General features: G+C 41.0%; 1 protein-coding gene across 4 annotated transcripts; it reads left to right on the top strand.

Moving 5' to 3' along the window:
• The first annotated feature begins 11,423 nt into the window (after positions 1–11,423).
• Positions 11,424–48,940, top strand: PTP4A2 (protein tyrosine phosphatase 4A2). 4 transcript variants are annotated; one of them, XM_078145474.1, is made up of 6 exons: positions 11,424–11,511; positions 26,476–27,228; positions 28,655–28,747; positions 43,463–43,593; positions 45,290–45,364; positions 46,415–48,940. In XM_078145474.1, the coding sequence occupies exons 2-6, from the start codon at positions 27,133–27,135 to the stop codon at positions 46,521–46,523; spliced, it is 504 nt and encodes a 167-aa protein (XP_078001600.1). In that variant the 5' UTR covers positions 11,424–11,511; positions 26,476–27,132; the 3' UTR covers positions 46,524–48,940. The 4 variants fall into 4 exon arrangements, with proteins under 4 accessions (XP_078001600.1, XP_078001601.1, XP_020839199.1 ...); XM_078145475.1 differs by having other exon boundaries at positions 11,505–11,523; XM_020983540.2 differs by lacking the exon at positions 11,424–11,511 and adding an exon at positions 12,147–12,284.
• The last annotated feature ends 9,846 nt before the right edge of the window (positions 48,941–58,786 follow it).

Below are 58,786 nucleotides of genomic sequence, written 5' to 3'. Positions count from 1 at the left end.
GAAAGCAAAGGAGCTAGGATTACAATCAAGAATCATTTGTCCAGCAAAACTGAGTATAGTCCTTCAGGAGGAAAATTGGATATTCAGTGAAATAGAGGACTTTCAAGCATTCTTGATGAAAATACCAGAGCTGAACAGAAAATATAACTTCCAAATATAAGACTTGAGAGAAGTATAAAAAGCTAAACAGGAAAAGGAACTCATAAAGGACTTAATGAGGTTAAACTATTTACATTCCTACATTGGAAGATGATACTTTTAGTTCATAAGAACTTTCTCATTATTAAGGCAGTTAGAAGGGGTATGTATAGACAGAGGGCACAGGTGTGAGTTGAATATGAAGGGAAGATATAAAAAAAATAAAATTAAGGAGTGAGAAAGGAATGTATTGGGAGAAAGGGAAAGGGAAAGGTAGAATGGGGTAAATTGTCTCACATAAAAGAGACCAAAAAAAGCTTTTACAGTGAAGGGGAAGAGAGAGAAGGTGAAGGTGAGTGAGTGAACCTTATTCTCATCAGAATTGGCTCAAAAAGGGAATAATATACACACTCAATTGGGTATAGAAATCTATCTTACCCTACAGGAAAATAGGAGGGAAAGGGGATCATAGAAGATGTGGGATAGAAGGAAGGGCAGACTGAGGGAGGGGGTAGTCAGAAGCAAAACACTTTTGAGGAGAGACAGGATGAAAGGAGAAAGAGAATAGAATTAATGGGGTGGGGGAGATAAGATGGAGGAAAATATAGTTAGCAATAGTAACTGTGAAAAAATTTTTGAAGCCAGTTTCTCTGATAAAAGCCTCATTTCTCAAATATATAGAGAACTGAGTCAAATTTATAAAAATAAGAGCCATTCCCCAATTGACAAATGGTCAAAACATATGAACAGTCAGTTTTCAGATGAAGTAATCAACGCCATCTATAGCCACATGAAAAAGCAAATGCTCTAACTTACTATTGATTGGAGAAATGTAAATTAAAACAATTCTGAAGTACTATCTCATACCTATTAGATTGGCTAATTGGACAGAAAAGGAAAATGACAAATGTTGGAGGGGATGTGGGAAAAATGAAACTTAATGCACTGTTGGTGTAGTGAACTGATTCAACCATTCTGTAGAGCAATTTGGAACTATGTCCAAAGGACTATAAAACCATGCATACCCTTTGACCTAGCAACACCATTACTAGGTCTATATACAAAAAGACATTAAAAAAACCCCAAAAAGGAAAAGGACCTATATGTACAGAAATATTTATAGAAGCTCTTTTCCCGTGGCAAAGAATTGGAAATTGAGGGGATGCCCATCAACTGGGGAATGGCTGAACAAATTGTGGTATGTGATTGTGATGGAATACTATTGTGCTATAAGAAATGATGGGCAGGATGCTCTCAGAAAAACCTAGAAAGATTCACATGAATTGATGTACTGTGTACAAAGTAACAGCAATATTGTAAAATGATCAGCTGTGAATGACTTAACTATTCTCAGCAATACAATGATCCAAGACAACTCTTATGATGAGACTTATGATGAAAAATGCCCAGAGAAGAACTGATGGTGTCTGAATACAGATTGAATCATACTTTTAAAAAATTTTCTTTATCTTTCTTTAAGTTTTTTTCTATGTTTTCTTTCACAGTATGATTAATATGGAAATATGTTTTGCATGATTCCACATGTAGTGGAGTCAATATAGGTTATATTGAATTGTTTGTCTTCTCAATGAGGGGGTTAGGGAGGGAGGAAGGGAGAGAATTTGGAACTCAAAGTTTTAAAAACGAATGTTAAAAATTGTGTTTACATGTAATTGGGGGAAGAGAAAATAGTAAATAATTTAAAATTGGAAAGATAGGTGGATAGACATAAATAGATAGAGATAGGTAAAAAGATAAGTAGGTAGATAGTTGTTTGTCCTTCATTGCAAAGAGGACCAATGTCATCATGGAGTGATGTCTTGACTTGCAAGTGAATTGGATTTAAGTGAGGCAGAATTGTGCAAAGCCATCAGCCTCCCTTACTCTCTCTTTCATAATCTAAGTCCAGTGGTAGGGCAAAAGTCAGAATGACTGGTGACGGCCTAGGATACAGTGGCTGACCTTGGTGTCTTCCACGTCTAACCAAACTCTAAGCACTCTGTAGAGCCTGCTTCAGCCACCTTCAGGGCCATTGGAACAAATTGTTCTCATCTGCCTATTCCACTCACTTGCTTGAGGTAGACATCCCCCTAAATCATTAGCCCATCTGCTGAGACAGTTTTACTAGGGTGTGGCCACTGCCCATGCTACAGCTTCTTGGAACCATAGGTGAGAGTTGTGTGAAAGGTGGACACCAAAGGTAGGTGTATGGGATGTTCAGGGAGTACTAGAACCTCTGTTGTGAGGGCTTGCCAAGCCCTTTTTAGGACTGCTCGTCCACCTTCGATGCCCACCTTCCACCCAACTCTTATCTGTGGCCCTAAGAAATACATAAATAGATGGATATAGATAGAAAGAGATAGAGGGATATGGGTAGCTAGATGGATATAGATAGGTAGATACATACATACATATATATATATATATATACATATATACATATATATGTGTGTGTGTATATATATATATATACACATATATATATATACACACACACATATAAAAGTCGATAGGTAGATTGATAGCTAGGTAGCTAGATGGATGGGTATAATAGAAAGATAGAGATAGGTAGAGATAAATAGGTAAGTAGACAGGTAGATAGATAGATGGATATAGATAGAAATAGATAGAGGGATACAGGTAGCTAGATGGATATAGAGAGATAAGTAGGTAAATAGAGATAGCTAAGTAGGTAGATGGGCAAATGGATAGACAATAGAGATAGCTAGAGATAGGTAAGTAGATAGATGAATGGGTATAGCTAGATAAGTAGGTAGGTAGGTAGGTAGGTAGATAGATAGATAGATGAGTGTGCTAGAGCCAGCCCAGCTTAAGAGAGCCCCGATTGTTAAATCTTCAGTGTGAGTATTTATACCTGGCTATACATCAGAGCTTGATTTATTGTTTTATTGATTGTCTAGACTCAGGAAAGTGAGAAATGGGTGGAGAAAATGTTAATTTGCAAATTAAGCTTAAATGTGTGTTACATACAATTTTTTTTGGAGGGCTGATTATTGAACATTTACCGTTACACTGATAGATAGACAGGTAGATAGTATTCGTTATGTGCTTTCCAGACCTGGCACTGTGCAAGCAAGCAAGGTAAGCCAGCCAGATAGCTCCTGACTTCAGGGAGCTTAACAGAGAAGGCAATGAATAGAGAGGCTCTGAAAGGGAGTGGGGTACACATGTGGCTTCGTGGGGTGGAGATGGCCAGGAAGTATAGGCTTGATCCAAGTTCCCATCTAGAGCTTGGAAGGGTCCTCAGAGGTCAGGTAGCCCAATCTCTTCATGGTAGAGAGATGATGACATGAAGGCTTAGGGATCGTAGGTTTGTAGGATCACAGGAGTATAGCATTTAGGGCTAGAAGGGACCTTAGAGGCCATCTTGTCCAAATCCTTCATTTTACAGATGAGGGAACTGAAACTCAGAGAAGTCTAAAGACCCATCGGAGGTCACATAGGGGGTGTCCAAGCTAGGGTCTGAAGCTGGGTACTGTGACTCCAGATCTGGGTTCTTTCCCCACTGACACTAGCTCCACCTTAGTCTGAGCTTCTTTACACATAAAATGGGGATAATAACATCTATAGCACCTACTTCTCAAGGCTGTGAAGAAAGTGCTTTGCAAAATCTAGGAGCATTATAAAAATGCATTATTATCACTTCTCTAGTGTTCCCTTATTGCTTATTGAATAAAGTATGAATTCCAAATATTGAAGGCCACCTTCCCCCACTCACCTAGCTCCATCCTACTTGCTTAGCCTTATCTTATTCCATTCTCCCTCATGCTTTCCAAGTTTCAGCCAAATTGGATGACTCTTCATATCCTTCTCATCTCATCCTCTCCCACTTCCATGTCCTTGTTCAAGCTGTCTCTCATTTCTTGGACTGGCTTCCCCTGCATCCATCTCTATTGAAAACCATCTCTTTCTTCAAGGCCTTCCTAACCCTCCCCTCCTCCAGCTGCCAAGGAGAAAGTAATGCCTCCCTCCCCCACTCAGGTCTCTCAAAATACTATCCTTGTCTTCTTTCACTCTGCCATCTTGGCTCCGCCTCCCTATCCTTGTCTTCTTTATCCTGATCTCTCTATCCCTTGTAACATAGTTACCTGTGTGTTTGTCTTTCCCTTCATTAAACTGTGTGACCTTTGAGAGTGGAACCTGAGTCATTTGTAGCTCTAATACCCAGCATGATGGTTTATCTTTAGGCACATGATAAATAAACGTCTGTTAACTGGAACAAATAATTCTTGAGTGCCAAGAACATGTAAGGCAATATGCTAGTTGCAGCAGCATTTCGGATCCTAGTTGTTGAGTTTTGTACCTTGATATGTATAGGTAACACCTCTTCCTTCTGACGGACTTAGATGTAGCTTCCTCATTTTGTGTCTTGTAGGGATCTGGGGCACATGCAGTGTGCCTCTGACAGAGTCTCCACACTGGAAAGGCTAGGACCCTGCTCCGGGAACAGCTGGGATGATAGGGAACGGGGCATGCCCTGTAGAGAGTGTGGAGCGAGTACAGACGTTCCATAACTGATTCTGGTTTGCTAACTGTGTGGGTAGGAGAAGCCTCTTTGGTTGGCTGTAGGGCCAGCAGCAGAGGTGCCTTTCAAAGGCCTTCCTTGCCCTCCGCCCTTCCTCTTTGATTCATGCTGTCTGGCTGCTTCAAATTAGTGGATTTCATTAATTTGTTCACTTGTGAAAGACAATGCTCCTTGGGCCTTGGGCCTTCTTCTCTTTGAGGCTGTGGGGCCTTATGAATAAAAGCCAATGTTCTTTGTTTGACCTGACACTTTTTTTCCCTTCCATTCTGGGTGAAAGGAAAGTGACATCGTAACATACCTTTTGCAGCCAGCGCAACATTCAACATTAATGCCATGAGGTGCAAAGAGTGACCTTCTAGACCTAGTCCTTTAGTAGGTGAGACCAGAACTCATTGACTAACTGTTCTGAATTTGGTGGAATCAGTGTTAGGTAGGAACTCTCCCCAGACAATGAGGTGTAATAAGGGAAAGTATGTCTCCAGGGTACTGGGGAGGGGGCAGTCATTGTAATTTTGTCACTGCTATAATTTCAAAGTAAATATCTCTTTATAAAAGCTAATTGGTGTTAAGTAGTTACTTAGATGTGGGAGTTCTAGTCAATGGTGCCTAACTGTGAGGTAAATGCAGCCAGTGTGGACTCAAGTCTATATCATTAGAGAAGCCAACCAACAGACCTCTCAAAGATCTATTACAAGGAGCCTGTCTGGCTGTGAAAGGGTGAGTGCAGAGGTCAGAGTACACCTGCCACACATACGTATCTACCTTCTTCAGATTTATTTTGTCAACATTTTGTTGAACAATTTCCCCATGCCTACTATTTCCAGAATTCAGCAAGCCTGTCCAGAAGCCATACCTTTTCACAGGCTGCTTCCTGGGACTGGACTGCCCTTCCTCTTCACCTCTTTCTGAACATCCCCAGCTTTCTCCAAAGCTCAATTCAAGCTATTTCCCATGAGAAGCTTTTTTTGATGTCATCACACTTGTAAATATTTTCTCCCTCCTATGGTTTGTATTTATTTATCTGTGTACTTAATCTCCCCAGTAGAATAAGCCTGTTGGGGTTGTCCTTGTATCCTTAGCTCTCAGTGCTAAGTGAAGGTTTTGAAATCAAATCTAATCTAGTCAACAAGCTTGTGCACTTCCCAAAAGGAGTGAAGGACAGGCTCATGACTGTGATTGCCACTTGTAGGAAAGTGCCACACCACCATTATCAGTGTGTATGTTCCCACCATGATGAACCTTTATAAATCAAAGACAAATTTTATGAAGATCTGGAGACCTGCATCATCAAAGTGCTGAAAGAGGACAAGTTTATAAATCTGGATGAATTTAATGCTAGACTAGGCACAGATTATCAGACATGCAGGGAGTCTTTGGGAGAAATGGAGTCAGAAACAGCAAAAGCAATGGCCACTTACTATTGAAGATTTGTGCATGTTATGACCCCATCACCAAAACTGTCTTCCATTCATTTAAATACAATAAAACTGTGTGGATATACCCTTACTGCAAACATTGGCATTTAATAGTCTATGTCATTGTAAAGAGAATAGATAGGATGTGAGAATGGCAAAGGTGATGTGTGGGGCAGAGTGCTGGGCTGATCACAGACTTATCGTCTCCAAGCTAAACACTGGCATTCAACAACAGTAGTTCATTAGTCTCTAAGAAGGTAGCATTTAACTCCATCAGAATTAAAGTGCAAGTGAAGCTTAGAGAGATGCAAGATTCTTGGATAGAAAGAAGGCGGATGAAATTCAGTTTTATGCTGATAGAAACAATCTATAGCATTTTTATAATACCCTGAAGGCTATTTAGGGGCCAAGGACTTATGGTACATCTCAACTACTCAGGGCTGTTGGAGCCACATCGATTAGTGAAAAGGACACGATCCTGGAGAGGTGGGCTGAACACTTCCATAGTGTTTTCAACAAATTGTCATCAACCAGTGCTGAAGCCATTGACTGTATACCTCAAGTTGAAGTCAATTCCTCTGTAGTCAAACTTGCAACTAAAGAAGAGATTTTGAATGCCATTAGGCTCCTCTTGTGTGGCAAAGTGCTTGGTGCTGATTCTATTCCAGCAGAGATTTACAAGGCAGGGGGACAAAAGCTCATACAAAAGCTAACTGAAATCTTCATGGTTACAAGGCAAGAGGAGGTTATCCCCCTAGGAGCTTAAGGATGCCTCCATTGGCTATATCTATAAAGGAAAAGGAAATCGATTGTTCTGTGATAATCACAGGGTGGGGTCTCTCTCTCTTAGTCTTTGCCAGCAAGATTCTTGCCAAAGACTCCTTAATAGGCTGATCCTTCACTTGGAAGATGGTCATCTACCCAAGAACCAGTGTGGTTTCGAAAAGGGCCAAGGAACAGTTGATAGGGGTGTTTGCTGCCCGACAACTCCAGGAGAAATGCCAGGAGCAGAACAGAGATCTGTACACAGTGTTCATTGATATGACCAAGGCCTTCGATACTGTCAGTTGTGAGGACTTGTGGAAGATCATGGCAAAATTTGGTTGCCCACAGAAGTTCATCAGTATTGTACAGCATTTCCATGATGGCATGCTTGGCTGGGTTCTGGATAATGGACAAGGCTCTGTCACTTTCCCAGTCACCCACGGAGAGAAGCAGGGCTGCGTGCTTGCTCCCATGCTTTTTAGTATGATGTTTTCAGCAATGGTATTGAGCACTTACAATGAGAATGAAAATGACATCAGGATCAGCTACTGCACTTGACGGCAAATTATTTAACTTGAAAAGGCTACAAGCCAAGATTAAAGTGGAAGGGAGAGTTGGTGTGTGATTTTTTTTTTTGTTCACAGATGATTGTACACTCACTCAATGCAGCCTCTGAGGCCAAGATGCAACAAAGTAGGGATCGATTTTCTGCCACTTGTGCTAATTTTGACTTGACAATTAACACTAAGAAAACAGAGGTTCTCCACCAGCCAGCATCGCACCAGCCATACAGAGGGCCATCGGTTACAGAAAATGAAGAAATTTTGAATGCTGTGGATAAGTTCACTTACCTTGGCGGTTTACTTTCAGGGTATACACATAGGTGATGAGGTTGACGCATGCATTGCCAGAGCTAGTTCAATGTTTGGGAAGCTCTGAAGTAAAGTGTGTGAGAGAAAAAGTATTAGGCTACCTACCAAATTGAGGTCTACAGAGCTGTTGTGCTGACCTCATTATTATATGCCTGTGAAACCTGGAGAGTATACCAGCATCAGGCCAGGAAATTGAATCGCTTCTATTTGAACTGAATTGTCTTAGGAAGATTCTGAAGATCGTCTGGCAAGATAAGGTACTGGCCACTGAAATCCTTTTTTCAGCTGAACTGCCAAGCATTCAACTCTACTACAGAGAGTGTAGTTTCAGTGGCCTGGCCATGTTGTTCTAATGCCAAAAGCATGTTTGCCTAAAAGACTACTTTGTGGAGAAGTCACACAAGGCAAGCATTCACAAAAGGTCAAAAAGAAGTGACACAAGGACACTCTCAAGGTTTCTCGAAGAACTTTGGAATCAATGGTGAGACATGGGAGACACTGGCACAGGAATGCCCAGTATGGCGTGCCTGCATCAGACAGGGTGTTGTGCTCTATGAGCAAAGCAGAATTGCAGTAGCTCAAAAGAAATGTGAGGTGCACAAATTTAGAGACATCTGCACTCCGAATGTTCACGTGGACTGTTTGTGCCTGACCTGTGGTAGAGCCTTCAGAGTTTGTACTGTTCTGATCAGCCACAGTCGGACACGCTGTACATTGACCCCGACATGGTGATATTATTTTGTTCCTCTTCAAGTATGAAGGATAACAACTAACTAAGCACTTGATAAATTGAATTAAATTGTATATGGAACACCGGCCATGGGGCAGGCGCCATCAGTCAATCAATTTAATTGTCGAGTATTTATTAAATGCTCTTTGCTATACCAGGCACTGTGCTAGGCGCTGGGGATTGTTGTTTGTCTTTCATTCTCAGAGGACCAATGATACCAGGAGGGTGATGTCTTGACTTGAAAGCGAATAGGATTTAAGTGAGGCAGAGCTATACAAAGTCTTCAGCCTCGCTCTCCCAGAATCACTGGATGCCAATGGCAAGATGGAGGTCAAGATGACTGGCGATGGCCCCTGCTGGAGATATAAGTACAAAAAAAGAAACAATCTCTTATTGTAAAAAGCTTATTCATCTAATGGGGGGGACAACAGGCACCTATAAAATATACGCATATTAAATACAAATATATACAAAGTATTAACTCTTCATTTCCCACCTGGTTACATTCCTTTGGATTTCTCCATCACCCCCCATCCCCTTTGCCTCTTTTCACCTTCCTTGTATGTGTTATCTTCCTGACTAGTTCCTGGTAGTTTGGGAGGGAGGGCACTAGCAGGAAAGACTTCATGAGGGAGGTGGTGTTGGGCTGTATCTTAGAGAGGGAAAGGAATGAGCATTTATATAGTGCCTACTATGTACCAGGCACTGTCCTAAGTACCTTAAAATTTTTCTTCTCATTTGATAGAGAGAAATTCTATGTGGTAGAAGGAAGGAGGGAGTGCATTCCAGGCAGGCAGGGTAGGTAGTATGGAGACACAGTGATGAGAGATGGAGTTTTGCTTCTGAGGAACAAAGAAAGGGCGAGTTTGGCTGGATTTCAGCGTGTAATTGGTAAGTAATGTCCAGTGAGGCTTGAAAGGTATGCAATGAATATACTGTTTAAATAGTTTCCTGCCCTTGAGGTGCTAATACTCTATAAGCTAGAGTAAGCGATAGTGACAGCCTACCTCTCAGGGCTGTCAAGAGGATTAATAAACTAATGAAACTTGGAGCCTTTCAGAAAAAGGCACTGCTAAACTCAGGGCATTTATTATGTATTAAACTCAGTGCCAAGAATGATTCACGCTGTATAATATAGGTGCCCCAAGCTCAGTTCTTAAGCTATTTAAGGTGTGGAGAAAAACTGTTATAACCCTGCTCAGGCAGCTGTTTTTGATAAGGTCATAAGCCCCATTATGTTGAGGGTATTTCTTCTTTCTTCCTGGGGACTCAACGGTAGAAATAGCTGATGCCCCATTGTCATCCCTGGGAAGTCTCTAGGGCCTAGGAAGGAGGTGTTTCCCCAAAATCCCAGGTGGGTTTGATGCCCGACTCTAGGAGAGCACCATGTATTCTGTGCTTCATGGGTATGAGAGACAGCAGGTGGAGGGTAAACAGGAGCTGTGCCAGCTTCCCCCTATGTCGCCGGGCAGATGCACCTCTCTCCTGATCTGTAACATGGCTTGTTATTCCAGTCTTCAAATCCCACAGCCTTGTCCTGAAATACTCTCTCCTGGGGCCCTTGACGGAGAGTGAACTCCAGGGCTTTGTGATGGGTTAATGGAGCTGAGTCATGAGACAGACCCTTCTTTGCATCAATGAGCCGTATGGGCTTCTCTAAAGAATTAGGTCTAACTTCAGAAATGTATGGTCCAGAGCCCCACATAGGGAGGCCCCTATGTCTACGAGGTTAAACTACTATTTCTTAGGCAACTTTGAGGCTTGGGAAGAACAGGAAGAGGCCAGAATTCTTCCATCAACAAACACCTGATATGTCCCAGGCATTGTGCGAGGTATTGGGTATATAAATATAAAAATGAGATAGTTCCTGTCCTGGAGGAGCTTGCCTCCTACTAGGGGAATGCTTCTGGTAACCTAGTCTTTTGGTAGGTCTGTTCTACCAGGGCTGGTTGGATAGAACACACAATAGCCACTTTCATCTAAGGGACATGTTTTCTAAGACCTGATCCTGAAGCCCCACACAAAAGTCTTCCCCACATGCCTCTGTCTGGAGTGGAGGTGACCCCAGGTAGAAATAGAGAACATAAGCCCTGGCAGGTCCTGGTAATTTGGGCGAACTTTGACAATGAGTACAGCAATTAACTGGGTGTCCATCACCCAAGGGACAGCCCATGAGAGGGTAGCACTAGAGGGTTTGTTACCAGGGGATGTTTTTTTTTTTTTGGTGGTGTTGTTCATTTTGCTACAGCATTTATTTCATGAAAACCGCCTACTAAGGTTTAAAGAGACTGAGTCTTCATTGATGAGAGGAAGACCCATAGTGATGAGATCAGGGATTTTTTGAAGTAATGAAGATCTCTGAAGCCACCTCTATTTCCCCCTAAGCAGACTTCCAGTGATTGTTCTTTATGACAACTGGCAATCAGCCTGGTCTAGCTTCCTGCCCCCCCCCAAAAAAAAGGTTAAGCCTACAGGAAATCTCTCCCCATTGCTGGGTCAGTCCTCAGGCCCAAGACCTACTGCCCAGGAACTGCTGGGCCCAGGGCCAAGGAGACCCTAGTCTGTGTGGAGGCTCAGCCAAGAGCCAGGCAGCTCTGGCTTCTGTCTCCTTGGCCTCTGCCAGTCCTTAAGGCTGGGAATCCCTTTCCAATGGCCTTTAGCTCCCTTGCCACGTCCCACCAGGGCCTGGCACTCAGCCCTTGCGTCATGGCACCTGGCAGCATGGCCAATACTTCCAGGAGCAAAGGCTGCCGGGAGCCCTTCCTAAGCAGGCCAAAGGCCGGGACGCCTGAGGGTGCTGCTTCCTGCCCCCGACTGGGCTCTGTGTGTGTGAGTGTGTGTGAGTGTGTGTGTGTGTGTGTGGTGTGTGTGTGTGTGTGTGTGTGCGCGCGCGCGCGTCTGTGTGTGAGTGTGAATGTGAATGTGTGTGCGTGCACGCACGCGTGTGCCCTCCCCCATTCTCACGGCCACATGGATCAGGCCTCAACGGGATTGAGCTCCAAGTGGAAGAAACCATGGAGAGAAGCGGGGGAGTTCAGGGCAGAGGTCAAGACAAAGGCGAGAGCCTGGGTGGGCGGGTCGGATGGAATGGCAGCTGGGCGGGTGGGCCGGGAGTGCGAAGGGACTGGAGGGCTGAGGAGCCGACCAACGGCCCGGGAGGGCGGGGGCGCTCGCAGGAGAGGGGACACGAGGAAGGGGGAGGGGGAGAAGGCGAGGTGGTTCCGGTTGCGCGCGCAGCAGGAGCGGCGGCGGTGGCGGCGGCGGTAGCGGCGGCGGCGGCGCGGCGGCGGCGGCGGCGGCGGCAGCGGCGGCGGCGCGATTAGCCTGAGCTGTAACCGTCCCGGCAGCGACAGCGGCGGCGGCGAGAGCCGGAGCAACAGCGGCGGGAGCAGGAGCAGCCGGAGCGCGGAGCAGGCCCTTCGGCGGAGCGGTGCGGCGCAAGGCGAGGCGAGCGAGGCCCCAGCGCTGCCTCCACACGGGGAGCAGCCGCAGCCGCCGTCGCTGTCGCCTTAGCCCGAGCCGGAGCCGGGGCCGGAGCCGGAGCCGCCACCGCCGCCGCAGCAAGACGGACTCGCTGGCACGCGCCGCCGCGTCCCGAGCCGGAGCCGGGGCCCGAGCCGGAGCCGCCGGGGCCGGGGCCGGAGCCGCCGCCGGGCCGGGCCGGGTGTCGCGCGCTCGGGGGGAGGCTGGGGGGGAGTCGTCGCCACCGCCACCGCCGCCGCCGCCGCCGCCGCCGCCGAGGTGATTGAGGAGGAGCCCCCCGGCCGCCCGCCCGTAGTCGCCGCCGGACTTCAATGCCCAGCCCCCAGCTCGCCGGCGTGAGTGAGGCCCCGCGGAGGTGTGGAGGCAGCGGGGGGGTGGGGTGGGCAGCCCGGCTCTTCTGCCCCCCCAGGCCAGGGAAGGGCAGCCGCCGCCGCCGCAGCCATTAGCCAGGCCCCAGACACGTCCCCGGAAGGAGGGAGCGCGGCCGGGTGTGTGGGGGGGTGGAAGTGCTCCTCCGTGGGCTTTGAATGCGTTCTGGAGGGCAGCGTGGGTCTTCAGGTGGTCACTGCTGTAGAGGGGGCAACGTGGGTCTTCAGGTGGTCACTGCTGTAGAGGGGGCAACGTGGGTCTTCAGGTGGTCATTTTATTGTAGAGGGGGCAATGTGGGTCTTCAGGTGGTCGCTTTATTGTAGAGGGGGCAGCGTGGGTCTTCAGGTGGTCACTGCTTGTAGAGGGGGCAACGTGGGTCTTCTGGTGGTCACTTTATTGTAGAGGGGTAACGTGGGTCTTCAGGTGGTCACTTTATTGCAAGTGTGGGAGGGGTGCTTCTTAGGTTTTTCAGGTGGTCCCTTTATTTATTGTACATAGAGGGGAAGAGTTTGCCCTGGTCTTCAGGTGGTCGTCACTTTATTGTAAATGGCGAGAGGAATTCTTTCTGGCTCTTCAGGTGGAAATGGCATGTAGGGGTCTTTAGGTGATCAATCACTTTTTTGTAAAGGGAAGAGGCTTTCCTGGGTCTATCTGATGGGGATGGGGGAAGGGAGAGAGAGAGAGAGAGAGAGAGAGAGAGAGAGAGAGAGAGAGAGAGAGAGAGAGAGAGAGAGAGAGAGAGAGAGAAAGTGTGTGTGTGTGTGTGTGTGTGTGTGTGTGTGTGTGTGTGTGTGTGTGTGTGTGTGTGTGTGTGTGTGTGTAGATGGTTACTTGTAAATGGAGGGGCATTCCTTGAAGTGGTCATTGTACAGAAGAATTGGATGGATGAGGTAACTTTTCTGAAGCGGTGTAACCTAGGGGTTCTGGTTTGTGTGAGTTCTGAGTCTTGGGAAGCAGTCTTTTGGCTTCTTTCTGCTTGCTTTAATTCCTTCACCCTACATGCTATTTGTACCTATTTGCATTTAAAAGTTTGCTAATGGTTCTGTCCTTTCTGGCTTTCTCAGTCCAAAGCTCCCTAAATCTTCCTCTCCTAGACTCTGACCTTTTCTGTACTAGACTGAAAGGCACATCTATTCCTGGGAGGCTAATGCTTATAAAGTATTTTGAGTTTTTCTGATGAAAGGCACTTTAGAAATGTATAATGCAGGATTGTATAGAATTACATTTATCCCTTCTCTAGGACTCGTTCCCCACCCCCTACTCCTGGCAAGAAAGCCTAAACATACAACTTTCTTAATATCTAAACAAATTCCAGAGGACATTTACTTTGTAGATTTCCTTGAGTTTAAAGGTTAGTGCTTTCCCTTTTATCAAAAAAGTAGCTACTACTGAATTGGAACATGGAAGCTCTTTGCTGCTATGTTCCATATGATGTGCAGTAGTTTCAGACAGGAAGTCAGTGAAGTTATGTCCTGTTGAAAGTGCAGACAGAAATTAAGGAAGCAGAATGACATTATCAAGGCCTCAAAATCATTTGCCTATACACCAATGGCAAGTGCACGTGGAACATGGTGACAAGTGAACATCTCAACATTCAGATTTTTTCTGATGGTTGGAATATTGAGGATTGATTGGTCTGATTGCCATACATAGACACCAACTGCTTATTTCTGTTTGAGTGTTTAGGGCAGTGCCTGGCACACAGTAGGTACTTCATAACTGTATATAGATTGATTGTTTAGGGGTTGTTCTGCCAATGCAGCAATACTCTAATTTGTGTTGTATTCTTGTCCATATACTGTTGGGAGTCCCTTTTAGTCATGGGTTCTATGGCCTTGTATCCCAAGGGTCTTTTTTGAAGGCTTGATAATTAATGGCTCTAGTGCTTAGGACTTTGGGTTAACCCTTAAACTTGGTGACTGCTCCAGTCCTTGGAAAGCCTGGCTCCCACTAAAACCATCTTTATTTACACAACTTCTCAATGTGAAGGACTCTTAGTTCATATAAACCCAGAAAGGGTACAGGCATTCTTCCAAATCACCCCGTACTTTGTGCTTTCAGAAATAGAAAGTGAGCTTTTCTTTCAGTAGAGTTTCCTTGGGGGTTTCTTCTCCTTAGAGCTCTTCTTTGGTTGGTGTAAGCAGTGAATAGAGAGGCTTGGAGGCAAGGCCATCATTTAAGGAAAGGCTGGTTGGAGACTCTTTAGGGCCTAAGTATAGGCTTTTGTGTGGGAGTAGATTTTGCCTACAAACTCTCTTGGGGCCTCAGGGTGTGTGCCTTGTGCTGGTGTACTCAGTTTTTATGAGGCACCTGGGATGTGGCTGGGAGAGGAAAATCTGGCTGAAAAAGTTGACAGGCAGACTTGTATTTTTTGTTGGGGTGGGGAGAGGAATGGATGGATTTTAGTGACTTTGAGGGTGAGTTAGAAAGGGTCATCCAGACATGGTCTCTTCTCTGGGAAAGTGGGTCACTAGAAATGGTCTTGCCCCTGGGAATGGCTGGCTAATTTTAGGACACCTGTATAAATGACAAATAGTTTAGAACTTCTGAACAGAGAGAGTATGCTGTGACTCAGAATTGCAGAAGTAAAACCACTCCCTCCATGACTCAAAAGTCAAGTAATATTTAATTTTCATGAACCCAGTTGATGGAAAGAAACCATTTACAGCATAGTCATTGAACTTTGGAAATATTATGAAAGAGTAAATATGTGGCTGATTTTACATATAATTTGAAAAATAAAGACCTGAAGGCTTAAAAGTATTATTTTTAATGGGAACATTTTCCAGAATATTAAAAAAAATAACATTGATCGTTCTTAGGGATTAACCTTCTACTTGTTTAGTAATTTACCGTAACATCTTTCCAGAGCAATTATCTGAAAAACTTATTCATATTGAGGAACAGAATTGAAATATAAGGAGTGATTTGTTTTTCAGCACTAGGGCAGAATTGGGGGTTGGAAACTATAGTGAAGTCTCTGGAGAGAACTTAAAAATAAAATGTTGAGACATTTGATGCAAAGGAAGAACACTAATCCTGTAGACAGATTTTTGATCTCTTCACCTTGAACAGTAAGCTGGTCTAAATTGGTAGGTGTTTTTCCTGGAAGTTCTGTGAAAAAATTGGGTTCATTTGAAAATTGAAGTTCCCTCTAGAAGAGGATGAGTGTGGCATACTATCTCTTAAGTGTGTTACATATGCCATGTTTGATGTTGCTGAAGGTACACAACACTGCTGTTTAGAAGACTTGTTGAATAGCAGAGTTGTACTTTGTAAATCTTAAGGCACTATATAAAAGTGAGTTGTTTGTTGTTATAGCTGCTACTGTAGGGTTTAGGATTGTAACTTTCAAAAGTTGATCACGTCACCTTGTTTGCCTAGTAAAAACAGCCAACAGTGAAAAAAAAAACCCTCAAGAAAAATGAAGTTAAAAAAACAAACAGGCAACAGTGGACAATTTTTTCCTTCTGTAGTGTCCTAGTTTATGTTGTTCAGTTGTGTTCTGCTATTCATGATCCCATTTAGGGTTTTTTTGGCAAAGATACTGGAATGGTTTGCCATTTGCTTCTCCAGCTCATCTTACAAATGAGGGAACTTCAGCAAACAGAGTTAAATGACTTGCCCAGGGTCACAATGCCAATAAGTGTTTAAGGTTGAATTTGAACTCAGGTCTTCCTAACTCCTGGCTCAGCACTCTAGCTACTCTGCCACATAATTGCCTATGCCCCAGTTTATAGTAATCTAGTAATCTATTTTCAGTCACTCTCACCTCCATAATTTTTTGCAAAGAGCTATGTAGGAGATAATTAAGTGCCCAAATTGTCCTTTTCTCCTTGAAATATAGATTTTTGTTTTAAACTTTTTAATTATTCCTTTAAAAGTATGTAAAGTCTTTTCCTGGCATATTTGTTTTGTGATTTCTGTCTGAGATACTCAACTTGATAGTATGTTCTCTAGAAATTGATGCATAATCTCTTGATTTTATAAACCATGGTGAAACAGTTCATTTAGTTATCTTGGTTTTGAGCCATGTTTCATTGGATTATGAAATGATGATTTAATTCTCTTAATCTTTGGAGAAACTTAGGAGAGCTTCTGACCCCACTAAACTTCACAACTATTGTATATATAAAGGTGTCTGATAACTTTCTGCAATTATTCTTTGTTGAGTTAGCAGAATCACATTTTCCAGCTTTTTTAACTTCCTGGTTGGTTTTCTGAAAGCTTTGCAGAGTTGCCCGATTTGGAACTGAAGTGGGTATTGTGTGTGAATGCCATTTTCTTGAGGAGTGGTTTGGTCTTGGCCAAACTAGATTCCACTGTTGTCCAGGCAGCCCCTCCAGAAGTGGCTCTAGAGCTGTACTGGCTCTGTCCACTTTCTGTAATTATCCGTTGTTGAATTAACCAGAATTAGGGTGAGGAGGTGGCCCCTCTCTAGCATTTTTCAAGGAAGATTCTTACATCACCATTACTCAAGGTTTCTGTAAGATTCAGTAGCAAAATACCTGTGAGGACATAACCAATCGTAATCAGCAGTTTTTACATATGTGATATACATATGGTTTTGGTTTTCCTGAATTGAATTTATTAACCAGTAACATGGAGTCTACTGTAGTTTAAACAACCCACAAACCCTATTTAATTTCATCTTTTTAATATAAATTTATCTTGTGCAATGTTGACTTTTCAAACTTTAGGGAGTTATAAAATTACTCTTTCAGTGACCCTTTTGTTAGCTGAGCCCGTTTTGAAAAAAAAATATTTTGACCATTGAAAGGGCTTGCCTTTAGAGAAGCAGTATTTTAATTCTTTTCATAGTGTCTTTGGGTTGAGATTTCATCTTTCTCAGAAAATGTTAATTCTTTTGGCACAAAATGCACATGTGATATATTTGCTTTAGAAGATCAGATACAGTACTTTTATTTTTATTTCTGCTGTGGCCAAAACTTTGGCTTTTAAACTAATGTATTTGACAAGAATTCAGATTTGCAAAAGTCTCCCTGAACTCTTTTAGTGTTAACCTTATTTTTCATCAGGTGTTGGACATCACTTTAAATTAATACTGTTTTATTTGAAGTTATGGATAAATGTTTTCCTCCATGCCCATTGTGTGGCTCAAGTCCTACCTACATGAGACCTTTCCTTTGTCCCCTCCCTATTAGTAGCCACTTTAGAAATTACTTTGTGTTTACTTTGTATATATTTTACATTTACTTAGATGTGTACGTGTTGCTTCTCTGGATAGAATGGAAGGTTCTTGAGGGCAGTGACTGTTTCATTTTTGCCTGTAAAAGCAGTGCCTGAACATGGCAGATGTTTGATAAATGCTTCTCGGTTGGTTGGTACTTTGGTATTCAAAGAGTATTTGCTATCTACTTTTAGTATGCCAAAGTAGGTTGACATCTGTTTTCTACTTTCTATTACCGGTAAAAAGCCTATCATTAAGGAATGGGGTGATTTTGTTAGTGCAGAGGAAATGAGTCATCAGTAAGATTTGTTAGCAAATTGAGAGAGAGCTGATGGAGAAACAATAGACTGGAGTGACATTATTCTTGACATTCTTCACTCTCCACGTGTAGTTACAAGTAAATAAGCTTCCCTTTATCGATTTTTGAAACTGTTCAAAGAATGTGGAGATCTCTCTGAAGGAAACATTATAAATTTGTTAATAGCACTCAGAGTTATGGTTCAAATGGATGGCTATCTTCAGTGGGGTATATTGCTATATCTCCATTGGATTTGGATAGATTGATCTTATTAGGAAAAATAGCTCCCTAATTAAGTAGAGTTTACTCTGGTGAGAGTGTAATTGTGAACCCAGTTGGTAGTTTTGGAAGGGGCAGCATTAAGAATGCCTACATCCCTTGCATATTTGATCTTAGAGTCAGTGAACTGCTACTTGATTGGATCCCAGTTTTCTCATAAAATCCTAAGAGCCTTCAGTGGGTATGTTACTTCCTTTTGATTCGAGGCTTGTTTTCAAAGCCATCCATCTTCTGACCTTCCCAGACTCGTTGAATTTCAATTTTACAAACATTTAAATCCCTATGATGTGCAAAGTACTATATTAGGCCCAGTGCTAGGTTGGGAGACCATCTGAGCTCATTTCTTTTGTACACTCCTGACAGAAGTGCATCTAAGGGTCAGCTGAGATCTCTGCATTTTGCTCAACCTTTGAGCACACCTTCCCCACCTTCTTGTCATGTCCTGCCCTCTCCACAGCAGTCCATGACCGTCACTGTCTTTTATGCTTTTTTTTCCCAAGAAACTTTTCTTACCTCCACCAATCTTTTCCTTACTTTGTGTCCACAAAATACTTCTTAGCTACTATTGGTAAGATGTTACCATGTACCTTTCCTCAACTAGATTGTAAATTCCTTAGGTTCATTTCGACAAACTAGCTGAGATATAGTTTTGTTTTGCATCCTACACAGTACCAGTGGTGGTGTGTACCCAGCAAATCTTTTTTTAATGGATCACTTAAGAAGTCCTGCATTTTAAAATGAGTCTGCTTACAGAATTGCCCTCTTGCTTCTCTATGAGGTTGTGACTTGCTCAGGGTCACACAACTAATAAGTGTCAATTGTTTTGTCTGAGGCCGGATTTGAACTCAGGTCCTCCTGACTTCAGGGCCGGTGCTCTGTCCACTTTGCACGTAGCTGCCCCCTGCTTCTCCATCTTTGAAGGAATAGGGCTCAGACCTCTAATGAGGAAGAAAAAGGAAATCAAATCTGAACTCACTTAGTTCTGTTCTTGGAGTCAGGAGACCTGGTTTCCAATTCCAGCCCAGAGTTTTATTAGCTGTGTGATCTATCTCTCTGAGCTTTATGATACTTTACCAGTAGTCATAGAGTTACTAAATGTCTCAGTTGGCATTTGAACTCAGATCTCTCTTTACTTTAAGAACAACACTCCTGCTACAGTGTACTACCTTCTTCCCAGAGTTGTGTGGAAAGTGCTTTGTAAGCCACTGTATAAATGAAGTTATGTAAATTGTTTTTATAGTTAATATTTAAAGGGTGTATAATTTCATTAATAAATATTTATAAAATGCTTAGCATAGTACCTGACACATAGTAGGTGCTATATAAATGCATATCCCTTTACCTCTTCCTCTCCTTCAACTAATACACATCACAAAACTTCAGAATGTGAGTTTAAACATGATGAATATGTTTGACAGAGTGGAGAATGTGAAGCATTACACTGGCTCACAAAACTATCTAATCACTGAAACATGGTATTCTTTTAATAATACTAACCGAAGATGAAAAGTTTTTGTTTTGCCTGCTACTATTGGTAAGTTGTTACCATCTACAGTTCAGTTCAACAGTCCTGGGACAATGTCATCTTTTGCATCCTGGAGCACTGTTGCTGTGTTGTAGCTTCTTCTTGAAAAGTGATTCAAATAACCTTTTCTGAAGTATCTCTTTTGCAACCTCAGGAAACTTGCAGCTGTTATAGTCATTCTAACTTCCTTGATTACAGCCAAGATGACACTTGAGAATGGTGTGAGTGAGAGTCCAGGTGTCTCCTGATTGTTTGCTTGTAGTTAGGATCGCAGTTCAAAATTCCAAGTGCATTCCAGCATGAAAGAAATAATGGATTCTGTAGTTGGCTATGAGTAGCCCTGTGAATGGAGTTGGAAACAAAATAAAAATGTTGAAACTTCAGTTGCTTTCTAGCAAATTCACTGATGTTTTTGAGGTTAAACAAGCTTCAGGATTTGACTGCAATTGGGTATAGACTTTGTATACAGCAAATTATTTACTAAATCATTTAGAATGAAGCTTACTATCTATGTTATTTAAAAAAATCTATAACAGGAAGTCTAGAAAGTCTTAAAACACAGGAAGATGATAGTCTTAAAGTTAAAACTCATTCAGAGGATAGTCACATGATACTTCAGACTGGAAATGGAAATATGAACAAATAGAATCAGGTTACTAGACCTATTTTACTTAATTAAAAAACATTCCCCGAAAACAACACTAATGCCTATTGTTATATGATTTGATGTGACCTTAAAAAAAGTTCTTTGCTTCTCAGTCATGATTGTGTTATCCCTATTTTAATTTAATTTGTATGAGCAAAAGTATAGGTCTGGTGATAGATTAATGCGTTGTCCATAGACCAGCCTACCCAAGTTTGGAGATGTTGGCCCCAGGGTGATAAAACTTTTGGCTATGGCAGCACTCATAGATAATTTAAGTTACAAATGGGTTATGGACTGCATTAGTGAAGGTACTATTCACCTTGACAAGATCAAAATCCTTAAAGAATGAAAATAGTGAGGAAAGAAGGTTAGAATACATTTAAGACGAAAAGGCTCATCTTGGGAAATTGCTAGATGCTAAAAAGTCAAAGTAACAGAATCTGAAGGAACATTTTGAAAGTGGGATTTGAATATGTGGGTAGTAGCTAAGTTTTAATCTTATAGTTCACTTATTTGTTTCATTCTAAAACCTACAAGAATTGCTAATCACTAAAGAACATACAAATGTGGTAACCACTCCCTTTTGATCCATGCTCACTGGGTCAGGGGACTTTGGATAAATAACTGACACTCTTCTCAGAATCTGATGTGGCTGTTGGTTAATTGCTTTACTCTCTTTTGAGTGTGAGATTGTATCTTATGCTGTTTCTGAACTATTAAAATATTTCCCCATGATCCAAGGTCATTATTTTCTTTAAAAAAAATAGAAGTGGCCATTGGATTTTTGTTTGTTGAAATGTTTTCATTGATTTTTTTTTGTATTGCTGCCTTTTCCCAGTAACTAAATCCTCCACCTTTTCATATAATAAAATACGATTAGGCAAAACAAACTGACATACTAACCATTTCTGATAAAATATGCTTCATTATGCATTTGTATTCCACCATCTTTCTACCAAAGGGAAAGTCTTTCTCACCAGGCCTCTGGAGTCAAGATTAGTCATTGTATTGCTCTGTGTTCTGATGTTTTTCAATGTTTTTTTCTTTTCATTGCTGTGGTTAGTCATTGTGTATGATTTTTTTGGTACTGCTTATGTTACTTTGTATCAGTTCATCTATGATTTTCTCAAGTTTCCCTGAATTCTTCACGTTTGATATTTCATGGGGCAATAATGTTTCATTCCATTCATAAGTCATGCTTTGTTCCTCAATCAATATTTTATTTCTGTTTTTTTTCTACCACAGAAAAAGCATCCATAAATATTTTGGCACATGGGGGGACATTTTCTTTGTTCTCATTAGGGTAAATTGCCAGTAGTAATGATTTTTTAAAAAAAGTATATTACTACAATTTGTTTATATCACTTTAGTTTCTGAATACATTCCTCCCTTGGCTTTACTCATTAAACCATACTGTATATTAAAAAGTAAAGCAGATGGGGCAGCTAGGTGGTACAGTGGATAGAGTACCAGTCCTGGAGTCAGGAGGACCTGAGTTCAAATGTGGCCTCAGACACATAACACTTTCTAGCTCTGTGACCCTGGGCAAGTCACTTAACCCCATTGCCTAACCAAAAAAAAAAAAAAGGAAAAAAGTAAAGCAGAAACAAAAATGCAATTCAGCAAAACTGATTAACATCTTAGCTGAGTCTATGCAGTGTTCCACACCCTTTGCCCCCTCCACCCTTCCATTGAAGGAAAGTTATGAATTTTCTCATCTTCTCTTTGGGAACCAACTTTTGACTATAGATTTCCTTGGTAGAACTTTGTTTCTTCTTCCTTCATATGAGGAAGTAGAAAGGTGGAAATAAATGAAGGAGGTAAAGACTACTATTATGGTAGTTAAGGTAAAAAGCTGGGGTTGCTATTACAATCTTCTTACCTCTAGAGAAAGCATGTTGTTAGCAACTTTTGTTCTAAGTGGTATTTTATAGTGTTCTGTTATAATGTTGCATGAATGTATGAGCTGAGCTGACTCAAATTTGCACAATTTCCTGTTAAGTGTCTTAATAAGCAAAGTAAAGCTTTAATTGTATATCAGCTTGCTTTTCACACATTCATAACCTTTTGTTATCTAAAAACTAGGATTTGTTCTTTGCATTATAAGATATATAGAGCTTGTATTTAGTGAAAAATAGGTTCGTCCATGAAATTGAGGTTTCGATGGTCATTGTTTCATCCATTTGAATTTTAGAAATAAAGAGTTAATATCTCAATGCAGAATTTGATGAAAGATAGGACAGTTCACTTTTGAATGTTTGCATAGTGAGATTCAGGACTGTCTTTAAAAGGTTACTCAGTATTTTTTTTGTAGTTTTATTTGATTTTAGCCTGCTAGATGCCAGGAGGTATAGTAGAGTCTTCTCTACTGCATGGTCAAGTAATAACTCCTCTCCCAACAATGCTTGAAAATAGTATTAATACCAAACTACAAATTAAGGAAATTGAGAGATTTGCCCCAGGTCACACATCTAGTTAAAGTAATAGAGTTGGGACTCAAGCCCAAGTTTTCTGACTCCAGATCCAGTTTCCTAGCAACATTGCCTCCTAGAACAGATGCGGTACCAAATGATTTTATAGAGGTGGTCCCTATACATACATTGTTAGAACTGTAAGGTACCCCTTAGAGATCAAGTAGAACAACCCCCACATTTTACAGATGGGCAGGTTAAGTGACTTTATTATATAATAACTTAGCTAGGACTTTAGCCAAGGTGTAGGTTCTCTTTCCTCTCTATTCTTAAGGATCCCTTTCCCGCATTATTATATACTTATCAAATACTTATTTATATCTTTAAAAGTTGATAGGATAGTTTATGGCCCATTATCTTTGCCATTACATTCCAAAAGTATACAAAGTTTTGTCACCAGTCTGACACTAAGTAGCTTCCAACAGGCCTTCTTTAAAGGATTAATTGAACATTCTGTATGGTACTATACTGTTGACTGCCCACCACCTCACCTCATGGATTTAACCCCTGGTTAAGTCCATCTGACCCACATCATCTCAAATTATAGTAAATAATTACTCAAAGGATGGTTGGCAGATGCTTTAAAGGAACCCAGGCTCTTAGTCGCTGAACAGATTTTTTTTTTGTTTTACCCTCTCCTTAAATAGACAAAGCAGGATTAATGCCAGAAATACAACTTTCTTTCAGAAGTCTTCCTGGAGAGTTTATAGGTGCTAACCATTTGCTGAACCATGGGATTCTCCAACTTTTGAGTTTTTCCCAGCTGTAGTAGATTATTCATTCTCTTTAGAGGTCTTTATGCTTTGAATTATTATGAGTTCCAAAGGTACTTGCCTTCGTTTAAATGAACTGACAGGTTGCAAAAGGTTCACCATTGATGTAGCCAAACATTTCTTTGGGGTAGAGAAGAGAAGCTTAATTTTATTACCATGGGTCTATGAACACTTATAAAACATTTTCTATTAGCATGACTTCTTGTGTTGGGGATCTCTACATTAAGGGGAAAAAAAGTCACAGTAAATTATTGTCATTCCTGGAAATGGTCCTTCCAGAAACGAGTTGGAGAAGAAATATGGGAGAAAGTTCGCTGTTCTCCAAGCAGACAAATGCTAGTATCCAGGTAGAAAACTTAATTCTGCAGTCTTTACTTTTAAAGCCTGGCCATCAGTACAATGCAGTCTTTTCATTGCTTTTTTTCTCAACTGACAGACACATTAACCTTGATGATATCTGTGATTCCAAAGGGCTTCAAAGCAGGTTAGAATGTTCTGATGTTTTGCTATGTACTACTTTGAGTATTTTTCTTATAAAAAGAATGATTATATATTCACAGAGTAACTGATGAACAATTCAAGCAAATATGTGAAGAAAACTTACACTGGAATAAAGGATTATGATGAATTCCTCTCCTCTGGGAGGAGGCTGGTCCCCCCTTCACCCCGCCTTCCGCTATGATAATTGAAGCACTTTGTTAACTCACAGTTCTGGACTCACTGCCAGGAGACTGGATTCTAGGAGACTGACCCCCTGTTCTTCCAAGTACCTTTATGACCTTGGCCAAGTCTCTCCCTCTCAGTTTCTTCACTTGAGGAAGGATTGGACTAATTGATCTCTGAGGTTCTTCCCAAATCTAGGGTCCTGTAATTCTATGGCCAGTATTTGAAAGACAAATCTCGTTGGATAATTTGAGATTGATGTTTTTGGTTTGTGTTAAAATTACAACCTGAGAAAAGTATGAGTGGTGGAATGTATGTTTGCACTCTCCTTAAGTTTAGGAATTTTTTGCTTTTGCTGTGTTAAATGTGTTTAATTGGATAGGATAGTGGTATGAAGACATTAAGAATGCCATTTGAGATATTGTGTCTTCTAAATTTAAAGAATGTTTTATTTTTGTACTTTTGTCTATAATAGAGTCCATGCAGTTAAAACAAATCATAAAGAAGATCAAGTAAAGAATTAGCTGAAGTGTTTGGAGATGAGTGTTTCTTTGACATGATGTTGAGTTACTTTGTGACTATTCTTATGAACCTTATTCTTATTTATTAATTGGGCAAAACCCCTTGCTTCTTTCTTCCTTCCCTACCTTTTAGAGAATTTGAATATTAGAATAAATTAACAAATAAATTTGTTATTCCTTTTTTTTTTTAACAAATAAAATTGTAAATGTTTTGAGAGAGGCATCAGTGAATGAAAGGGCTGGCTTTGGAATCAGAAAGACATAGGTTGAAGTCCTGCTTCTGACACATAGCTATGCGGTCCAAGTCACTTAACTTTTTGGTGTCCCAGGCAACTTTCTTAAGATTAGTGGGTACAAATGGAGTTTCCACATTGAAAGCTGAAGCCACATCTGGATCAGCCCCCCCTCCCCCATTGAGGGAAATGAGAAAAGCTATCATCAGAGGTTGGCTTCAGGGTGATGAATTTTGGGGGCATAGTCATCGTTCCTAGTTATCAATCTAGCCATCCATAGTTTGGATTTTGTGTCAGTAGAGGAGTACCTGACCTTAGTTTTATCAAAACTAAGGATCCTCAAGGAGTGGGAAGTTCCCTGAAGGTTTTCTCTGGGACCTCATCACAGTAGATGTGGCCCTGGGCTCTTTTCTTCAGTTCTGGGTGTACTGCATTTGCCACAGCTGGGTACTCTTGCCTTGGAAGGGACTTTGTGAAGGACTGTGTGTCACAGCAAATCTGCCAGGGGAGGGCCAACCTGGTTAACTCTGGGGCTCATTACCAGGGGGGCTGAAGAGAGGCAAGTTTTTATTGACCCCAGCTATTCTTGAAAACTGATAGAAGACTTGTAGATCTACCCTGGTAGTGTGGTGAGGGAGATAGGAAGAAAATCATCATCCCAGTAGAGAAGTTTATACTCTGGTTGGGGAAACTAAACATGCCTAGGAGTACTCAAATTGAATAGTCTTAACCAACTAGGTGTGCATATGTCAGAGCCCTGGTACAGTTATTCTGCCTTAAAATATTGGAAAACTTTGGCTTTTTTTCCTTCTATTTTTTTGTGAAAATTTGTTTGGGAGGAGGCTAGTGATAGAGGTGTAAAACTGCATTCTTTCAGCTATTATTTTATGCTCTTGCCTCAGTGAAGTAGGAACAGAAGTAGGTAAAAGTTGGAATGGGAAAAAAAAGAGGTGTGATCACTCTAGTTGAGAGCTTATTTTCTGGGTGGTAAAAGAGGTTTACAATCTCAAGGATAAATATATAAATCCCTCTCCCCAGTCTTCTAGTTTTTGTACTTTAAGCAAATAGGAAATATATGAACACTTGGCGGACTTACAAGGCTCATGAATAAAAGGGGGTGGGGAGTGGGGCAGTGGTGATTGTATTATGGAAGGAATCCATCCAAGGGCAAAATTATTTTAAGTAGTGAGTTGCACATGTAAAAATTTGATAGTTTCCTCAACACATTTTAATGAATAACTTCATAAAGCAAGGTACACCTACATATGTTTTAGAATTTGTTTTCTGCACATCCAGTTGTGTATATCCAGTACTATTCTATAATTCCATATTTATCATGGTAACTTAGAATAGTAAAGAGTGCCTTCATTGTGTTTATGTTGTTTTCCACTGTTAGAATGTAAGCCGCAGGTGGGTGGAGACTTGGGCTTTTTGTATTCCCAATGCTTATTGAATTGAGTTAAATTGATTTTTTTAGTCACAGCATTGTGTGATCTAATGCTGTAATGTTGTCAACTAACTAGTTACTCACACACTGGCCTTTTCCCTTTCCTGTAGGTTCTCTGTTGGAATTCACGCCGCACATTTATGGCGATTCTGAGCGTGCAGGCAGACTTCTGCCAGGCTCAGCACAGTGCTTTTGCTGACAAGTGAGCTTGAGGCTTCTATGTGCCATAATTAACATTGCCTTGAAGACTCCGGACACCAAGATTGGCCTCAGAAATATTTGGCATATATCTATATTTTTTTCATATTGGAAGCATATTCCCTTTAACGACTCCAGCAAAATTAAGTATCAAGAAAACACAAGTGCAGAGCGGGTCTATACTTTCACCTTGCCTCACCAGTGCCTAAATGTAGGAAAGGCCGCTGAAGTTGCAGGCAGTTGGAATTTTGGAGGTTGAAGGTAACCATCTGCAGTCATTGAGGCCCAAGTTGAATCTGAATTCCAGTGGATTCTAAGTAGATCTGCTTATCCTGAAGAAACTCCTTAAGGAAGGAACAAGCTGACCAGAGAAGACACTGATCAATAATAGGCATTTTCGTGGTCTTTTTAATGTTTTCTGCTGTGAAACGTTTCAAGGGTTATTGATTTTTCCCCCCATTTTCCCATCTCTCTTCCTTAAACACACACCCACACATACCTACTCTCCCCCCCCCGCCTCCCCGTTTCTCTCTTTCTCTCCCACGAATACACACTTTTTGTCTGCCATAATGAACCGTCCAGCCCCTGTGGAGATCTCTTATGAGAACATGCGTTTTCTGATTACCCACAATCCTACCAATGCAACACTCAACAAGTTCACGGAGGTAAGAGGATGGTGCAGTCCACTTTGGGGATTCATTTTGCAGGTTTTAAAACCCATCATAGTGAATGCCTTTATAAAGAGGTCCTTGTACCACAAAGCTTTTTCCATCCATGAGGATAGCCGTAAGCCTTGTTGGACCTGTTTACAACATCATCTTGGCTTCTAGAGCTGGAAAAGGGCTCCCAGAAGGATTCCAGTCTAACCCAGTATGGCCTTTTCTAGGTCTTACTCTCAGAACAATCACTGATACTCTTCCATGTCTGCAAGTAGCAAGCAGGTCCCCTGGCCTGAAGCTCCCTTAAAACCCAAATGACTCCAGAGCTCAGGGGTAGTGTTGGGATAGAGGTACAGCACTGGGTAGTAGTGTTTGCAGAATCTTTTCCTGTTCCTCCTGAAATTGGAGCATTATTTTGATTGGCTGATTTGTTGCTAAGTTTCTGTTCTCCTTAATCTGCGTGTCTTGAATACTAGGAATATGATTTTTTTCAGTGTAGGATTTTTTTTTATTATTATAAATACAACTGCCACATGATTGAGTCTTATAGAGTTTACTATAATGGGATTTTACCTGTATTTTGAAGGGTTTTTTTTTTAAATTGCTGATTCCATAGAGTGGTTTCAAATCTCTTGGATATATACTCTAAAAATTGAGTCCATTAACCATTATAATTACACTGATTTATGTAAATGATTTACATTCCTTACAGGCTATCAGTGTTCTCATTTATTTATATTTGTAGCTCTTTAAGCTATTTTATTTGCTGTGGTATGCAGGTTGACCAGAGACCTATAGTGGAGTCATGGCATTTTAGTGACCTAAGATTTTTTAGATCTGGCCCAGTACTATCTCATGTTTCCAGTTCTAGGCTGTCTGCTTCAGAGATAGCAGAGGAACCTAATCTTAGAAGTACCCTCACCTCTTGCAGCTATTACAGCAATGGTAGCAGAGATGCCAGGTGAAATTGGAATACAGAACATATAAAGGAGCAGGGAACCAGGCTATGGTTACACTTAATGTCTTCTGCCACACCTCACAGTTTTTCTAAAGCTTAAGTAGTTTCAGAAGAATGCTGCTATAAGAAAGAGTTCTGATTAGACGTCGGGTAACGTGGTTTATAGTCTCACCTCTACTCTACTCCTTCAATAACTCTGAAGTCAGGATCGTGTCCTTTTTCGCCTTTGTATCCTTAGCACTGTGCCTTGCGCATAGTGGGACTAAGAAATAAATGGTTGTGGGATTGAACTGATCTGATCTGAATGATCTTGGGCAAATAATTTCTTCCTTCTAGGAGGCAGTTCCTTCATCTATAAAATGAGCAGGCTTGATTAGATAATCTGTAGCATTCCTTCCAGTTATCTTTTAAACTTTTGTAGTCCTAATCTTAGATTCAGATGGCAAATATACTTGTATTTGTTTTTCTTTAAAGGAACTTAAGAAGTATGGTGTGACAACTTTGGTCCGCGTTTGTGATGCTACGTATGATAAAGCTCCAGTTGAAAAAGAAGGAATCCAGGTTCTAGTGAGTGTGTAGTATTTATAATTTTCCATCATTAAGTAAATATAAATAAATATAGCATTAAATTATATAGTTACATAGGCCAGGTTTGTACTCAGCAAAGGCAAATTAGATTGCTAAAAATTGATGTTTTTTTTAAATTGCTGATTCAATATAGTGCCAAAAAATAATTTTTAGCAGTCTCATTTGACTCCTGGATTGTTATTAAATTGCTAAACTTTCAATTCATTTATTCTCTAAAAAGTCTAGAATTGTAGGGTGTTTTTACCAAATATATGTGAGCTAAAAGTCTCTATCTCAAGAAAATGAAAATTTGAATTTTTCTTTGAATATTAATAAATATGATATTTAGCTTTCATTTCTAGGCCATTGGTTTAAATCTAACTGGAAGTGATTTCCGTCAGTTATTCATAAACTATATTTGATAATAAATAGTATTTCTTCTAAGTGCAGAATTATTCCTTTTTAATTTTTTGATAGTTTGGGAGACAAGGGGGAGAATCAGAAGGATCCGAAGGCAACTTTACCTTAGAAAGTAGTCAGCGTAGATGATGACACTATGTTAGGTCTCTGAGCAGTTGTATCATGATTAGGTTTCTTTAGATAACTAAATCTAATGATATAGCATTGGCTATTACTAAACTAAAAATCAACTTCCCTTTCGCTCATCTAACTACTAATGAAAGCAGTAGCGTATCGCCTTTTCTTTATAGATTACTTAGAGTATTTATCAAGTATGTACATGGAAAGTGGTAAGGTAATGAGGACAGAGTTTTGACAATATGTTGTCACTCCTCATGAAAATTTGTCACGTGGTCTTTTAGTCTCCAATAGGAATTAAGTTGGTGTAACAGGGGTAAAGTTAATCTCTTTTTATAAGCTTTCATATGTCTGATGTGTTAAATTTAGTGCAGTATTCCAGGGATTTCGTTAATCTGGGTACTAAATGCACCAATAATCTCTTTTTTCTTTAGTATATGATCTTTTAAAAATTTATTTAAAAATTTTGAACTTAAGTGACAAAGGGCATTTCTATACATATTGCAGAACACAAAAAGGAGTGTTATGTAAAAGTTAAAATCTGTTTCATAGTGCTTGTTTTTTAAAAAATTAAAAAAGATCTTATAAATTCCACTTTAATCTCAAAACTGCCATGTTTGGGCTTCTGGCTGTTTGCTCCCCTTTTTTTGGGGGAGGGCATCACTATTGCTCTTTTTCTTGCTTAAACATTTCCCTGGTTTCAAACATCTTCCTCCCTACCCCCTGGTTAAAAACTGAGAGAAAAAAATTACCCTTGTAACAACTAAACATAGTCAAATAAAACAAAGCTGTACTGTGGTTACGTCCAGAAATGTATGTCCCTTTCTGTACCTTCTTGAGTCCATCACCCTTTTGTCAGGAGGTTATGTAATAGGCTCTCTGGAGACATTATTGGTCGTTGTATTGATGAGAGTTCTTAAATCTTTCAGAATCATTTTTCTTTATGTTGATGTTTTCCTTGTGAAAAATTGTTCTTTTGGTTCTGCTCACTTCACTGAATCAGGTCACTTTACCTAGGATTTTCTGAAATCGTCTCTGGATCATTTCTTGTGGTGCAGTATTATTTTATTGCAGTCATATAGCAGTTTGTTAAGGTGTGCTGCAGTTGTTGGGTGCCCACCTAAGAGTCTACGTCTTTTCTTTTTCACTTTTAATCAGCCCTTCAGGATCAGTAAGTTTGTTTTGCTTGGTGCTTTTCTCTCCTTGATATTATCCTTCCTTTCAACCTACGCCTCCTTCCATATCTACACTTGTTACTCTTTTTTGAGTTTTGATGTAGTTTTATACCAAATGCTGTGTGGGGGTATAGGTGTGCTTGTGAGCGTATAGCCCTCTTTTATCTAGCTCAAACAAGAATGAGGTTCAACTGATGCCCTCACCCCTTTCTCCTCAAGAATATTTGTATACACTTACTTCCCATGGATCCCAATTAAAATAACTGGTAAATTCTACCAAATTACAAAGAAATAGCAAATTCTGCCTCCTTTTCTACGAGTGTATTTCTTTTACCCTTCCTTCTCTTTCTTTTCTTAAAATCCTCAGAACAGACTCGCTCTACCTCTAGAACCCCCCCCCCTCCACCTTCTCTCCCTGCTTTGAAGATATTAAGGTTTTAAAGGGATGCTTATTTTTCCCTGTCTCTGAGTGTTGCCTCTTTACTCTGACTGTCCCTTTGGGCTTTCAGGGTTTCTGCCTTGGGGCTTTTTGACCTCTGTATACTTTTGCTGTATCTAAATACAGCCTTGCAGGCTACGCTCTTAGTTGGTTGCTCTGGAAAACTAAGTTTGGCTACCTGCCCTGGAACTGTTGGCAGGCCGCTTTATCCTCTTGTCCATGGACTTCTGGCTGGTTTTTTTGTACAGTTCTTAGGTGGAAAAAGTCACTTATTGTGGTTTCTTACTGTATTTCTTGATCCCTTTCTAGTGTGGTGCAAATTTTAGGGTTTTATCATCTTAGGTATACGTAGTTGGACAGTCTGCCCCTGTTCAGGGAGCTGTCTCAGCCAGAAGTTTTCAGTGTCCTTCTGAGTTGCCATTACTGAAAGAGGCACCCTGCATTCCACTAATGGACTCACAGAATCTTACTGGGCTTCTTTTTTTTTTTCTTTTTTTGGTGAAGCAGTTGGGGTTAAGTGATTTGCCCAGGGTGACACATCTAGTAAGTGACAAGTGTCTGAGGTCAGATTTGAACTTAGGTCCTCTTGACTCCAGTCCTCTATCCAGTGTGCCCCACCTAGCTGCCCCTTGGACCTCTTAAAGCTTTTTCAGCTTATTGTGGGGCCTGTGAAAGCTCTGAGCTCCAGGGTTACCTCTATCCCATGATTACACATCAGAGGAGACTTTATAGGAGATCTACTAAGTTACATTAGTTTGCTGACTGGTCCCCATACAGAATATTGCATCTCCTGCTCTTCTACCTTTGCATGCATGAACCCCGTCACCCCCATGTGCCTGGAATGTACTTTTCCACCTTCACCTCTTAGAATTTCTAGCTTTCTTCAAAGCATAGCTCAGTTACTATCTTCTACAAGTGGCCTTTATTGATCTCCATTCTGCCTCCTCTACCTGCCTGGTTAGTGCTTTCTCTCTTCATGAAATTATTTTGTATAACTTTATCTGTACTTTGTGTTTATTTATCTGTGTCTTGCGTATAGTAACTACTTAACAAATGTTTGTTGAATTGAATTACAGGTAAGTAGTTTGCTTATGTATTTAAAATTAGTATGTTGACGTTCAAGACTTCATTTTGGAGAATTGAAAACAATCTCTTTATAATTTATTGTGGTAGTAGTTCACATTTATATAGGTCTATAATTTTTATAAACCCCTTTGATTACCATAACATATATTGTGTAGAAAGTAAAAGTGTCAATATTCTCATTTTACAGATGAGGAAACTGAGGCTCATGGAAGAAAAATGATTTACTCAGGTTCACTCAGCTAGTAAATTTCAGGGCCTGACTTTCATTTCAGGTCTTTATTGATTCCAAGTTCAGTATTTGACCATACCATATTCTTTCTAACTTTTATGAGAATAAGTTAGATAAGCAAGATTCTGAAATTACCACTAGGATTTTTTTTACTTAATTAGCCCCAAATATACTTTTTTCCATCATTCCAAAAAAAAAAGTGATGTAGCTTTAACAGCTTAATAAACCCCCCTCCCCCCCCTTTTTTTTCTGTTCTCCATCTCTCACATCTACCTTCAGATAGCTACCACCACATTTCAGGCTTTCATAATTGGACCCTCAGCCTCTAGTCTCTCCTCTGGTGCATCCTTCACACAGCTTCCAGAATGTCTTTCTAAGGCACACTTCTGACCACGTTATTCACTGTTCAAAACAAACCTTCAGGGCCAGCTAGGTGGCACAGTGGATAGAGCACCAGCCCCTGGAGTCAAGAGGACCCGAGTTCAAATTCAGCATCAGATACTTACTAGCTGTGTGACCCTGGGAAAGTTACTTAAATCCCAATTGCTTCCAAAAAAACAAAAAACAAAAAATCAACTTTCAGTGGCTCCTTATTACTTCTAGGATAAAATACTAACTTCCTACTCAGGCATTTAAGGCCCCATACAGTCTGGTGTCATCTTACCTTACTCACCAGTCTTGTTTCATGTTCCACTTCATGCACTCTACATTCCAGCTAAACTGAACAATTCGCTGTTCCCCCTGAACCTGAAATTGCATCACCCTCCCCTATGCCTGGAAGGAACTTCTTTCAGAATTCTTATTATGTCAGAGCTTACATGGGTCCCAATTAACCAACAAGTAAATTCTGTATTTTCTTAAGTGCCTTTTATATGCCAGAACCTGGCATTACTGGTGATTCAGAGATAAAAAACAAAACTGTCCTTGCCCCTAAGAAGTCTTTGCTCTATAAGGAAAAATAACATATACAAGTATAAGTAAATGCAAAACATGTTGAAAGTAAACACAGGGCAGTAGAAGGAGGATTTTCTTCTGTGGCAAGGAGGTTCAGCAAAGGCCTTATTGAGAAAGGACTTGAATGGCATTTTAAAGGAAACCAGGGGTGCCGAGAGATGAGAGGAGCCATTCCAGGGATTGGGGCCAGCCTCTGCAAAGGTAGAAAGATGGAAAATGGAACGTTATGAAAGAAGAACTGGAAATAGGCCAGTTTGGCCTATGTAGAATATGTGTGAAAGGGAGTAAGTAGTATGTACTAAGTCTGTGAAGGGAGACTGGAAGCAGATTGTGAAGATCTTAGAGGTAGTGGGGAGCCATTGGAGCTTTTTGAGCAGGGGAGTGACGTGAGTTTTTTTGTGCTTTTGGTTTATCACTTTGGCATCTTTGTGAAAGGTGGTAAATCAGAATAATGAGGAGAGACAAGATACGGAGATTAGGGAACTCTTCCATAGTACAGGTGGAAGTAAGTGTCCCAGGCACTATGCTAAGTGCTAGGGATACAAAGAAAAGCAAAAAACAAACAAACAAAAAATCAATCCCTGCTCTAGGAGCTCCTAGTGTAATGAGGGGGACACCATGTGAATGATTATGTGCAAACAAGATAAATACAAGATAAAATTGGGGAAGCAACCAGTATTAAAGAGGAGTGGGAAAGGCCTCTTGCAAAAGATGGGACTTGAGTCTGAAGAAAGCCAGGAGACTAGGAGGCAGAGATGAGGAGGGAGATGGAGTATTGTATAATGGAGGCCATGCCACTGGATTGCAAAGGATGATGGGAAGATTAATGTGCCAGAAAACTGCAAAAGTAGGAAGAACCCAGGTTATGAAGGGCTTTAGAAGCCAAATAGGATTTTTTAATTTGATCTTGGAAGTAGGGAGCTACAGTAGTTTATTGAAAAGGGAGGTGACCTAGTTAGAGTGCACTTTTGAGAGATTTGACAACTGAGTAGAAGATGGACTAACGTGAGGGGAAGCTTGAGGCAGGAGGACACCCCAGCAGACTGCGTTCACAGTTCAGGTATAGGGGGCTAGGGCCTGCACTAAGGTCAGAAGAGAAAAGAGGGTGTATAAGAGATCTGGTAAGGGAAAAATGACAGGACTTTGTTTTAAACATGTTGAATTTAAGACATCTTACGGATATCCATTTTGACATGTCTAATAGGCAGTGGGCATTGGGAGACTGGAGATCAGGAGAGAAGTTAGGGCTGGACAAGTCCATCTGGGAGTTGTCTGCATAGAAATGCTAGGTGAAACCAATGGTGAGAGTCTGAACTAGCATGCTGATGAAGGAAGGAAGTCAGGCAGGCTTTATTAAACATCTGCTATGTGCCAGCCACTGTGCTAATAAGTGCTTTACAAATATTATCTCATTGGAGCCCTATAACAAGTGCTATTATTATCCCCATTTCATATTTGAGAAAATTTAGGCAGATAGAGGTTAAGTGAATTACCCAGAGACACATAGCTAGTGAGTGTCTGAGGCTGGTTTTGAACTCAGATCTTGTTGACTCCGGGCCCAGCTGTCTATTGCACCACCTCCCTGCCTCTCCTGTCCATGGGAGTGGAGAGGAGATGGATGTGAGAAATATGGAAAATTGTCAAGACCCATCAGCTGATTGGATTTAGAGGGTAAGAGAGTATAGAGTTAAGTTAGGTCGCAAACCGTGGGTGACTAGAAGGATGATCGTGCCCTTGGCAGAACTAGGGAAGTTTGAAAGAAGAGAGTGGGTTTTGGAGAAAGATAAGAAGTCCTCTTTTAGACATGTGGTGTAGAGGGACCTGTGGGATATAAATATCTAATAGTGCTGGGCTGGAATCCTACTTCTTTATAGCCTTTCCTGCAGATGTGAAAGTGTTCTTGATTTCCACATTTTCTTAGAACCCTTTGGATGTCCTCTTTTTTCTCATAACTCCTTGCCTTTTTTTATTCCAAATCTATGCCAAATGTAAGACTTTGAGTGTACTCTAGGGCTGGGTCCTGGGCCCTCTTCTTTTTTCTTTTAAATTCTTTTACTTGATAATCTTAACGGCTCTTTTGGATTCATTGATCTTAGCTGTGGAGATGGCTTCAGATCTCCATGTTTAGCCCATGTCTCTCTCCTGAGTGCTAGTCCTGCATCACAGACGAAAACTGGACATCTCAAATACCACATGTCCATTAACGGAATTCATCATATCCTCCCACCCCACCACTTACCCCAACTCCAGTCCCCCAGTTCAAAATTCAGTTTTTCTGTTGAAGGCACAAAGTCCCGAATTGTCATCCTAGACGCCTTGCCATGGGCCTGAATCAGGCCCTGATAACTTATGTTTGATATTGGAAAGAAATGAGACTCTCATAGGTCATTCAACAGTAAGTAAAAGATTTCCTTAACTGTACATACTCAAAAAACATGTGCTTTGAGAGTGAAGTTCCTCTTCCTGAGCTGCCCAGTGCAGCTTGCCATTGAAGCATCGGAACATACTTTCAGAGATCTTTTTGTACACGAAACCAGGAGATGATGTCAGTAGCCTGAGCCTCTAATCCTGTGAGCCAATCAAGTCTTGAAGATGGTTATAATATCTTTTAAAGCAAAGCTGTCCTAATTTGTGTAGGGGCAGAGGAGTTCGGATATTGCTCCTACACACCCCACATAGCAGGGTAGAGGAAGGGCATAAGCATTTATATAGCACCTGTTATGTGCCAGACACATGGTTTTTATACGTATCTCATTTGAGTTTCACAGCAACCCTGGGAGGTGGGCATTATTCCTAATTGCTTCATGCTTGGAAAATCACAATTAGCTGCCTGTTGGTCTCCTTGCCTCAAGTGTCTCCTCATTCCAGTCCATCCTCCACTCAGTTGTCAAATTGATCTTCCTAAAGTGGAAGTCTTGACTATATCACCCCCACCTCCTATTAAATTGTGTACACAGCTAAGGAGTCTCTGAGGCCAGGCCAGATTTGATTTGAACTCTTCTTGACTCCTGGCCCACCTCTGTATCCACTGTAGCACCGGCTGCTTCTCATAGCAGACACGGGACATAGCCCAGTTCTTTCACAGTTTTCATTTCCACAACATCCCTTGCGTGTGTCCCTTTCTTCCTTCCCAACAGTCGCCACCGTAATTCAAACTCTAATCTCCTCTTTCCTAGATTATTGCAGTAGTCTCTTCATTGGTCTCCTGCTTTAAGCTTCTCCCCATTCTACCCATCTTCCACATAGCCACCAGAGTGATTGTCCTGAAATGCAAATCCAGCCATGTCACTCCCCTGCTTTACTAGGATCAAACAGAAACGACTCTGGCATTTTAAGCTCTTCACAGCCTGGTGCCTTCCTCCTTTTCCAGTCTTCTTCCATCACTCCATTCCATGCACTCTTCAGTCTACCTTGTACTGACTGGCCTGTTTGCTGTTATTCAGCGTGATTCAGACCCCATCTTTGTACCTTTGTTCTGGGTAAATCTCCCCCTCCCCTATCCCCCCCCCCACAAATGCCTGCAATGCTTTCCTTTTCACCTCCACCTCTTTCTTTCAAGACTGAACTTAATTGCTACCTTGTGCAGGAGGCCTTGGGTTATATTACCTTATATCTTCTTGTATCTTAAATATACAGATGTCTACGTGTTGTCACCTCCATTAGAATGTTAAATTTTTGAGGGCAGGGATTGTTTGACTTTTGTCTTTGTATCCTTAGCACTTAGTGCAGTATTTGGTACTGCATTCTGTGTTGGTTGAATGACTTGACAGGTGCTGTTCTGTCTTTATATCCCCACTGTAACGGAGTAATTGGCATGTAATAGATACATAATCAGTGATTGTCAAATTGAAGATATGTGAATATATATATGTATGTGTGTGTGTGTGTGTATGTATATATAGTATGAAGTAAATAAAAACAAGATTTATTTCCTAAAATAATGATGAGTAAAATAATTTCACTGTGGTGAAAATTAAGTCAGAGTTTTTGATTACATAAAATTAAAAAGTTTTTGCACAAACAAAACCAATGCAGCTAAAATTAGAAGAGAAGCAGGTAGTTGAGGGGGGAAAAGAATTTGTATCAAGTTTCTTTAATAAATATCTCATTTCTAAGCTATGTAGAGAACTGAATTAAATTTATAAGAATAAGAGCCATTCTGTAATTAATAAGTGGTCAAAGGATATGTACGAATAGGTAGTTTTCAGAATAAGAAATCCAAGCTATCAGTAGCCACATAAAAAAAGCTGTAATTCACTTATAACTAGAGGAATTCAAATTAAAACAATTTTTACATCCATCACATTGGCCAAGATGACAGAAAAAGAAAATGACAAATGTTGGAGTCTGTGGAAAAACAGGTTCTTTAATTCACTACTGGTAGATCTGTGAACTAGTTCACATATTCTAGAAAGGAGTTTGAATTTTTATCGTAAATGCTATTAAACTGCATACCCTTTGACCAAGACTTATGGCTAATAGATCCAACCCCCGGAGAGATCAAAGAAAGAGAAAAAAGACTCACATGTACAAAAATATTTATAGCAGCTCTTTTTGTGGTGGCAAAGAATTGGAAACTGGTGAGATGCAACTGGGGAGAATGGCAGAACCAGTTGTGGTATGTGAATGTGATAGGTTACTGTCATGTTGTAAGAAATTATGAAAAAGATGCTTTCAGAAAAACTTGGAATGGTTTATGTGAACTGACGTGAATAGAAGCAGGAGAAAAATTTACATAGTAAATCAACTCTGAAAGACCTAGTAACTGATTAGCATAGTGACCACCCACAATTTCTTTTCCCCCACATTTAATAGTATTTTATTTTTTCAATTACATGTAAAGGTAGTTTTCAACATTCACTTTTATAAGATTTTGAGTTCCAGATTTTTTTCTCCCTCCCTCCTCTCCTCAAGACAGCAAGCAATCTGAGATAGGCTATACATGTACAATCATATTGAACATATTTCCGCATTAGTCATGTTATGAAAAAAGGATCAGAACAAAAAGGAAAAACCACAAAGAAAAATAAAGTGAAAATAGTATGCTTCAATCTGTTTTCAGACTCCATAGTTCTTTCTCTGAAAGTGGATAGCATTTTCTATCATGAGTCTTTTTGGAATTGTTTTAGATCAATGTATTGCTGAGAAGAGCTAAGTCTTCAAAGTTGGTCATTGGACCCTGTGACCAACCACAGTTTCAAAAGATTCATGATGAAATAACCGACTCACTTCTAGACAGAGAAGTGATGCACTCAGGATAAAGACTGAAGTATCTTTTCTTTTTCATCTTTCTCTTTTGACAAAGCTAATGGAATTAATTTTTATTAAATTAGCTTTGGTTTTCTTGCCTGCTCAATGGGTGGGGAAGGAAAAGGAGAAAATTTGGAACTAAAAATAAAATAAAATTGTAAAATGAAAGAAAAGAAAAAGAAAATTAAGTCAAAATGATTGTGATATTTAGTTAAGCATTCCTCAAACTGTTTTCTCTGATGGTTTCTGGATTTCTGTGGAAAAGGTTGATGATGGTAGCAGAATTTTCTCCATCAGGTATTCAATATGAAATTATGTATCAAAAATAGGAACTAATATGTAATTATTTTTCCCCAAAATGTCTAGATACATAGAAATTTACACATAACATCTGTGCCACCCTTCTGACCAGAATATGTGTATTCCAGGAGTTGGCAAACTTTTGCCTTGAGGGCATAGCAAGCCTGTTTTTGTGAGCAAAGAATGGCTTCTACATTTTTAAATACAATAAAATTTTATTTAAAAAGTGTAAAAACTATTCTTAGCTGGTAGGCCCTGTTTGTGACCGACCCCTCCTGAATTGAATGTCAAGTTCCAAAGTATTGCATGACTATTTTGACTCTAAAACTGAGAAGATGGAGATAAGGTGGTGTGGTAGATAGAGCTCCGGCCTGGGAGTCAGGACGACCTAAGTTCAAATCCAGCTTCAGACACATGATACTTACTGGCTGTGTGACCCTGGGCAAGTCATTTAGCCCCAATTGCCTTACTAAAAAAGGGGAAAAAAAAGAATTGATTGTAGCTCTTTTAATCAGTAATTTTGGTAAACATCATCATACAGTCAAAGTTGAGCTGTGGGCATCAGTTTACTCTCAGGTTGATGCTGGCCAGTTTCTTTAGGGGAAAAAACCCATCTGTGATAGGTAAAATTAAATGCCTAACTTAAGTTGAAAAACCAAGGACATATGGAGCTAAATTTAGAATTTCTGTCCTTTTCAAACCTAGTTGTTTCAAGGTGAATCAGAAGGGAACGCATGGTTTTATGGATTAGCAATGTGTTGTGTACCTGCAAGGAATGTCCTTCAAAGTAGTTATATAAAATTAGGTAAGATTAACCCAATGAAGAATTCTTCAGATTTATGATACAGTAGGATAGGATGAGGATAATTTCAGATATGATGACTTAAGGTTCAGAGGCTATTAAATTGTGACTTTAGTGGGGAGAAAATGCTTTGATGTTTTGATGGAAACTGCATCAGAAGAGAAAAGTGTAAGTGCATCGTGTTTCATGTTGCTGTTTATATTTTGGGGACTAGTGCAGAAAGTGAACCAAGAGGGCGTGGCTGCATACAATTAAAATTCTAGAAGAGTAGACTTTATACAGCTAATCCTAACAGAGCCTTAATTGTGGGGAGCAGCTGACAGCTTGAGTTATAATGTGCCAACTTGGCTACTAGGCTAAACCAAGGGTCTTGGTGTTGATGGGACTGAGTACAGTTTAGATCTCGATGGCCTGTCACCTTTTGGTTTGCTTCTACCTTTTTGTGTTGTGTCCTTGAGGAGTCCTTAGGAATATCACATTTTTTCTGTCTCTCAGGGTCCGGCTTCTCAGTGTCCATTATCCACCTGGAAGAGTAATAATCATTGAGTGTCAACTAGTCAGTCATCCAACATATGCTCATTGAGTGCCTAAGGAAATTCTAGGTGGAGTGCTGGTGCTGGTTCTGGTGCTCGGCTGTCTCCTAGCCCTCAAAGAGCTTTTGGTCTATAAACACACAGTAATTTCAGGGGTGAAGGTTGGCAATCAAGAAAGGCCTCTGGTAGGAGATAGTACTTGAGCTGGTCTATAAAAATGGTAGATGTGAAGAAAGGGCATTCTCTATGTGGAAGACAGCCTGAGTGTGGTTGTTAGAGGTGAGGGCTAGCAATGGACCATTTGGCTGGAATAGAGAGTTTATAATGAAGAGTAATTTATAATAAGCCCAGAAAGGTAGAATGGAACCAATTCGCAAAGGACTTAAAATGCCAAGCAGAAGAGTTGCCAGTAGGCATTGGAGCTTTTTGAGCTGAAGAGAGACCTAAGTCTGACCTATGCTTTTGGAATATTAATTTGGCAACTGTGTGGGAATTAGATGGGAGACCAATTAGGAGACTGTTGGAGTGGTATAAGAACTTAGTAGTAATGATAATGATGATGATGATGATGATGATGATGATGGTAGAGCAGCTAGGTGGTGCAGTGCACAGAGTGCTGGGCGTGGAGTCAGGAAGACTCACCTTCCTGAGTTCAAACCCAACCTCAGAGACTTACTAGCTGTGTGACCCTGGGCAAGTCACTTTACCCTGTTTGCCTCAGTTTCCTTATCAGTCAAATGAGCTGGAGAAGGAAATGGCAAACCACTCTAGTATCTTTGCCAAGAAGACTTTGGATGAGGTCAGAGTTGAATAAGACTGAAACACTGAAATGACCAGGACAAAAATAGTAATAATAGCATTTATATAAGCTTTATTGAGTATTTTACTCATGTTATCTCATTGGATCATCACAGTAACACTGGAGGCAGATGAGATAATTACCCCCATTGTAGGGTGAGATCTCTGAGGCTGAGAGAGGTGAAAGTGACTTGCCTTAGGCATACCTAGGCAATGCCTGAGGCAGGTTTTGAATTAGGGACTTCCTAACTTAAAGTCCAAAAACTATGTGTCAGTTATGCCACCCACATGAATCCCTAAGTACTTCAAATTTTACCAAGCACTTTATATCCTTTATCTCACTTGATCCTTACAACAGTCCTGTGAAGCGTTTCAGTCAGCATTTTTATTTTTATTTTATTATTTTTTTTCAGTCAGCATTTATTAAATATCTACTATGTGCCAATCAACGAACTAGGTGTTGGAGATATAGGGACAAAGCCAAGCAATCCTTGTGCCTAGGGAGCTTAAGTTCTTTTAAAAAAAATTATTGATACCTTTTGTTTTTGCCTAATTGCCTACATTCTGCACTGTGTGGTCCCCCACAGTTCCCATCCCTCCTTCCTCCCAGAGAGCTATCTCTTATCATTAAGAACACAGAAGGGAAGGAAAAAGTTCACCTAATTAACCAGTCAGTTGAAAAAGTCTGATGTTATATCATATCCATGGTTCCCCAGTTCTATAAAAGAAGCAGGGGGAGGTGATTTTTTGTATCAGTGAGCTTACATCCCAACTGAGAGACAGCATGCACAAGTTTGCCAAGATTAAAGGGGAAGAGGGTGATCACTCTTAGGTGGTGGAACCTGGGGAAGTCTAATGCAGAAGACAGCTTCTGAGGCCATCTGTGAAGGGAGCAAGGGATTCTATGGGATGATGGTGAGAAAGGGTGCCAGCTGTAGGCCTGGAAGACCCCTAGCTGGGGCCCAGAGACAGGAGAGGTTGTGCTGTGTGTGCAGAGCAGGAAGAAGGCCATTTTGGCTGTACCAGATGTAGTGTATAGTGTGCAGAGAGGAGAATAAAGTGTCTAAGCCTGGAAGAGAAGGTTGTGAAGAGCTTTCAATGCCAAACAAAGGTATTTGATCCTAGAGGGAATAGGCAGCCCTTCTAGTAACCCAGGCAAGTTATGAGGGCCAGTATGACTAGAAACCTGGGAGCAGATGGGAGAAGTGTCGGGAAAGTAGAAACAAAAAGTTTGATTTGTTTAATTAGATATCTACTGTTGATTAGATATGTGGGGTGAATAAGAGTAAGGGATTGGTGATGACATCAGGGTTGTGAACCTGAGTGATCAGGAGGATGATGGAACCCTAGACAGAAATAGGAAATTACATATATTGTTATTCCATTTTGAGTGGTGGAGAGCTGATGTCAGAGGTAGGATTTGAATCCTGATCTCTTGGCTCATTAGTCTAGTACTTTCTATGACACTGACTCCATGCTGCCTCTTCAGTAGGAAGACACTTTAGTATAGTAGAAAGAGCACTGTATTTGGAGTTAAGGGCCTGTATTTGCATGTCACTCAAGTAGGTAAGTGACTTGGGACAAATTCCTTTACATCTGTTCACTTTATTTAGTTTCCTCATCTGTAAAATGAGATGGCTCATACTTGTATCTTTAAACCTTAGAATAATGTTTTGGGGATCAAATATAAAGTGGTCCGTAAACCTTACAGAACTTTATAAGTGCTGACTGTTGTTCTTATAGACAAGGAGAGGCTTCCTGGAATGGTAATCCTCCTTTTTCTTATTAAGCTGCCAGGCTTTGTTTTTTCAGGGCTCCTTCCTACCAGATAGGAAGGAGACTCAGACCCTGACCCATCCTGTGTATTTGCCAGAGACTCTTAATTGAAACCAGGGCAAAACAGAGTCAAGATCCAAAAGGAAATGGACCATTCCAGAATTGTCCTCTCTTTGCACAGGATCCTACCATGTGGCTGTCCTCTGCCTATGAAGCACAGTTCAGGCAGGGTTTTTCAAATATTTGACACTTTTCCTCTTCTGTGAGGGCAGATCATGATGATAGTATGTTTCGGTTAGAGGTATTGAGCCATTGGAGATTTCAGAGTAGTACAAAAGAGGCCTGTTTTCATAACTTAGAGCAGTCTGAAGGTGATACTTCTGAGATGTTTGCAGTCATGCAGTTCTGTTTGCTCAGTAGAACTCTGTGTGTGTGCCATTTTAAAGCCATTGGCATATTTTCTCTTTTTTTACTTTTTCTTGGATTTAATTGTGATGTGAATGTCTGAATTACTATTGAACTCTTAGTATGTTTGGTAAAATGCCAGGCTTTGATTTTTTTGTAAAGTCTATATTATAACTCTGGTGAAGTAACTTGTACCAGATAAAATTAGATGCATAGGGATTGATTACTATGACACATTGAGGTTAATTTGTTTGGATACCTGTTGTAATTTAGATAGGACCATTTTCCAGCAGGGATCAGGAATATGCATGAAAAGAATCATTTTTAATGTATTAGCCAGGCTTTCTTGTTTATAGTATGTGTATATTATATTATGATATTCTTTTGGGGAGAAACTCAATTTAACGTACTGGTCTTTTATTACTTCAAAGGACTGGCCATTTGATGATGGAGCTCCACCTCCTAATCAGATAGTAGATGATTGGCTAAACCTATTAAAAAGCAAATTTCGAGAAGAGCCGGGTTGCTGCATTGCTGTGCACTGTGTTGCAGGACTGGGAAGGTAAGTGCTTGGCCTTTTTTCAGTGAATGCATTAGCATGCTGAGGTAAGTCAGCTGAAGGTTTCAGTTTGTCAGGAATTGGCATTCATTCTGCTGAGTAATGGGCAGCTGGGTGACACAGTGCATAGAGCACCAGGCCCAGAGTCAGGATTACTGGAGTTGAAATCTGGCCTAAGCACTTAATAGCTGTGTGACCCTGGGCAAGTCACTTAATGTTCTCTGCCTCAGTTTCCTCATCTGTGAAATGAGCTTTAGAAGGAAATGGCAAACCACTCCATTATCTCTGCCAAGAAAACCCCAAATGGGGTCACAAAGAGTTGGAAATGACCGAAACAACTGAACATAAACAGTGGCACTAAATAATATTAAATTGCCCTGAAGAAAGGAAAATGAGAGTAAAGCCTGGTGATGATTTTGTATCTATTTGGATTGAACTTCTCGTTGGTTTTTTGCCTACTATAGTTGATCTTGGTATTTGGTATATTAGATGCTTTGTTGGTGATATCAGTTTATTATGATTTACCTTATATCTCTGAATTAAAAGACATTATAGAGGGGCAGCTAGGTGGCACAGTGGATAGAGCACTGGCCCTGGAGTCAGGAGGACCTGAGTTCAAATTCAGCCTGAGACACTTGACACTTACTAGCTGTGTGACCCTGGGCAAGTCACTTAACCCCATTGCCTAGCCGGGGGGGGTGGGGAAGACATTGGAGATTCCCAGCATTCCCTTTCTCTTGACTTTTCCAAGCAATTAAATATTCAACTTATTATATTCTGCAATTATTACTGTTTTTGAGTTAGAAGTTTGTTTCACACCCTTAAAGATGATTATTTTTGGCTTTAAATGAAGAAACTATAAGAGAATGAATAGTTTTATTTTAATCTCCCCGAAGAGATTTATGAAGATTAGTGACCGTTACGATTTAAAAGCTTTTTTCCTTTTGCAGTATCCCAAAATGCATGGCACCTTTTGGGTCAGCAGATTAAACTGCCTGTTTATGATAAGAACTTGGACTCAGAACATGAGTTGAAACTATTTTTGCCTCAAGATAAAGGTTACTCAGGCTCAGTTCTTTTCAGACCCTAGACTTGCTTGTTCTTGTCTTTCCGCAGCTTAGAAAGCAGTTCCTGTTGTGTCTCCTGAAGCTAAGGGGAGCTTTCCAGACCAGTTCTGGGCATTTTGGTGTCTGCTCTGTGCTCATAATCTAGGATGACAGTTGGTAGCCTGTGTTGGATTTAAAGGAGTAACCTTGGGAGTTCTTTCCAATTACCAATCCTCCAGTATTCTCTCCCTAAGCTAACAAAAAAGGATTATAGCAATTTGGGGACATCCAATGAGGGGAAGTATTAACGCCATCCTGGAAATGAGAATTTAGAAAGCACTCTTACAAGATTAGGGATGTTTTTGGTTCTTTTGCTGTGATAATGGTCAGGGCCAGAATTTTACATTTTGGATGGCGGACCTAGAAGGCTTTCAGATATAAATCATGACATTTCAAACACAAAGAACTTTTGACATAGCCTTAAATTTAGTGCTTTGCTAAGAAGAAGTTGTAATGATGGAGAGATACTGTTGTAGTACCTTGTGTACTAAGGTAAAAAGTGTTTCTTCTTTAGTAAGTATGACAATCCTGTGTCTAAAAATCCTTTAATCCGAAAGGTTTGTGGTTATTTACAGATGGGTTTCTTCTTGTAGGGCACCTGTGCTGGTTGCACTTGCTTTGATTGAATGTGGAATGAAGTATGAAGATGCAGTTCAGTTTATACGACAGTAAGTACGGAATTGTGTGTTCAGCAAGCCTGTGGTACAAGGTACTACAGGAGGCTCATGGCCTTGCCTTCTGAGCACCTTGATATGGGCTAATGAGAGGTGGAAGAGAGAAAGATTTCATTTATAGTACATATTCACTTGCTGTCTTTGGCCTAAAAATCCTGTGGCTGACAAAGACACAGTCCAGTTCTCAGAGGCAACACCGTCCTAAGGGCTTGGAGACTTTCCACTTGGTGTGGCAAATGCAGATCCTCACGTGATTTAAATGAAGAGAAGCAGCATAGATAAGTAGTGAGGGTCATTCATGCTCAGGCAGGGCTTGGGATAACCTAGAAACTGACCGTAACTCTCAATACTGTTATGAATAAGTAAGAAACTGTGTATGAAGAATTGTTTAATCTCTTTGTGATACTGTATATTCAGTTATTCATGTCCAAAGTCAGGGTGGTAACAACCTATAGATTATGTTAGAGAGGACTTTGTCTTGTTTCACAGTTTAGCATGCTGGTCAGAAATGTTGGCAGCTACCACCTGGCCCACGCCTTCTGAAGAGCAAAACAGTCCCTATGTAACTAAACCGAGAATCTGAAATGTTACTTAGTGTCTGTCAAATGGTGTCTTCTCAGAAGACACTCCCTCTTCCTGTCTTGAAGCATAGCCCTTCCTTCCCCATCCTTCAGTGGATATTGCTATTGGAAAAAAACACCCAGCACACCAGTGTATAAGCTAATGAAGTAACACATTACTCTCTTGGGCAAAAGTTATTCTCTTAAATGTCTTAAGATATGCTCTTCAGATCTTAGTGTAGCCATTTGTGTGGCACGCCCACAGAGAATTGAAGGGAATTTTCCCATTCCTTCTCCTGGGGGGACCATAATGTTTCATTGTAGACCTTTTCTGTTTTGAGGTGATGCCCTGTGAGAAAGGGGGTAGGTTTTAGTAGTTGAGTTTTAAAATGGCCTTGGGCTGCAAACAGCAACAGCAACATATTTAGCTTAATTAGTGAGGAAGAATTTAGCTCATATTAAGTTGTGGTTCTTCTATTTTCAGAAAAAGAAGGGGAGCATTCAATTCTAAACAGCTGCTTTACCTTGAGAAGTACCGACCTAAGATGCGATTACGCTTCAGAGATACCAATGGGCATTGCTGTGTTCAGTAGAGAAAAAGCCGAATTTGATTGTGGTTTTTTTTTTTGTTTTTTTTTTGTGTGTGTGTGTGGGAACTCTTGGTACCTGGAAATGTGAATCTGGAATCTATGTCATCAAAGTAGTGATGGGAGTCAGTGCTCCTTAACCTCTGTCCTAATGTTTTAAAAACAAAACAAAACAAAAAGAAAACCCTCTGTGATGTGAGTAATAAAAAGTTTAAAGAGAGAGAAGGGAAAAAAGGATGAATTCAGTGAAGGATGATTTTCTCTCAGTGTTGCAGTTTGAATTTCTGCCAGGAGTGAATCATTTCTCAACCTCCTGTATTTTTTAACTTTTTTCAAAATGGGGTCTCTAAGGAAAACCAGCAGAACATTGGCCTGTGCAAAAACCATCTGTTTGGGGAACACACCTGACAGTTAGGCCTGGCCCATCCACCTCTCTGTGGCATTTCCTCTCTGGTTATCTTTCCCTCGTCCCCCGTGTGTGTGTGTGTCTGTGTGCTCAAGTGCATGTGTGTGTATGGACAGAGGCGAGGAGGAGCCCTGGGTGCTGTGGGTGTGTACAGTCTGACAGCCTTAAGCCCAACTGGGCACTTTGAGAAATAACAGTGGCATTGGTGTTCTGTGGCCCAGGGGATTGGTTCTTAGTCTTGAATAACAAGGAGATGTTCTTTTTAGTCTTTCTTTTCTTTAAAATTCAACCTACCATTAGGCAGAGCAGCCAAGGAACCCTTTTTTTGGGGGGGAGGGCAGGGTTTGAAGGTTGGGTTTTTTGTTTTGTGTTGATTTTGTTTTTGTTTTGTAATTGAGGTGGGGGTAGTATTAAGAGGAGTATATCTTCTGTTATGTGTGCATTCATACTTGTCCAAAGAACTTAGCTAAAAGATGAACTGTTTCCTTCTATTGCCTAAGTAAGAATATGGAGCAAAAGCTAAGTGGATTGTGGGAAGATGAACTTTTTTGCTAGGTGGGAGGAAAGGCCTCCCTCTTCCGAGTCAGACTGGTCCTCTTCCTCCAGAGGCCCTTCCAGGCAGGGAGTTAGCATGCTTTTTTCCTACCCATTACAGACATGCCAGCTGTAGCCATTTTTCAGACTTGATGTCGGACAGTGTCAGAGCCCACCAGTGGTTTGAAATGCCTGTTTCAAGACTAGTTTGTGTATTGTGGGTGAGTTTTCATGGATAGTCAGAGTAGACGGTCCACAATTGTGGACTTGAGAATAACTAAATGCCTGGTGTGGGTATTCCCAAACTGGCCCTTGTGTACAGTTTCAGTTTAACCACTGATTGCCTTGTTCTTTTCTTACTCGATTCTTTTTGAGATTAAAATCACTGGTTCAAAACCAGCAATGCCTGTTGAGTGTTTCGTCCACAGGCCATGGCAGGGTAGAGAAGAGGCCTTGAATGAATCAGAGCCTAAGGAATCTGGAGTGGGGTGCTTGTGGATCAGTGTAGCATTATTTGTGGAGAGTCCTTGCTGGGTTCCATGTGCTCATCTGGACTTCCTGCTCCTTCCCAGGCAACAGCTCTAGCCAGGCTGATTTGATAGTACAGTGGGAGAGCCCTGACTAGAGCCCTCGTACTTTTTCACCTCAAGTTGCATATGTAACATTGTTCCACTTCTGAGGCTTGAGATATAGGCTTACGGTCACCTTGTCCTGCTGTGTCTTGCTGTGCAGAGCCAAAAACTTTTCATTTGTTTAGAGCGGCTGGGTCAGTGGGAATGGACTGGCCGGTACCTTGACTCACAGTGATACCTCAGATGCCGGCTATGTGAACTGCCTCTTTTCTTGTTCCCAGAGTTCTGTTTTGGTTGTTAGCTAAATGCAAAACTGCAGATTATTCTCTTTCCCCCTTCCTCCTTCCTCCTGAAAACACGAAATAATGCATTTTAAATTGTTCCTAGGGTTTTAAAGTTTAAAAAAATGATGGTACTATCCAAAATTTATTTCAGAACATGCCAATAGATTCCTTTTAACATAGGCCTAAGATCAAAACAGCACCCCTCAAAGCTCAGACAAGACTGTCTGTTTGCTCAAAGGTTATTTCATCAATACCATAATAAGCCTCTTGCCTTTGAAAATTTTATTTTCATTGTTGTTAAGAGGTAGGGCAGCATAGTGTCCCGCAACATCAGTGCCTACCTAGTTAGGAGAACATTCCTGGTTTTGTCCAATAAGAAGGGTGTTCAAGGCTATTGTCAATATTAGCCCTCTTTTTGTTTTGAACTGCAAACTAATGTTAACTATTCTCAGAACTGGATTTTTTTTTGTAAAACTGAAATGTTTTTCTTTTGAATTTAATGAAGTATTGCTAGCTGAAGCCAGTTTGACATGGTAAGAGAGATGTCGGACTGATTGAGAGGTGTGCAGCCTGATTCCAAACAAACTCTGAACCCTTTTAATGAACAATAAAACATATTTTACATGCTCTTTGCCTGCTTTTGCATTTGTTCTCCTCTTGGGTTTGCCGTGATTGATTATTCTGGGAAGATTGTTATTTTAAAGGTTTGTTCTGGGCCCCAGACTTCAAGTGAGTAGAGGTGAGTTGAGAGCCTGGTAAGCAGCACTAAGGTGTCGTGCAGCCCATATGTGAAACCTGGGCAAGTTTAACTGGAGTTGGGATGCATCTGTCACTTTTTCTGGTTCAGCTCTTGGGCGCAATGCAACAGGAACTTGTCCAACATCTTGCCTTACTGTTTTAGAGAATTATTTCATAGACTTTTCACAAGCATTACTAACTGTTCTTGAGCTCCCAAAGGGCAGTGAGGCCCCATAGGAATCAACTTTCCATGCCTAGGGGTTGGGGTTGTTGGGGAGGGTGGGCAGGGAGCAGCCCCGTGGGTTAGTGGAGTAAATAGTTAGCTCCATCAAATCCAGTCCTAGATTGGTTGTTTATGCCATATCAGTTATTTTTTGGTCCTTTCATAGCTGCTCAGATGAATTAAATTATTTCCTTCTCTGTTAGAACTTCTGAGTTACAGTCAGCTGGAGTGTTGGTAGATAGATAAGATCACAGAATTATCAGAGTTGGAAGGGACCTTAGAGGTCATCTAGTCCAGTGCCCTCCCCCCAATTTTTTTTTTCACTTGAGGTTTTTGTTAAGCATACTGAAACCTTGGGAAAAGGACTTTATTTCTGCCCTGCCTCCGCAGTAGGGCAGGTGGAGATTGGGGGAAAGGTGTAGACACTAGGTCCAGGAGGCCAAAGCCAGGGCATATGGGCAGGGAGGCTTGTCTGAGCCCAAGGATATTTTTCATAAAGGACACTCACCTGGGCAATACTTCAAGGGCTTTAGGAACCCTTTACTGCTTCTCTTTCATTCCTCAATACCCATTCAAATGCCTTTGGCAGTCTGCTGGGCAAGAACTCTCCCAAAGCAGGCAGAATCCCAGGTTGATTTCAGGCAACACCATTTCTCAATAAAATTTTCGTTGCACTGAGCTAAAATCAGTGTCTCTGACTTAGATCCATTAGTACTTGCCCTCCCTCAGTGTGAGGCAGAATATCTATTCACTTTTCCATGAGAGAGCTCTTGGAGATATCTGAAGACAGGGCTTATATTATCTTCCAGCAAACTATCTCAAGTTTTTTAATTCCTCAGGTAATGGCTTTCAACTCCCATCACTGTTGTGTCCCTCTCCTCTGGCTTATGAGTATCCCTCCTACAATATGGTGTCCAGAATGGAGCTGGACACAGCATTTTAGACATGATCTGACCAACATAGATTCCTATATTTAAATCTTACTGTGGCCATACCCATTGAGCCCCATGTGCCAATAGCAAGGTGCCTCTCCTCGCCATCTTGCCAACCTAGAGCTTGAGGGTAGCAGCAGACTACCAGGTAGATCTGCCTGGGCCATCATTTTTGAGGGGATGGCAAAAAAGGCTCTAGGATTCTTGCAGGTGCCTCTGGCCGTGGGAGTACAGATGTGCTAATTTGCCTGCCTGTTTTCAGTACAAGTTTTTGCTAATACTGCCCTTTTGAAGAAAATAGTTGATTTCAGTCATACCAACCAGCCACGATGAAGCCTGCTGCAAAGGGCACAAACTGCGCCACTGGTTTTTTAACGGTTTGTTTTTTAGAGTTGACTTTACATTGCTCCTGGCTAGTTTTGCACACAGGCAGTGTCACTCTAGTCCTGCTGTTGGAAGAAATTTTCAAGTGGATTTTATCTGCAGTGCATTAATGCATGGCCTAAATTCCTGCGGAGGCATAAGATAACCAGTCTGGACATGTCTTCCCAATCATAACTGGAGCCAGGCCGCTGATGCTTCAGCTTTACTCAGCGTAGATAAATGGCTTTTCAGAAAATGCTTTTCTAGTTAAACCCCAGGACTTGTGTCTCAGAGAGCCACAAGTTCAGATGGCTTGTAATTAGCCCATATTCACCATGCCGAGATAACGCACACAAATGGGGATTTATTAGTAAGGGTAGGTTTAACTCTAATCTCCTTTTATAACAAAAGGTTCTGTATTTTAAGGTTCATGGGATCACTTAGAATCAGTCTAATTTTCAAAAGTGCAAAATAGTAATGCCTTTCAAAATCAGGAAATATGAAATGTGATCCCAGTAATGTGAAAAGCATCTGAAGCTGTATTGCATGGGAAACTGGAGGGTATTATGCGATTTAATGTGGATTAGCATACATAAATGATTTCAATTAAAAATTATTCAGCTCTAGAACTGAAGAGTTGATCACAGCTGCATGAAAAATACCCATTAATCACCTAATGCTTTATGCAAATGGCTGTATTTGACTTTCATTTGGGTTTGCCATTAGCACATGGAACCAGGAGATTGATAGCAGGTAAAATTTAATGGATACAGAAATTAGATATTTAAATTAAATTTGGGCTAATTTACAGTACTTTTATTCATTACTACAAGTTTTCTTGCAATCTGAAGACCCCCATCACGTGGCAAAGAATAGAGAGAAGAAAGAGACTGCTTGACAGCTTCTCAAGGATGACAGACATCGGGAAGAGCTTGGAAGATCCGGGATGTAAGTGTTTGCCACGAAGGGAAATGGTCTACACAGGTCCATGTGTTTCATGGGTCGCTCTTAATCAAATGCCCAGTCTTTATGGTTTCTTAAATTTTACCTTCCTCACTATTTTCTTTCTCCTCCTTTCCTGAGCTGGCTATCCCACATGTCTAAGTATACTGTTTTACTGTTCCCATCTGGACAGTTGTCCTTTGAGGAACCTGATTGAAGTAGCTTTAGTGTTTCTGGGATGGCAGATTTTCATCGTGTAACATCATAATTCAACAGAGAACAAACATTTATTGATTATCTACTAGGTGCAAAACAATTCTGCTAGCCTTTGGGGAGATAAAAGAATTTAGTTATGGCAAAGCCTTTCCCCTCATGGAGCTTTCAGTATGCAGAGAATAAAGATAAATTCTCTGATAAATTAGAGATGATTTTGTAATTATTATAGTTTTATAATTAAAAGATAAAATTGTAATACACAATAATATTATTGTAAATATATTAGAAAGGAGTGGTTTTTTTTGGTAGCCAGCCATTAGGGAAATAAGGCAATTGACTTGGGCCACACAGTATAGGGAAGAATTCAACAGGTAAAGAGGGGAAGGGAAGATCTCCCAGGCCCAGGAAACAGTGAGCAAAGAAAGGCCAGAGGGAGGAGTGGACGGAATATTGTCCACTTTCATGAATAAGTGGATCTCCTGCTGTTCACCCACGTCTAAAATCCACTTGCATTCTTATAGCACATATTCTTTCTAGTCTAGAATATGTATTAGCTGAGTGAAATTGCTTAGACTAATGTTCAGAGTGACTCATTTGGTAAACAAGGTCAATTAGTGCTTAGTCATAAAGAAAACTTGTAAGAAACTCATTGATTGAGTTGGAAAAGACCTCAGAAATCATTCTTTTTACAGAGGAGAGGCCCCTGAGCCTCACATAGTCCAGGAGGCTTGTCCCAAGATCCCACAGAGCCAAGATTGGAATCCATATCTTTTGATTCCCTGTCCATTTTACATGAGTCCCATTTCTGTCCCTGGCTTTCTAAGTCATCTTAGTCGCTTCTTCTTTCTGGGCCTCTGTTTCCTGCTCTGTAAAAGGAGGTGGTGGGGTAAGATGTCCTGTGAGGTCCGTTTCATCTCTAGAGGCCTTTTCTAGTGCCCACAGTGAAGGGTGATCTCTGGATGTAACTGGTCCTTGGCGAGAAGGTGAGGAGGTATACCTGTTCTGCATTCTCCACAGTATCTGCTGCACTGTTGAAAGGCCGGTGCAGTTTAGTGAAAAGAATGTTGGAGTGAGTTAGGGTTGGATGGGACCTGACCTCGGGCCAGGCCCCTAACCTCTGGGATGACAATAGCACCTTCCTGACAAGATTTTGTAAGATTGAGCCCTTTGTAAAGATTAGGAGGTAGGGTTTTTATTTTTGATTGATCGACTGTGCAGGTTAGATCCTGATGTGTGTGGGAAGTCCTGGCCTTGGAGTTTCTGCCCACCCTCACATTGTGGTCATCGATGAGCCAAATGTGGGAGGGGGTGCGATTCTGCTAACACCAAAGCCCTCCTGAACTCCCACGTTTCTTCCTTAGATTAGGAGGAGCAATTGGCTGTCTTTGGTTGACACTGTTCAGGAGGGTGCCTGATGCCTGACCAAGTACTAGCTTGGTACTTCCTAGGTAGGCCTTCCTTGGCTGACCCACCACCCAGCAGACGCAGGAGCTTTTTAGGAATCAGGAAAGTCCTGTGTGACTGGCAACAAAAGTAGTCTGTTCAAAACAGCTCCTCTGACCATGTTGACCCCCTCCTTTGGGTTTACCCCATAAGGGGTTCAAGAGGAGTCAAAGGTGTGTGTCTGTTGTGTGTCTGCTGCAGAGACCAGGACTTGCTTACTCACTGCTGCTACATAGCCCTCCATACCTTCTTGGTTGGGCCCTAGGGGAAGGCTTGCTGTCTTTATTGGTGTGAAAATGAGACCATCCTGCAGATATCGTAGTGTCATCTGGGCTTTCTGCCAGGCCTGGCAGTCTGCAGAGCTGGCAGCAGTAGGAGGCAGGCTCCCCACGACCATTAGAATTCAGCAAATAGTGATTAAGCACCCATTTTGGGCAAGGCAAATACTGATTAAGCACCCACTCTGGGCAAGGTGGGGACTAAGTGCTTGGGAAACTAAGACAGGAACCAGAGTCCCTTTTTATCCTATACAGGCCTTCATGCCCATCTCTGCCTCTTCAGCCCTTCATACACTGTAAGACGTACCATCCTCATCCATAGATTTGATCCTGTCATTCCTCTGCTCAAAAATCTTCAGAGACTCCTTATTGCCCCCTTATTAAAGTTCATCCTTCTAGGGGGTGAAGTGGATAGAGCATTGGAACTGACCGCAGATACTTAATAGCTGTGTCACCCTGGGTAAGTCACTTAACCTCTGCCTGTGAAATCCAGGAGGGCAGAAACTGTTCATCTAAACTTTGTACTTCTCCCTATGCCTCCAGTAGGGCTCTAGATACAGTAGGTTCTTAACAAATGTTTGGTGCAGGGAAAGGAAGCAACGGCCCATGTTGGCTCTGCTTGGCCCCCCTCCAGGGCAGGAAAGGCCTCAGCTTCACTCACTACTTACTCCAACTGTGTTTGAACCTGTAGGCCTCATCCTCTGAGGCTGCTCATACCGACTCAGATTCACTGGCTCGAGGCTTGCTACGAGCCCTGGAATAACTTTCTTCTAGGGTCCCTCCTGCCCCCAGCCACATCCTGGGAGCTTCTGGTGAAGTACAGAGCACTGCAGTAGACAGCTCTTCCTCTGTGCCTTTGGGAGAGCCCCTGGTCCATAAATTCACAAGTTGTTAGACATAGACCGGGACTTGAGAGGCCACACAGGCCCCCCCCCCATTTTACAGATTGGTCCTGGGGTCAGAGAGGAGGCAAGAAAACACACTGAGACCCAGAGAGGGGGAAAAAATAGACGTTTGTTAAATGTTTAATAGGGCGCCAGGCACCCTGTTGTTAGGGAAACTGAGGCAGAGAGGTTAAGTGACTTGCCCAGAGTCACACAGCTGGGAAGTAGCTGAGGGTTTATTTGAACTCACGTCTTCCTGATGCCCCACCCAGTGCTCTATGCACTGTACCACCCAGCCTCAAAGTGTCTTAACCCACACAGAAGATTTATGGCAAGGGTAGAACTTGAACCCAAATCTCCCTTTCAACTGGTTTAGGGAGATAAAACATAAAACTCTGTGTCTCTCGTCTCACCGTCAGACCCATAATATTTCAGCTCCTTTTCATGTCATTGTCCTAGTCAGTCGCATCCCACTGCTTCAATGTCCCTGATAACGGCCCCTCCCTACTGATTTGACTGACGTCAACTCCCATTACTCCCCTGTGTGGCTGGACCCTGAACATTCTCTGCATGGTCTGCTCCTCACTTTGCTCATACCAATCTTCCTCTCCATAATGTTCTCCAAATATTAAAATCCTACCCATCTTAAAAAAAATTTTTTTAGAAATTTGATCCTTGAACTCGTTCTGCCAAATAAAATCATTAAGTTCTTCGAGCTGTAAGATTCTTGAGATTCTATGAAACCAGATCTCTTTTGGTGGATCCATGATCCCATATATCTGCAGGCTCCCTCTACTCTTGGCAATCACATCTCATTTGTGCCCCATCATCCCATATGATTCTTGTCCATGCCCTTTTGTAAAATTTTTTCAGTGTTTTGTTGATACTTTAAAAAAATATCATTGTTGCTTCCCAATGGCTACTCCCCACCTTGCACCATTGCTTCCCTGCCCCCATACCTAATAAGTACAGTTAATCAAAACAAATCCACACAGTGGCCTTATCTGACAACATGTATCCCAGGCCACATCTATTGTTCATTGCCTCTTTTTATCTGTGGGGCCTTTCCTTCTGTCTTTGACCTCCTTGGAGGGTATGCTTACTAGTTAATGCCTTTTTTTTTTTTTGGTATAATTCCAAACTATCCCTAAGTTCCATCAAAAGTATGCCTATCTTCTTAGCATTTACTGTTTATTGTTTCGATCTTTTGTCATCTTTGCCAATCTGATAGATGTGAGGTAAGATCTCAGTTGTTCCAATTTTCATTTTTCTTATTAGATATTCTAATCACTCTTTCCTATGATTGTTGATAGCTTACGTCTTCTGTTTTTAAAAGCCACCTGCTCATATTCTTTGACCACTAATCCTTATGGGATTCAGCCCTTGTTCTTCTACATTCATATCAATTCCTAATATATGTTAAATATAAAACATTCATCGAAGCTATTCCCATGAAAGTTTTTTTTTCCCAATTAACTGTTTATCTTTTTGTTCTAGCTACATTCTGTTCATGCAAAAGCTTTTTTGTTTTTTAATAGTCAAGATTGCCTTTTTAAAAAAAAAATCTTATGATCACCTTAATCCCGTAGTTAGTTGAGAATCCTTCCCTTATCCATAGTTGTGCAGGTTATCTCCTTCCATTTTCTAATTTTTTTTATGATATGATAGGTAATATATCCATTTGGAATTTTTTCTGATGTTTTAAGGCAGTGGTAACAAACTCAGATAGCAGTGGGGCCCACTAATCTGTAGATAAAGATTCCTTATTGAATTAATTTTAAATGTAATGTTATCTATGTTCTGTTGTTAATCTGGTTTGAGCTGTGTGTTTGACACCTCTGATCTAAGTTACTGGTCTAAATCTACTTTCTACCAAATTACTTTCTGTATTTTCAGCAGTTTTTGCTGAATAGGGAATTTTTATTCTAGTAGTTGGTGTCCTTGGGTTTATCACATGGTAAGCTACAGTGTTTGATTGTTTTAGGTCATACTCACCTAGTCTATTTCATTAATCACCTTTTCTCTATTTTTTGCCTATTATCAAATAGCTTTGACAGTTTATACATTATAGAGATAGTTCAAGATGTAGTAATGGTAGCTTCCCTTCCTCCCTGCTTTTTTGTTATTTCCCTTGAAATTCTTTTCCTTTTGTTTCTCCAGGTGAAATTTATTATTTTGTCCAGATCTATAAACCAACCCTTTCATTGGTATTGCACTAAATCTGTAAAATAGGGTAGGTAGTTTGTTCTATTTATCATTTTGGTTCCTACTCATCCTTTTAAGCCTTCCTTCTTGAAGATTCATCCCAGCCTGTTCTGATCTCTCCTCCTCCAGATGCCTATATAACACTTTCAGTCTCTATCATCTATCTGACACTTTACACAAACTGCCTCTTTAATTCTCCTGGTGGAGTAGGAGGAGCGGTGGACTTAATGAGCCCACCTGGCCCTGCCACTTCTTTTCTTTGTCCCTGGACAAGTCACCCCCCTCCCTGGGCAGATATTGACACCACTAACTTCATAGGGTAATGTTGGGGAGGGAAAACGGGCCTACCTAAATGTGAGTTATACCCTAGCAGGCTAAGTAGTCAATGCAGAATTGATTGATTTTAAACAGTTTGAGCAAAAACAATAATAGCTAGTGTTTATATACACTTTAAGCTGTCTATATGTTTGCAGAATACTTTGCAAAATCCTTTATACATAAGGAAATACTGAAGTGCCAAGGTTTAGGGAATTATCAGAGCAGAGGGGCCATTTCTGTGCCCTCTCTAAGCCATACTGCCTACCTCATCTTACCTAGATGCAGGCCATATGCCTCTTAGCCGTCTCATGCAGCACCCCACTCCCACTGCTTTCCAGTTCTTACTTCCCTATGTACATTGTCTTCCTCTCTTCAAATATTGGCTCCTTAAGGTCAAGAGACACTTTGTGTCCCAAGCACTTAGCACAGTGCCTGGCGAGTAATAAGTGATCAATAAATGCCTTTTCACTCATTCATTCAAATTTATAGGTGGCAGTTAGAGAGCCTTTGTCTTTCTTCCAGGACCAGCTTAGGTTTCCACTACTTCAGTGAAGTCTCCTGGGATGGTTTCTTTTTTATCTGTGTTTGCAGTACGTGGCATATTGCCTCACACATAGGCATGTCACTGTCCTTCGTATTCAAAGAGGACCAAAATGCCATCACTATGTCAGGGTCAAAGACAGCGTGTCTGACTCTGTCTGATCAGACCAGTATGAGCTCAGAAGGCTCTGTCACAGGTTGAGCACAAATAATCTGTATGATATCTGGAGTGGATTCTCTAAACTTGCTCATCTCACTTTTCTTTCGATTGCATAGGAATGTAATGTGTGGTCAAATGAATTAAATGAGCCCCAAATTTGGGGTCAGGGTTTTATTTCTGCCTCTGATAATCCCTGTATTATTTTAGGGAAATTTCTTTTCCTTTTTGGGTCTCTTTTCTCCCATGTAGAATGGGAGAAGGTTGAATTTTACATTACTTAGGAGGCCTTCCAGGTCTGAATGTTTGCTTATTTTGGAGAGTATCCTACCTTGGAGTGTGATTGGACACATTCAAACCACATTTGGCGACATGTCCTCGTATTTGTTTCTGACCGAATTTTTACTAATATTGATCATAGTGCTACTGCCAGAGCTGTGGCTCACCTGCTTTTTTCTTCAGACATCAGTACTTTAGAAATATCTTGAATTTTTGCTCACTTTTTTCACTGTCCCAATTGTCCTGCCAAAATCCAGAGACCTGTGAGAGAGCTCTATTGAAATGGAATGGGATGGAATAAGCATTTATTAAGTGCCTGCTGTGTTCCAGGCATGGTGCTAAGTCCTTTACAAATACTGTCTCATTTAATAACTGAAATCCAGCCACTCCTGAGATGGGATTGGGCCTATGAGGGAGAGAGAAAGTATTGTCCCTTTCCTGATGGCTGGCTACCCCTTAACATGGAGGTTCAGACCCAAGCTCTAGGTTTGCTCTGTTTTCTGAGGCTGGACAGAGGGTCTAATTGGTGCTGACAGTCTAGAGAGGTAACATGAACATAGAGAAATTGTGGATAGATAGCAGCTCATTTGGCAAAAAGAAATTCTAATGGGTTTGGTAGATTGAAAGTTCAGTAAGAAACAACAACCAGAAAAACTAATGATTTCAGGCTATACTGAGAGGGGTACAATGTCTAGAAGAGGGGGCATGAGAGTCCTGTCCTTTGCCCTGGTTAGCCCTCCCCATCTAGAGTATGGTGTCAAGTTCTGGGCAAAGCATTTTAGGAAAGACGCACGCTGGAGCAGGTCTAGAGGAGGGTGACCAAGATGTCAAGGAGGCTTGAGAACCATGTTGGCCATGAGGATCAGTTGAAGGAATTGGGCAAGTCCGTCTAACTTGGAGAAGAAAGAAAAGAGACTATCTCCCTGAGAACATGGTAGCTGTCCTCAAGTGACTG

This window comes from Phascolarctos cinereus, unplaced genomic scaffold, assembly GCF_003287225.1.
Source record: "Phascolarctos cinereus isolate Bilbo 61053 unplaced genomic scaffold, phaCin_HiC Scaffold_726;HRSCAF=1367, whole genome shotgun sequence".
In the NCBI taxonomy this organism is placed as follows: domain Eukaryota; kingdom Metazoa; phylum Chordata; class Mammalia; order Diprotodontia; family Phascolarctidae; genus Phascolarctos; species Phascolarctos cinereus.
The sequence above is the reverse complement of the archived record's forward strand: the minus strand, read 5'-3'. Positions and strand labels throughout refer to the sequence as shown.

Coding starts and splice junctions, on each gene's coding strand:
- PTP4A2 (XM_078145474.1), top strand. CDS start 27,133: ATGAACCGTCCAGCCCCTGTGGAGATCTCTTATGAGAACATGCGTTTT. Junction 27,229..28,654: donor CACTCAACAAGTTCACGGAG/GTAAGAGGATGG, acceptor TTTTCTTTAAAG/GAACTTAAGAAGTATGGTGT. Junction 45,365..46,414: donor GCAGTTCAGTTTATACGACA/GTAAGTACGGAA, acceptor TTCTATTTTCAG/AAAAAGAAGGGGAGCATTCA.